At 35.9% G+C, this 72,089-nt stretch overlaps 1 protein-coding gene and 2 long non-coding RNA genes across 3 annotated transcripts; 2 read left to right on the top strand and 1 right to left on the bottom strand.

The window, feature by feature from the left end:
* The first annotated feature begins 32,925 nt into the window (after positions 1-32,925).
* Positions 32,926-36,871, top strand: LOC142518982 (outer envelope pore protein 16-2, chloroplastic-like). The gene is made up of 7 exons (XM_075621854.1): positions 32,926-33,182; positions 33,347-33,398; positions 33,606-33,686; positions 35,581-35,612; positions 35,861-35,894; positions 36,433-36,500; positions 36,600-36,871. The coding sequence occupies exons 1-7, from the start codon at positions 33,054-33,056 to the stop codon at positions 36,741-36,743; spliced, it is 540 nt and encodes a 179-aa protein (XP_075477969.1). The 5' UTR covers positions 32,926-33,053; the 3' UTR covers positions 36,744-36,871.
* A 326-nt stretch (positions 36,872-37,197) lies between these two features.
* LOC142518622 (uncharacterized) lies at positions 37,198-41,457 on the top strand. Its single transcript, XR_012813600.1, has 3 exons — positions 37,198-37,491; positions 38,496-38,833; positions 41,120-41,457. It is a non-coding gene; the product is annotated as an uncharacterized LOC142518622 (long non-coding RNA).
* A 2,477-nt stretch (positions 41,458-43,934) lies between these two features.
* On the bottom strand, positions 43,935-56,437 carry LOC142517641 (uncharacterized). The gene is made up of 3 exons (XR_012813347.1): positions 56,369-56,437; positions 55,737-56,289; positions 43,935-44,091 (listed from the first exon to the last, which is right to left on the bottom strand). It is a non-coding gene; the product is annotated as an uncharacterized LOC142517641 (long non-coding RNA).
* Positions 56,438-72,089: the final 15,652 nt, after the last annotated feature.

The following is a 72,089-nucleotide window of genomic DNA, read 5'->3' as shown; positions in this document are numbered from 1 at the left end:
CCCTTTAAGTATTTCAGAATACGTTTAGCAACAATATAATTTGATTGCTTAGGGTTAGATTGAAATCTTGCACAAATACAAACAGCAATCATAATATCAGGTCTACTGGCAGTAAGATATAACAATGAACCAATTAGACCACGATACTGAGTTACCTCTACTGAAATTCCATTTTCATCCTTATCAAGTTTAGTAGATGAGCTCATTGGAGTGGAAGCAGCAGAGCATGTTTCAATGCCAAACTTTTTCAGTAGTTCCTTAGTAAGCCTGATTTATTAAGATTCCAGTATCAAGTTGCTTAATCTGCAGTTCTAAGAAGAATGTCAATTCTCCCATCATGCTCATTTCAAATTGTTCCTGCATTAATTTAGAAAACTTTGCACAAAATTTGGGTTTAGTTGACCCAAAGATAATGTCATCAACATAAATCTGTACTAACAAAATGTGTTTATTCTTAACTAAAGTGAACAAAGTTTTGTCTACTGTGCCGATAGTAAAATCATGATTGACAAGAAATTGTGATAGCGTTTCATACCAAGATCGAGGTGCCTGTTTTAAACCATACAGGGCTTTATGTAATTTAAACACATGATGCGGTAAGAAATGATCAATAAAACCTGGAGATTGTTCAACGTAGACCTTTTCTTGCAGTAGACCATTTAAAAAGGCAATTTTTACGTCGTTCCGATAAAATTTGAAATTTTTGAAAGCAGCAAAGGCTAAGAATATTCTGATAGCTTCAAGCCTTGCTACTGGTGCATAGGTCTCATCATAGTCTATTCTTTCTTCTTTTCTGAAACCTTGAGCCACCAGTCTTGCTTTATTTCTGACAACAGTACCTTCTTCATTTAGCTTGTTTTTAAAAACCCAACGGGTTCCAATAACAGCTTGATGAGATGGTCTAGGTACAAGAAACCAAACTTCGTTTCTTTTAAATTGATTCAACTCTTCTTGCATAGCTTCAATCCAACTGGGATCCAGAAGAGCTTCTTCAATCTTCTTTGGTTCATCCTAAGAGATAAAAGCAGCATGCATATATTCATTAATCATTTGCCTTCTGGTTCTTAATGGAGCTGTTGGATTACCAATGACCAAAGATGTAGGGTGAGATTTTCTCCAAACAAAAGGGTTTAAAGAAATTTCTCCCTGGTTTTAAGGATTCGGATCATGCTCAGCTAAAGAAGTAGCAGGTTCTGGAATGTCAACTTCTGGTTCTCGTATGTCCTGTGTCAGAACAACTGGTTCTACTAGAGGAATGTCTGGTTCTGGATTTCTTGTCATTCTTCCTGTATTCCTTTTTCTTTTGATCATCCTTCTTTGGCTTAGGGCAATCAGCAATGAAGTACCCGACTTTTCCACAGTTGAAACACGCCATGTCACGAGGTGGTGAATCCTTCTTAAAGTTTCGGTTTGGACCCTGGTAAGCTCGATGATTCTTCTTCATGAATCTGGAAAATTTCTTGACAAATAAAGACATTGCATCGTTGCTGATTTGTTCAGCAGTCTTATCAGATGTGCTTTCAATGGCAGTAGCAGGTGATGTATTTGGAATAACTGCAGCAGCAGCAGTAGCAGTAGCAGTAGCAATGAGAGCCTTGGTAGGTGGATTTGATGAGTGCTCTTCTCCACTTCTCACTTCGAGTTCAAACTCATAGGCTTTTAAGTCTGCAAACAAGTCGTGTAGCTCTAACTTGTTCAGATCTTTAGATACTCTCATAGCCATAGTTTTTACATCCCATTCTCTGGGTAAAGCTCTCATAACTTTGAGTGTTATTTCTCTGTTGCCATATTCTTTTCCCAGAGCTGCTAGATCATTGACTAAGCTGCTGAAACGTTCATCAAATTCTTTCAGAGTTTCTCCAACTTTCATTTTGAGATTTTCAAATTTTTGCATTGCTATAGACAACTTATTCTCCTTTGTCTGTTCATTTCCTTCACAGATTTAGATGAGTTTTTCCCAAATCACTTTTGCAGTAGAACACAAATTGATTTTGCTGAAGGTATTCTTATCAAGTGTTTTGTAGAGAATGTACTTCGCAACATTTTTTAGATTGGCTTTCTTTTTATTCTCGCCAGTCCATTCACTTCTGTGCTTCTCAACCATCTGAGGTGCTCCCTCAGTAACAGCAATAGCAGTGTTAGGCTTTAAAATCTTCAGTGGACCATCTGTGATGAAAAAAGACATGTCATCGTCTTGAGCTGCAAGATGAGCTTGCATATGGATCTTCCAGTCATCAAAATCTTCTTTTGAAAACCTGGGTACTTTGCTGAAATGTGCCATATCTGTTGTAAATATTTAGAACAAGAAAAATCTGTTCTGATATCACTTGTTGGGGACCTATAAGGAGTTTAGAGGGGGTGAATAAACTCTTTCCTTTATTGGATCATTTTGCAAATGGTGCTAGAATCCTGTTAGAGATTATAGCTGATCTTGTTTGAGTGTAAGTCCAGTGGATCACAATAATAAGTGCGGAAACGATCCAATGGAGTACAATGAGAAATAATAAAACTGTAGGCAATTGAACATTGGTTGTTTCTGGAAGTTCGAAGATAAAATCTTCTACGTCTCCTCTTCTTCTGTTTCCAGAAGGTATCACTAAAAGACTTTGGATATTACAGTATAACACTTGTACACACTCACTTCAGCAGGGCTTACCCTTAGCCTACTGAAACTTTTAGTTACACAACTCAGTAAAACGAATCCAACAAAGTTCTGTAAAAGACTCTTTTCCAATTTATAAACTCTTCTCAATGATATAGTAAAGTGTTTAGCTTGAAGAGGTTTTCGAAACAGCAACAACACAAAGTGATCTCAAAAGATCGGATATGGATAATAAAGCATGTGTTGCTTTTCTGTATGTTGAGCTAGAAGATAAGTAGTTGATGAAAACTCAAAACTCACGTTGGAATAATCGTTGCGTTGATAATGATAATAACGTTGTTTTTTATAAAGGATTGACCTTTATATATATAGAAAACTTTGAGTCCAACGTATATAATCAAAAACAGCTTCTGATGCTCCTGAGTACAAGTCAGCTTTAATACCTAAAAAAGGTCCTGCAGAAAGCTTTAGAGTAATCAGTCTTGTTTCATACCAAAATTGGTAAGGAGCGTTAAATGTCTTTGTACAAAATTAATGGTACAATTAATGCTAGTACTGGGTAAAGTAACGGTAACATTTAAGATTGTAACGATCATCTAAAAACGTTAAGTTACTTCTGCTTAAGCTAAGTTCTGCTTTTAAAGCTAAGTGCTACTTCTGATTTTCTAAGTTGTTTAAGTACTTGAAGAATACTGCTTTTGTTAATGTGATACGAGATCTTCTGCTTTTACACTGTCTTCTGATTATAGCTATCGCGAGCTACTGATTTTGAGTCTCATCACCACAATTAAATTAAGTCTAACACTCTTGTATATGTGTGAGTGATTGTGTGTGAGGAATTTAACAGTATACATCTCAAATATATCCTCACACAAGGGCTTGTGCTCTCAACTAGTTTATATATTCATGTTAATTGCCCATGCTTTGAATTCTCTTTAAAAGCTCTTGTTTGATCTTTAATATGTCGTATTTATAGGCTCCAACAATAATATGTACGTTAGACACAAGGATATGACCATTTGGAAAGTTTCTGTTCTGTTTCTGAGATTGCAACGGTCAAATTCTCCTTGCTGGACATTTTCCCGAGTGGTCAACTGGTTCAATTCAACTGGTCTTATTCAGTTCAGCTGGTGTGGTTCAGTTCAACTGGTATGGTTCAGTTGGTCAGCTGCTGGTTCAGTTCAGTTGGTCAGTTGCTGGTTCAGTTCATTTCAGTTGGTCAGCAGCAACTGGTTCAGTTCAGTTGGTTAGGCTGATTTCAGTTTGTGCAGAACCAGTCGCTTCATCATCATTTATCAGCATCTTAAGCTATGATTCAAACTTTGACTTTTGAAGAATATTTTTAGATCATCGTCTTATCTTTCCAATGCATATAGAATCACTTCATTCTAATAAACGAGCTGAGAGATATGACCAAAATACTGCGACTGCTTATACCCAACTGATTGCTTTTTTCGTGCAATCAGTTCGGTAATTCAGCGATCAGTTAGACCTTGATAACTTCTGAATTTGCCCAACTGACACTACAAGAAAAATGATTTTTCGTAGCACGTCATCAACAGCGTGCATTAAACGCACGCTGCGAATACTACTTTTCACGGCGTGCACCCATATGTGCGCCGTTAATAGTGTTGCACTTGATACTATTAACGGCGTGCATTAAAAGCACGCTGCGGATATTACTATTGACGGCGTGCATTAAAAGCACGCTGTGGATAGTAACTTGATACTATTAACGGCGTGCATTAAAAGTACGCTGCGGATATTATTATGAACGGCGTGCATTAAAAGCACACTGCGGATAGTAATATCTGCAGCTTGCATTTATGTGTGCTGTTAATAAATTATATAAACGACATCGCACAATAAAGGCACGCCGTTAATAGTATTATTAACGGCGTGCAAGTTTATGTGTGCTGCAAAAAGTAAATCATTTTTTTAAAAAAAAAATTGTGTTCAGACATTAACGGCGCACATTAATCGTACGTCGTCAATAGTATTATTCACGGCATGCATATTATAAACACTATGTGGAAAATGAGTTCGAATTTTAACGTAGCAACGGCTTTAGTAAAATCGTTGCTAAAGTTAAAGTTGCGACGATTTTAAGGCCACATTTAGCGACGGTTTACAAGAAACTATCGCCGGGCCACATTTAGCGACGGTTGAGAATAATCGGCGACGGTTAATTATAGATTTAAATCGGCGACGGTTAATAATTAACCGTCGCTAATAGACTTACATCGGCGACCGTTTAGTAACAAATCGTCGCTAAAAAATCGTAAATTCTCTATTTATTCCCGATCTCCGTTCCATTTTTTTTCACAACACTTAACATTTTTCTCTACTTACATGATTTTAATTTTGATTTAAATACCTGTTTTTGTTTCAATTTTTGGTTAATTTTTTAATTGTTAATTAAGATCATGAGTATTTTTTAATTGTTAATTAAGATCATGAGTATTATTATTATAGTTGTATTTTATTTTTATAAAAATGTATTAAATTATAAAAGTAAATTTTTTTTTAATTTACGCAAACTTTAGCGACGGTTTTGGAACTGTCGCGAAATTATAACACCGTCGCTAAATTTTAAGACCGTCGCTAAATTAGCGACGGTTTGGCCCCGTCACGCTTTGCGACGGTTTTGTTGAAACCGTCGCTAATATTTTTTTTTATGACTATTAACGGCGTACTTGTGCACGCTGCAGAAAGTTGTATTAACAGCGTACATATGCACGCTGCCAATAGTTTAACTATCAATAGCATACTCTGCACGCCGTTATTAGACTAAACCGCAGCGTAAATCGCACGCCGCCAATAGTGTCAAACTTAAGACGACTTTCAACTTTACAGCGTGCGTCGCAGCGTACAATGCATGCTGCGGATACCTTTCCGCGGCGCATATTGCACGCTGCGGAAACCCACTTTTCTTGTAGTGTGATGTGAAATACGACATGTTTGAAATTGAGTTTTCTGATAAATCAAATTGGCGGATTGTCAATTGAATAATCCAGTTCAGAGATATCATCAAAATACCTAAACTTGCCAGAAATTCAGTTTGTGCAGAATTCAGTTTCAGTTTGCTTCTTGTTTTAATAACATCACACTTGAATAAATATGTTAGAAACACAATAACAAATTTTGTCAACATCAAAATCAAGATTGCGAACATGAAATGTTCCAACACTATTAATATAAGCTTGAGTTAGATCAGTTTAGTTTATGATCGCCAAAACTTAAATATAAATTTTATATTAACACAGATGTATTTATAAATATTTAAAACAACAGTTTTTGAGAAAAAATGGTCGTTTAATACATATACTAGGTAGGGGCACTTTAATTCTTGAGGTTTCTTACCCATGTTTATAGTATAACATATAATTATTTTTATTTTTCTTCATAGTAACTTACCATGTGTTCATATTTGTGTAGGTCTTTGAAAAGCTATGATTATTATGAGTATAGTAATTTTTCATTTTCTTTTTTATCTGTAGTCATACGATTAGTATTTCAAGTTTGCATTGTGCTTAACAAAGTGAAAAATATGAAAAAAAACAAGGAATTTATAAAAGTGAAATAGTTAGGAAAAAGATTGAATTGGTGTTCAAATGAGAGAAGTTTAATAACATGTCTCAAATTGGACATAAAGTATTTGCTCATCATAAAATCTAATCAGGAATCTACTCCATAAATAAGTTATTATAAATTCAAAAATAGAGTATCTATAGTTAAATCATGATAGTGGTTACAAGGGTGTCATACTTAATGACATTGTTGACGCTAATGAATTTATGAACGTGGTAACTTTAGCATAAATATTATTTGTAATATGAACTATTAAAAAATCTATAAGAGCACTTAAAATCTTAGTGTAATTAAAGAAATTCGAAAACTTTTTAATGTAGACAGGATTTCAATAGATTTAGTTTTTTTTTTTTTTTTTTTGAGAATTTAGTTGACGTATTTATGAATTTTGTAACTTCGTGTTTTTAAGATATTTAAACATGAGAGTTAATTTAATTCCAAAAATAGCTTAATAGATAACTACAACGAGGGACTAATAAAAGAAATTTAAGTATATGATAAAAATTGTTTGGAACTCGTATTAAGAAGAAAACACATGTTAGTAACATGTAAGCGAAAGAAATTAACAGGGAGGTGGTTGATGTACTATGAGGAAATTATAACATAGCAAGTATGTTAAGTGTTAAGTAATTAAGCATAGAAGTGTATATAAATAAGATAGAGGGTGCCAAGTGAATTTTCATATATTATATGAAATGTATTGAGAAATATATGATTTGTAATAAATGTCGTGGTTGTTTTTTGTCGATTGCAATAAAAGCAGGTTAGTCATCTGTAACTGTCGACAGATGGTAAACCACAAGCTATAATTTTTACTCAGAAACCTGAGTCACCACCACATTTGGTGTATCTCTGACACCTGGGATATTCAAAAAAAGTTAGTCATCATTTGTTCATGTAATGTGTCAATGAAATGAACTCTGTTATAAACAATAGCTCAGTTTTGAAAATGTATGTATGTTTTGTAATGAAAAGAATTCATGTTCTTAGCTAATTTTAAAAATAACAATACCTGTGTGGTTTTTTTTTTCCTTTGCGCGCACGCAGTAGTGTTTAATTTCCATGCGGCTGTGCACGAGGTTCTGCCCTGAAAGGGTCATTCAGTGTGAATGCACGGAAAATGCGCGTTGGCGCGTGTCGGATTTTGTCCCAACCTTGCTTTTGGGCGTACGTCATGCACGCATGGCTTATCTTTGCAAACGACAGAGACAACCAGGAAAAATGTAGATCTGCTTGATATTAGCAGATTTCCATGCCTTTCTCTTCAAGTGCAAAATTTGCACTTGTTAATTAACAAATAATGAAATCAAGTAATGAATCTGATTAAGAAAAAAAACAAGAAATTAAATATCAAGTATGTTAGATAATACATCTATAAGGTAACTCTGTAAATCGTAATTCAGTATTATTTTTTTGATTTGATGTATATATATTGCTGACAGCTATTTCTATTTAAAGATTAATTACATAATTTAGGGAAGAAGAAAGCCTTTATTTTGTTTAAGATGTCGTTCATAATATGAGAGTGCATATTCAGTTGGAATAAAGTTGTTTATGTAATTTTTTGAATTTTTTCTAATATAGAAAGTTATACTAGCATCGTTTACAAACAACATGGGTATAATTAAAATTATTTTCTTTGGAAAATTATAAAAAGTATTTAAATAAATTAAGTATAATACCTTTAATATTTTCAAATAAATTTTATTTATTACAGTGATCTTGACTGTAGGGAATATAATGATAACAATAATGATAATTTTATTAATAAGTATAAAATAGTTTACTTTAAAAAATTTAATGAAAGTAAAATAGCTGGAATATGTGAGTTTCTAGGCTACCTATATGTCTTCTTCATTTTTTTAAGAAAAAAATATGGTAAGTGCACTAAATTGGGAATCACACACATAGCATAGAGGGTAATCATTTAATAATAGAACAGAAGGATAAAAAGTAGTTTTATATTTATTTTATTTTTCTATAGATGGATGTATGTAATATGAATTTACATTTAATAAACTAGTCTTTTATCATTTTTATGCAATTGACATAAATTAGAAACTTTAAAAACACGTGAGATGATATACAAAATATACAAATATATTCTTAAAAAAACTTGTGTATATTTCTTGAGAATGTATATAAGATTGGAAGTGGATCATAATATTAGTTTTAGGTAGTGAGATCGAAGCGTTGGGCAAAACACTGTAGAATTAAATAATTTTTTTTATATAAACAATGTAAAAGTATCTAGTTACGAAAAATGATAAAAATATATTAACGTCATATAATTGCGAAAAATAAAGTTTTAAAGAGGGAGAAAATCAATGGAAAAAACTATGATAAAATGAAATCATTTTAACTAATTAAGCAGTTCAATGTTCACTTATGTATAAAGATAAATATAATATGCTACAAAGCTTAAAGTATATTTATTGAGGAAACATTTAGAAGAAAAGGTTGTTTCAACTAATTAACAATGGAAAAATAATAATAACTATATACAACATGTATAAATATATGTTGTGACGATTTTTAATGTATGTTAACAGTTGATATATTATATATATATATATATATAATATTTTTAAACGGGCTTAAACATTTGTATTTCCGGCAATTTTAATGTTATATAATGCGTAGATAGTTGTGTTGATAAGAAATTAGGAAGAATTTTTTTTGTAAATGTACACATTACAAACAAAATCCATTGTCAAGATGCACTTAAGTTGCACATGTTTGCATACAACAGATGTAAGGACTAAGAGTTTTAATCTCATATTTAAACTACCATTACGATATCATTAATTTGCTGATAATCATTTCTTTTTTTTTGGATTTAGTCATCAAAGCATCAACAAACTGTAGATATCACACCATATTTCATAAACTTACATAATCACATCGTAATTCACATACAATTTACATTATGTTTTTCAAAAATATATACCTAACAAAACGAGCTATCATGCTTCCATTATTACAAGCCTAGGTCAATCCTTGCCACTAACCGTTGATTTGAACCACATGAAAAAAAACCATACACCATGAAAAAGCAAAGTGACGTCTAGTACATTAAGCATAGGCTAATTATAGAAATCTAATCAATTGTAAAGAATATCATTGAGAATATCCAATTATATTACTTCAATTCATCGCAAAGCAAATAACTAATACAAAGAAATCAATTCATAACACTTAGCTTTTTTTCCAATCAATAAATATAAATCACTGTTTATAGCCAACTATATAAATGTCAATAATTTTAGACCCAATATAACATCTACTAAATATTATTGAGCACATTTGAAGAGCAAATGCCGGCGACTAATATCGGGAAAAATAGCGAAAGACATCATCTGTTGATAGATCAACATCCATATATAATCTAAAATGGGACAAACTATAGCATCGGGTTTACCATATTCATCTGACTTCCAAATGTAAGCCAGGGATACACTAAAAGCGCTTGAAAATTGAAAGACATGAAATGAATTATTTGTAGCACTAAATCAATTCTAGCATCAACACTTCTGCTTTGTTTTACTCTTTTAATCCAATTTTGTTTCACCTACAAGAAAAGCATCAGATAGCTAGCTAGCAAACAAATATTTTGTTTATTCATTTCATTTTTCTGAAACAAAATAGAACAATATCAGACAACTTCTTGTAGATCAATATTAGCAGCCAGTTTTAAAAAAAATTAAAGGAAAACTAAAATGCAAAACTGTATATAAGAAGTAGCAATCTGTAAAACGTAATGTCCAACGGGCAACTCATTCTAGGATTATAACAAAAGTGACTAAATGTTAGCTTCTGGAGCTGAACAAACCATGCATTCACGCAGGTTAGCAAAAGACAATGAGTGACTACAACTTAACAGTAGAAAAAACAAAACAAAACAAAAAGAACTTTTGTTTGAACGAAAAGCCTGGCTTCTTATTTTGAGCAAGTTTCAAACAAATAAATCCTTTGAGGACAACTTGGTAGCTTACATTTAGAGGTCAAGGCTACTTTATGCTTTTTTTTCCTGCTTGCTTTGCAGGGGTGTGATCTTCGTTTGTAAAGCTCTGCACCTAGTTTTTTAAATTTCATCATTAGTTTTGCCTCTTTGAGGTGTACGTGCAGGTGTAGAATAAATAATTAGAAATGATCTTTGTTCCTCCTCCTCACACATACACATCTATATAAAATAAAATACTCCATTTTTTTAATTATCGTATTATTATAATGTAACCTAGCGCATTAATAAATAATTTAGTGTTTTCATCTTAATTCATTTATTCTTCTAAATTATCCATAATATATTTTCAACAATCTGATAACACTATATTCTACGACGTTGTGTTTGTCAAAAGGTAAGCCATAGACACATTTTATATATACATAATAAATTTTTTGTTTCACTCCAGCATATACATTTTTGAAGAGCCTGGACGTTTAAATCGTTTAGATAATAACATCTTTAAAAAACTACCAATAAAGAAACTTCAAAAGTGTACACTATGTAAGTACCCCAGTCTTTTTTAGCATGTTTTGGGCCTTTCTGTGTTATATATTCTTCGAAGTCGAGGCTTCTTTTGCCAGTTGAACTGATTTGATGATACACCAGAGTTGTTGGAATATGCTCTTTCTGTGTGTTTGAAGTGCTTGCTTGAGATTCAGGCATGGGTATACCTGTCAGCAATTATTTTTGAACATGTAAAGAAAAGTTCTTTTCTTCAGAGTTGCGCGATGCTAATGATGATTTAGATGATGGAAGACATGCTATGATTGTATTTCGCACGAATATTCTCCCTCTAGCTTCGTTCCTTGATGTCCTAACTTGGAAAAGGAATTGAAAATCTTTTAATTTTTCATTAATGGAATAGAGACTAAAATGTCTTCCCCATTTTAGATTAAAAAAAACAAAATTTAAAAAATTGTAAGTGTCTTTTATTGAATTGAACTGGTTGCAGCGGAATATAATCATTGGTTTGCTTCTACGAGCTCTTCACCTGCCATGCCTAATAACATTTCTGCTTCTCGGTGTTCCACATAGACAGTCAAACTTTCAGTTCCATCATATAATTCTGTTTGGAAGCATAATATATATAGATATAATAAGTTACAATGTAAACCAGCAAGAATTTGTAATAAAAGTATTAGGTATTATGTTTGTAATTGGTTTAGGTTTTCAAGGTACAAGTGTAACTTACAGTGGTTTCAGGCCTGGGAAAGTATCGTTGCAGTATAAGCAAGTGAATTACATCCATAAGCAGCTCCACAAGATTTGGCACAACTTGGACATGCTAAAAAGTATATACAGTGATGTGAATCTGTTATTTTCAGTCTAGATTTTAGCCAAAAAGGTTTAAATTGTGAATGAAAATGTGTTTATATTAACACTCCTCTTGGAATTTAAAAAAGGTAAAACAACATATGAATAAATGCGAAATTACCGTTTCAGTCAAGCTAAGGATCTGGCTGATTTTGCGAATCTGGAAATTAAACGGTTGGTTTACGCCTTGGTATGCTTTCTCTAACAGTTTTTTTGAAATAACAGTATCTACATATTCTCTGTTAGCTTTGACCCTAAAAAAGTGGTTGTATATGAGTGACCCACATTCCACAATATATAGACCACGCCAAACTTAAAGAAAATACATTAACAAAGAGCAGGAAATTTAGGAAAATCTAACTGCATTCAGCCCTAAGAACTACACCATTTGTTGTACAAAAAGAATTTGTCTTTTGTATTTCACAGAAAATCGAATAAATAGAAAAGTATTTGTTTAATAAGAAAGTTAGCTAAAATTTTAACTACTTTGGTTTGAAGCCGAAGAAATGAGATTTTAAATAGAGAAAGAATAGGCTAATCATATATAAGTTGGAGCAATGCTGAGAATATGGGAGATACAAATATAAAACTTTGAAAAAGTTTGTTGGAACATTTCATGTTCGCAATCTTGATTTTGATGTTAACAAAACTTGTTATTTTGTTTATAATGATTTACCTAAGTGCGCAGGAAGCTGGAACTGATCATGCTTCGAACTGATCAGTTATCGGGCAAAAACTGAAGCTATCGAGACGCAAACTGAAAACACCAACTGATCGACCAAACTGAATCAATTCAACTGATAAATCAAAGAACAGTTCAACTGATTCTTCAGCTGATAGGTGGTTCAGCAGAAGACATTCAGAAGCCCGGCCAGCTAATGAAGAGTTTAACTGATGAAGAACCCAGATGACCAGTTCAACTGAAAGAGTGAAATCAATTCAACTGACTAGTCAACTGATTTCACCAACCCAACTGAATATCTGTTCTGATGACCAGTTAGGTGCATCAGTTAGGATTCAATCAGTTGTAATTCAAGACAAGCTTACCTAAGTGGATTCCAGCTACGCACAAGGGTACAAATGTAGAGTCCAAAATCAGTACGCGTAAAACTCATGCATTTATTTAAATTTTTAAATTAATTATTTAATTTAAAAACTCTTTTAGCGATGCCTGATTTATGAAATTACATTATTTTAAATTATTATATGTTTATTTGATGCACATTAAAATATTTTCTTGAGTTGTATGTTTCAGGCGAATATTTGATGCGGGATCGGGAAAAGAGACCGGTGAAGATTTAGGCGATTTATGAAAATGTGGTATTTTATTGCAAGTCAAGAAAGGGGTATTTTAAATGATTTATGAAATTTTAAGCATTTTTAAATCTTAATTTAATTTATTAAGAGATTTTAAGGTTTTAAACTTTTAAAGTTTATCAATTGTGCATTTTATTTTAAATTAAGGGATTTTGGATAAATAAATATTGAGTTAGTATTTTTAATTAGCAAGTTAATTGGTTATTACCTATTTAATTAACCTAATTAAACCCTAATTAAAACACATACACACACGTTATGCAAACACACACACACGATTTACACTCACACACTCAGCACACACAACACACACACACATACACATTCATTTTCTCTGAGGAAAAGTAGGGTTCTTGAGTCTTTCAGCAGCACTCACCATTCCTTGCTTTTTCCTGGAGATTCACGATCATTTTCAGGCAAGAAATTGCACAGCAAACGTCACGCGGTCATCCCTCGTGATCGACCGCGTCGGTATTCGTCATCTTCGTGCGTTTTTAACGCAAAGTCCTGTATAATATTTTGTTTTTGCATCGATCTCGTCATAGTAATTGTTTTGATGTTTATTGCATGAAAAATCCATGTTTGTTATGCAAGAGTTTGACCAAAAATTATTGGATTGAATTTGAAATGATTTTTAGATCCCAAAAAAACCGAGTTTGCTGTCATTTTGATTACTGTGAAATTTTGGTTGATTTTCTGGAAACACTTGAAACATATAAAACATAGTACTTTTTGATACCTTCGATTTGACAGTAAATTCTTAATTTTTGGACATGAAACGAATGAGTTATGATCATTTTTATGGGACTGCTCAAACTGTGACGTTTTTAAAATATGTTCTTCACGTGTTCTTGAGAATTCTTTGTTGCAGGCTTCGTTTGGAACCGCCGGGTGATCACTGCTGTGTTTAGATATATTGTGTATGCTGTTCAGATATATTTTGGTGCTTTGTTTCGTGTCGTTAGGCACTTGGTTGCATTAGAAGTCGTAGGAAGCGTTTTGGTGTCAAAAATTTGTGTTTTATGAGTTTTGTTGTGTTGTATGTTGTGCGTCGTTGTTTTGTGGCGTTTGTGTGAGTTTGAATCATTGTCATAACATCCTAGGATGAGTCTCCTTGCATCAATTCGAGTTGGTTGGGTGTGGCATAGAAATTTCATCAAAATGTCGTCGCAGCGCCCACCAGGGAGCGCCACAATGCCCGCTTTGCGCAGCACTAGCGCCGCGGAGCTGCCCTTGTGGCGCCGCAGCACTAGGGCTGCGGCGTTGCTAGTGCCTAGGCGCTTGTCCATGATTTTAAAGCACTATTCTAGGTCCACGTCTTTCATGTTTGGGGAAATGTTCATACTTCATATAGAGATTGTTTTGGGATTCGATGTCATGGTTTAGTGTGATGATTAAACGAGGTCAAGTCCCGAGTGATTTAGAACTTCATAAGTCAATTATTTATTTCGGTGGTGAGCACAACTATTACATCTAAGTTATGGAAATTAAGTGCATGAAATTTTGTTAGTATGTGCAGTAATGACCCCAGGCGAGATCTAACGAATCCCTCAACACCATGTAAGTATGTTCGACGTGCAAAGAAAATGCTTATGTTTTTTATGTATGCTAAATGTCTTGTGACCAATTATAAACGGGTTTGGAAGCCGGTGAACGTCGTCATGGACCTCTCCACCCCGGTAAAGCATGACCGGGTTTAGAGCAGGATTGGAAAGCGGTAATGCATGATCAGGGACCAATCCACCCGGTAAAGCATGACCGGGGATCTCATGTATGTGGTAATGAACATCCCTGCCAGCCCAGTACTGTGGTTTTGTCTGATCAGGCGCATTTATGTATGAGTCACTTGCTTTGAAACATATCTCTACGCAAAATGATGTTATGTATGTTCAAGTATGTATGATACAAGTATGTTTACGAAGAGTTTTATGAAACGATAACACATCTATGCTTATGTAAGTACGTTCACGTTTAAGTATGTATAGTCTACTTTAAAATGCATGTGATTTTATTATGTATCACTTGTTATTCCTAGTTTATACATGTTGGGTCTTTAGACTCACTAGACTTGATCGATGCAGTTGAGGACGAGTTTTAGGAGACGAGGGGTGGGGACCAATGAGCCGTCTCGGACTGCGCGGAGGCTAAACCCGAGGACTGCCTACGTTTTTAAGATTTTATCCATGATTCAAATACTCTGATTTTCATGAGATTGTTTACGATATTTAAACGATTACTTTTTGCAAACTTTGTTTGTAAATGTTTTTAAACAAAAGCATCTGTACGATCGAAGGTACAATATTGGACGTTGTAGCAAAGCTTAAAGACAAAATGTTCCAGCATAGATTTTGGAAAAGTCTAGACACGAACACATTCAAGCTGCAACAGATACAATTGTTCTCACTGTACGATAAGTTTTTCGCCGATAAATAGAAGATCAGTGAAGACCAACATACACATTAAGAATTAGAACAAGTGTGTGAAGATACAAAGAAAGGGCACGCTGAATTCCTATTAGCTTACTAGAAGCAATCAAGCCCAGAGGGATCACTTCAACGTGTTATCAGCTTAGTTAGAAGCATAATTCCATCAGTGTGTGAGAATACTTTCTTATAGTGTTCATTGTTCAGCTCTCACACACACAAACCCCACCACTCAAAATATAGTCTTGCACAAATATAATAAACTTGTGTATGTAGTCTTTGAAACACATACGTAAAGCAAGTTTTGGCTGGAAGGTATTGCCTTCAGTCTAGACTAGGAGTTCAGTTAGGCAGTGGGTAAGTCCTAAGTTGGGTAGGTTATTACACTTGTTGTAATTAATCAAATTCTTCTAGTGGATCCTACCCGAGGTGGTAGAAGGAATGACGTAGGAGCAGTTGAAGTCTTCGAACATCCATAAACATATCTTGTGTATTTAATTGTTTAACTACTGTTTTGAAACTGATTTGATCAGTTAGAGCATCCGTCAGTTCAGTTTTCACCATAACTTAACTGATATATGTCATAACTGATTCCCTATATTTTCAGTTATTCAGTTACATAATATAAAAAGTATATCAATGTTTCTTAACGAATGATTATTTCGAGTATTTTTCGCTTGGTTTGTAACCAAACTCGATTTAATTAATCGGTGTATACATTCTTAGAACACGAGCTATTGCAGCTCATTGATTTATTGTATTCAAAGCACCTCAAGGTGCCCAACACATGATCTTTCAAGGTTGTACTCAAAATTTTAATAAACTAATACTTGCAATTTGAAAAGAATAACATGGTAAATTACATTGTACGTAAAGTTAGTTGTAAACAATCGTAATTATGAAGTTTTCATCGTAGTTAGTATGTTAAAAAGTAATAAAGTCATAGACAACCATATTATATTTCTAAGTTGTAGTAAAATTTTGTATAAGTGAATGACAAATACGAACGAAACATAGAGCTACAAAATATCGGCAAGTGTGCCAATTCAGTAGGAGACATTAATGAAGGGACAAAATGAAACGCACACAATTAATGCACGTTGAAATTTCGGATAAAATGTTCAGACGGAACACGTTTTATACGTGGTTTGACACCTCGAAATTTTACTATAAATAGGTGCCTCATTCCTTCATTTCAGATTATCCATTCTTCGAGTTTTCTCCCATTTTATAGCATTTGAGTTCTTAGTTCTATAATATTTTGAGGTGTTTGTTCTCCTGTATTAAGAGAGTGTGCGTTCTCTTTGAAGACACAGTGAGTGGTTGTACACCATAAAAATATTATAGTGGAATTCTTTTCATCTTGCCCATGGTTTTTACCGTAATAATTTTTTATGGGTTTTCTATGTAAATCTCGGTATCTAATTTATTTTTTATTTTTATATTTAATATCTCAAATTGCCGCACGTGGGTCCAACAAGTGGTATCAGAACCTTGGTTTAAAATTTCTTAAAATTCTAAGTATGCTCTGTGGTTGCAGCCTAGACAGATCTTCCACATCAGAAAAGTTTTTTTGAGATTTTTTTATTAAGGCAGGATTATTTTGTCCAGTCCACTAAATTGTTGTAGACATAATGGCGAGCATATACAAGATAAAAAAAGTTCAATTGAAGCAATTTTATGCTATGGAAAATAAAGATAGAAGCAATTTTAAGAAAGGAGAATTGCTTGGCGGCTATTGGAGATAAACCGGTGGAAATTACGGATGATGGAAAGTGGAATGAAATGAATGATAATGTTGTTGCCAATTTATACTTGGCTATAGCAGACGAAGTATTGTCAAGTATCTCTGAGATAAAAATAGAAAAAGTTATCTGGGATACTCTGACAAAGATGTACGAGGTCAAGTCCCTACACAACATAATTTTCCTAAAGAGAAGGCTTTATACTCTTTGGATGACAGAATCCTCATCGATGATCGACCATATCAACATACTAAATACTCTATTTGTCGAACTCACTTTCATGGGGCATAAAATAGGAGAAAATGAACGTGCGAAGCTTCTACTTCAAAGTCTACCAGATTCATATGATCAACTTATCATCAACATAACCAACGATATTCTTATGGGCTTTCTAAAATTCGATGATGTCTTAACTGCGGTTCTCCCTGAAGAAAGCAGGCGCAAGAATAAAGAAGATAGGTTCGTACTTCAAAGCAGATAGAGGCTTTACCGACGATAAGAGGAAGATTTATGGACCGTGTCTCCAGTGGAAGCCAAAGAAGAGGTAGATAAAAGTTGAGAAGTAAGAAGAAAAATATTTACTGTTTTAAATGTGGTGGTAAATGGCACTTCAAGAGAGTGTACGAATATCGAGAAAAGTTCTCAAGAAAATATGGTCAGTACTTCAGGCGGTGGTGAGATATTATTCAGCGAAGCAGTAATAGTTGCAGAAGACAGACAATAATTTTGTGACACATGGATTATGGATTCAGGAGTGACGTGACACATGAAGTCTCGGAGAGAATGATTTAATTATTATGAACCAGTCTCAAAAGGATCTGTATTTATGGGAAATGATCATGCTTTGGAGATCGTCGGGGTCAGTAATTTCAAAATAAAAATGTTTGATGACACCATTCGCACTATACAGGAGGTACGACATGTGAAAGGACTGACGAAGAATCTTTTGCCCTTGGGGCCAATTGGATGATATCGGGTACAAAACCCGTATCGAAGTGAGATAATGAAAATTGTGAAGGGCGTGCTTGTTGTTATGAAGACGGAAAAGGTTGCTGCAAATCTGTATGTACTTTTGGGAGAAACACACAAAGAGGCGGAACTAGTTGTTGCATCAATTGGTTCAGGAGAAGAATTAACAGTGTTATGGCATAGAAAGCTTGGGCATATGTTAGAACGAGTGTTGAAAATTCTTTCAGAACAGAAGCTGGTGTCGGGACTTACAAAAGTGTCATTATCATTTTGTGAGCATTGTGTTACCAGTAAACAACACAGATTAAATTTTGGCACATCTACTGCCAGAAGCCAAATCATACTGGATCTGATTCATTCGGATGTTTGGCAAGCACCGATTGTATCCCTAGGAGGAGCGAAATACTTTGTCTCGTTCATTGATGATTTATCTAGGAGATGTTGGGTGTATCCAACCAAAAAGAAATCAGATGTTTTCCACATCTTCAAAAATTTCAAAGCGCGGGTTGAACTTGATTCTGAAAAGAAAATCAATTGTTTGAGGACTGAAAATGGAGGAGAATATATCAGTGACTAATTTGATGCATATTGTCAACATGAGGGCATCAAAAGTCAGTTTACGATGGCATACGCACATCAACAGAATGGAGTGGCAGGACGGATGAACATAACCTTGTTGGATAGAACAAGAGCTATCTTGAGGACTGCGAGTCTAAACAAGTCATTTTGGGCGAAAGCAGTCAAAACAGCTTGTTATATTATCGACTGTTCTCCTTCAGTGGCGATTGAACTGAAGACTCCGATGGATATGTGGACCGGAAAGCCGAAAGATTTGCATACATTTGGAAGTCTTGTGTACGTTCTGTACAATGAGAAAGAAAAATCGAAGTTGGATTCAAAATCCAGAAAATATATCTTCTTAGGTTATGATGATGGAGTAAAGGGGTTTCGCTTGTGGGATCCTACTGTTCACAAGCTTGTCATTAGCAGAGATGTTATCTTCGAGGAAGATAAAGTAAAAGGAGACAAAGGTACACTGAATTCAAAAACTACTATATTTCAGGTGAAAAATAAGACAGACAAATGTCAAATTTCTTGTGAAGCAGTACCAGGTCACGAAGAACAAGAACATGTTGAGTTTGAGGTTTCCAATATGAAGCAGTCAACTCGAGACAGAAGACCACCAGGTTGGCTTTCCGATTATTTCATTGAAAGCAATATTGCATATTTTCTATTATAAGAGGATGGTGAGCCATCGAGTTTCCACGAGGCTACTCAAAGCTCGGATATATACTTGTGGATGATAACAATGCAAGAAGAGTTGGAGGTATTATACAAGAATAAAACTTGGGATCTTGTTACACTACCATGAGGGAGGAAAGCATTGGAAACATATGGGTCAATAAGACATTGACTTCAATGAGATATTTTCTCATTTGGTTCGGTTTACAACAGTTAGAGTAGTCCTGGAATTATGTGTGATGTTTGACCTACATCTAGAACAGCTAGATGTGAAAACATCAATTCGTCATGGAGATCTTGAAGAAGAAATCTATATGCTCCTGCCAGAAAATTTTGCGAAAAAAAGGCAAAGAAAACTTGGTTTGCAGGTTGAACAAATCTCTGTACGGTCTCAAACAAGCGCCTGGTCTCAAACAAGCTCCGATGTGTTGGTACAAGAGATTTGATTTCTATATCATGATCCTTGGATACAACATACTGAGTGCAGACCCTTGTACGTATTTCAAGAAGTCTGGTGATGAATATATTATTTTGTTGTTGTATGTGGACGACATGTAGGTAGCAGGCCCCAACAAAGACCAGGACCAAGAATTGAAGGCACAATTGGCTAGAGAATTTGATATGAAGGACTTGGGACTAGCAAACAAGATTCTAGGGATGCAAGTTCATCGAGACAGAAGTAACAGAATGATTTGGCTTTCCCAGAAAAATTATTTGAAGAAAGTCTTGCAACGCTTCAACATGCAAGATAGTAAGCCAATATCGACCCCTCTTCCTGTAAACTTCAAGTAATCCTCCGAGATGTGTCCTAGCAGTGAAGTAGAGAGGATGGAGATATCTCGAGTACCATATGCATCAGCAGTGGGAAGTTTGATGTTCGCCATGATCTGTACAAGATCGGATATTGCTCAAGCAGTGGTGGCAGTTAGTCGATATATATCGAATCCTTGACGAGAGAATTGGAGCACTGTTAAGAGGCTCCTTGGATATATTAAGGGTACCTCAAATGCTGTATTATGTTATGGAGGATCAGATTTTACACTCAGAGGCTATGTCGATTCAGATTATGCAGGTGATCATGATAAGAGGAAATCTACTACTGGTTATGTGTTTACACTTGCGAGGGGAGCAGTAAGCTGGGTTTCAAAACTACAAACAGTTCTGGCGTTATCTACGACGGAAGCAGAATACATGGAAGCTACTCAAGCTTGCAAGGAGGCAATATGGATTAAAAGGTTAATGGAGGAGATCGAGCACAAACAAGATAATGTTCCTTTGTTTTGTGACAGGTAGAGTGCCTTGCACATCGAAATGAATCCAGCCTTTTATTCCAGGACTAAACACATTAAAGTTCAATTTCACTTTGTTCGAGAAGTAGTAGAAGAAGGAAGTATAGATATGCAGAAGATCCATACAAAAGATAACATAGCTGATTTTCTGACTAAGCCAGTGAACACTGATAAGTTTGAGTGGTGTAGATTCTTAAGTGGTCTAGTAGAAACGTAAGCAGCAGGGAATGACAAGATTGAAAAGATGTGTGGAGATGTGTTTGATTCTCAATCAAATCTCCAAGTGAGAGAAATGTCGGCAAGTGTGCAAATTCATTAGGAGACATTAATGAAGGGACAAAATGAAAGCCACACAATTAATGCACATTGAAATTTCGGATGAAATGTTAAAACGGAACACATTTTATATGCGGTTTCACACCTCTAAATTTTACTATAAATAGATGCCTCATTCCTTCATTTCAGATCATCCCTTCTTCGAGTTTTCTCTCATCTTATAGCATTTGAGTGCTTAGTTCTATAATATTTGTGAGGTGTTTGTTCTCATGTATTAAGAGAGTGTGTGTTCTCTTTGGAAACACAGTGAATGATTGTACATTATAAAAATATTATAGTGGAATTCTTTTCATCTTGCCCGTGGTTTTTATCGTAATAATTTTTTAAGTTTTTCACGTAAATCTCGGTGTCCAGTTTATTCTTTATTTTCATATTTATTATTTCAAATTATCGTATGTGGGTTCAACACAAACTAACAAGTAATAATAAAGTTATAATAAATAGACGGGCCTGTATGATAGGCGAGCCGAAGAGCTAAACAATTTTTTTTATCGATATGCCTTTCGCAGCCGTAGCACGTACGGGTTGATATAGTGGTACCCAATTCGGCCTACGATGAAAATGACATAAAACAAGCAACAAAAGAAAGATCAATATCCATTGCTACGAACCCGTTTAAAATTTGAGCTAATACATGTAAAAAAATTTAGTTTGTGGGAGTCTTGGATTTGGAATTTTTTTCTTTTAAAATAATTTAATTATGTGGTTGGCGGAATATAAAACACATATGCAAATAAATATCTAAAGGTGTCGTATTAATTAATTAAAGTTTATGGACAAGCCAGTTGTCTTTCGGGCATTCAAAACATATCTTAATTTCATGCAAAAATAACGACCCTTTGTTTTGTGCGGCAGTGGATGTTGGGTTAGTTTGTTGAGGGTATCGCAACTTGCTTTCTTCTTTCGGTGTACCCATTAACCATTTTCCTTTTTTATTCGGTACATAGCATTTAATTTTCACTTACGATCTTTGTATTTTGTGTGTAACTTTATTGATTTCAGTAATTATAAGTGTTTTACCACATTAGGCATAGCTGGATATAGAATATAAAATATTAATTAATTATCTATCTTTACTTTGTTTAATGTTTGGTTCGAATTATATAAAAGATCAATGTTATCTTATCAAAATATATTAATTTATCTATGTTTATTACGTATTATTCTCATCTATAACCTAGCGGTGATGATGATTGATTGCACAATAATTTCGCCTTTGTACCCAAGTTAACGTTTTTTTTTGCTGAATGTATTATTTCGTGTTGTGGCTCGGGATATCACAAGTTATGTTATGACGAGGAACCCGCATAGAGCCACCACGCTCATTGTGAGTTAAATAAAATAGCATGTTGTTAGGTTTTTTATTTTGTTTTATTTATGGGTTTGATTATTTATCGATTAATAGTGATATCGTTAGTAGTCACCGAACTATGACTCGTTGTTTTTTTGTTTTCAAACAAATGCGTGACCTAAAATTAAAGGAAGGAATGGTTGACAGAACTCGATAAGCTAAAACGAGGAAGACAAAAATTTGTTTGTGACGGTCTCATGGATCGTATTTTATGAGACAGATCTCTTACTTGGGTCATCCATGAAAAAATATTACTTTTTATACTAAAAATATTACTTTTTATTATAAATATCGGTAGAATTGACTCGTCTCACATATAAAGATTCGTGAGACCGTTTCACAAGAAACCTACTCAACGAGAAATTGAAGTTGTGATATTGATTGGTCCTACTTCCATTGTCAAGGCATGAAAATTTCGAGTAGCAAAGACACAAAAACTTTCCTTCGTTTCCAAAACTTAGTTTTGGAAATAAGTTAGTAGATTCGAATAAAAAATTAAAAAATTTCGAATTTCAACTCAAACTCGAACATAATTATTCAAATCGAATTCGAACTAAATTATCTGCGGGTGTCATACTACACTAAGATGGATGTATTCAATCTTGAAAATTTAATTACTTTTATTGAATTTTGTAGAGTTTAAAAGTATAGACGTATTGCACATAGGCTTTTATAAACTCTATAAAAATTTAGTGGTATTCAAATTAAATTTTTCTAGAGTCTTAAAAAGTCTAGTGGTATTCAATCTTAACTTTTTAAAAATCTATGGGTATCCAATATTTCCAAAGATTTACAATGATTCTAATATAATTCTTCATGTACAAACTTTAAAACTCTAGGTACAACTATAGAAACTCAAAAATTGTCTTCTATTCACCCTAAAGATTTTGGTAGACTTTTAATTAAATAAAATATATTTCTCACCCATATATCTCTCTTCTTCATTCAAAGACGACGTTTTTCTCCTCTCTAAAGATAAGTCGAGGGTTCCTCGAATTTCAGAGGTATGATTCCTCTCTTGAATCATTATTGATTTGATAAAAAAATATTATGAGTTCTATGTATTTCTTTCTGTGTTCCGTTCGTTGTTTGCTTATATTTGTTTATGTGTGTGCTCCAAATTTTTGCATAGATGTTTATCGTTCCAAAAATTCAACAAGGTGTTGAGAGCATTGAATAGCATTGCAGTAGATATGATGGTCAAACCTGGATATGCAGTGCCAGAAAAGAACAAGAGAGAGTATTATATTTTATCCTTATTTTAAAGTAAGTAATGAAATTATTTTTTTGATGTTATTATTATCAATACCACTATTTTCATTCTTTTTTTCTTGTTGTAGGATTGCATTGAGGCTATTGATGGAACTCATATTCCAGCAACAGTGTATGAGCATAATACTAACAGTTATCGTAATCGTCACGGGACAATTTCTCAAAATATTTTAGCAACTTCTAACTTTAATTTAGAATTTATATATGTGCTCAGTGGGTGGGAAGGATCTGCCCATGATTCAAACATATTGACAGCTGCTTTATCAAGAAATAACGGGCTTAAGGTACCACAAGGTATTTTTCTTGTTCTATATGCTACTTATTTTAAAATTTTTTAATTTTTCAAGATTATATATGTTATCTATTAATTACTTGATTATACAAATAATTTTTGATAGGTAAATTTTTTTAGTAGATTGTGGATATGCAAATTGACGTCAATTATTGGCTCCTTTTAGAGGTGTTAGTTATCATCTCCAAGAATTCACTGGCCAAGGTCGTCACCCTGAAGATGCAAAAGAGTTATTCAATCTTCGTCATGCCTCTTTGAGAAACGTCATTGAGAGAATATTTGGTATATTTAAATCGCGGTTCAAAATATTCAAAACTTCTCCTCCATTTCCGTATACAACATAGGCGGAGCTTGTATTAGCTTGTGCTGGATTGCACAATTTTCTTCGAAATGAGCGTCGATGTCACGCCCTGGGACGGGGGTTGGTTGACACCGGCGTTGCTCTCAAATTTACATTCGAAAACAACAAGCCTCAGAAGTACAAAATTCAGAAACCAGTCTTTTCATTCATAATACGAAATAATTCATTGTCTGATACAAACTCGAATCACTAATGTTTTACAGCGGAAATGTAAAACAGACATAACATTGCTTCTACAGATGCAGCGGAAAAACATAATTTAAAACTGAGAATAACAGTCTTCTTCTTCACCATCCCCAAAACTGATTCTGCTCCTTTTCTTCTAACCTTTCTTCATCGTTCTTATTTGAGATGTTTTTATGGGTGAGTGATATGGTTGTCACTCAGTAAGAGGGCCGGAAATAACTCCCAGTTTTCAAAACCAATTTTAAAAGAAACAGTAATACGAATAATATACAGAAATTCTTATTTTCAGAACAGAAATCGGTATTCAATATTCAGTATTCAGTATTCAGTAATCAGTAATCAGTATTCAGAAATCAGAAATTTAACACGTAAGCACTGAGCACGTTCGTGAATTTCATGGCTAAACTGATATCAATCCCCTATATGTTCTCTCCTCTAAGGGGTGAGGCTAGTAATCAGTAATCAGTAGTCAGTAATGTTCAGAATATATATTCCTACCATTAGTTCACTAGGTTTCAGTGCTTCAAAATTCAGATATCAGAAATCGATCATACAGAAACTTTGCTTTAAAACATAAATCATCAAACTGGATTCAAGATACTATACATAAGCCCACTTACAGTAATTTGCTAGAGTTTCGGTTGAAGTCTACTAGAATCTGGTTGCTCTTGCTACTGGATTTTTCTGCTCGAACAAAGGTGCTCTCTTAATTCGAATTTTCAATTGATAACTCAAGATTTTGGTAACAACAATTTCAGAGCTTGAGGGTGCTATTTATAAGCAACAATTCTGACTGTTAGCCTCCCAATTAATGGCTATAATCTGCCATTAACAGCCTTTATTTCATGTTAAATGCTTCAGTTACAAGTCATATGCTGAACCAGTAACTGTCTGCTGAATTCTAATCTTCTTCTGTTGTCTGCTGCTGGATTCTAATCTGCTGGAAAAGTACCAGCTTCTGAAATATTATTTTCTGCTGGAAATTTTGCATTGCTACTGAAATGCTGGAAATTCGGGTTCTCACATCCCTCCCTCCTTATGAGAAGTTTCGTCCTCGAAACTTGGCTATACATGATCTTCAAAGAGATAAGGGTATTGTGCTCGCATCTTTTCTTCCAACTCCCAAGTAGCTTCTCTTTCGGTATGGTTGGACCATTGTACTTTGACATATAGAATAGTTCGTCGCCTCAGTACTTGGTCTTTGAAATCCACAATTTGAATCGGAATTTCTTCATACTTCAGCTCTTCATTTAGATTGCTCTCAATCAGAAGTGGTCCAGCTTCCAGAATGTGACTTGGATCAGAAATATATCTCCTCAGCTGCGAGACGTGGAATACATTGTGAATTCTTGACATGTCGGGTGGAAGTGCTAATCTATAAGCAAGTGTTCCCAGTTTCTCAAGAATTTCAAATGGTCCGACGTATCTGGGATTCAGTTTCCCAGCCTTATTGAATCGGATAACATCCTTCATGGGTGACACTTTTACATATGCCTTTTCGCCAACTACAAATTCCACGGGTCTTCGTTTCAAGTCAGCCAAGCTTTTCTGTCGATCTTGTGCAGTTTTCAATCTCTTCTTAATCACAGCAACTTTATCCACTGTTTCTTGGATTAGTTCGGGTCCAACAATGGCTTTTTCCCCTACTTCATCCCAATACAGTGGTGATCGACATTTTCGTCCATACAGAGCTTCGTATGGTGCCATTCCAATACTACTGTGGTAACTATTATTGTAATCGAACTCGATTAAGGGCAGATGTTCACTCCAATTACCACTGAAGTCTAGAGCACATGCTCTCAACATATCTTCTAGAGTTTGAATTGTCTTCTCTGTTTGGCCATCGGTCTGAGGGTGATATGCCGTACTAAGAGTAACCTTAGTCCCCATAGCTTGTTGAAAGCTCTTCCAAAATCGAGATGTAAATCTAGGATCTCTGTCTGATAGTATGCTAGCTGGAACTCCATGCAATCGTACGATCTCATTCATGTACAATGTGGCTAGCTTGTCCAAATTATAGTTCATGCGGACAGGTAAGAAATGCGCAGATTTCGTGAGTCTATCTACGATTACCCAGATGCCGTCATGACTTTGTCTAGACTTTGGTAACCCGACAACAAAGTCCATGGAGATATGTTCCCATTTCCATTCTGGAATTTCTAGAGGTTGCAGAAGTCCTCCAGGTCTTTGGTGCTCTGCCTTGACTTGCTGGCACACGTGACACTTGGAAACAAACATTGCCACGTCGTTCTTCATTCCACTCCACCAAAAATTTTTCTTCAAATCTCTGTACATCTTGGTACTGCCAGGATGGACTGAAAATTTCGAATTATGTGCCTCAGACATTACTTCTTGTCGAAGGTTATCGATGTCTGGTACGCACAATCGTCCTTTCATCCACAAGATTTCTTTGTTATCCGTCTCGAAATCTGGTGATTTTCCTTCTTTAACTTGCTCTTTTAGTTTCACCAACGCAGAATCTCTATCCTGACTTATCTTGATTGTCTCTCTCGAAGACATGGTTGTGCTGGAAGTGATGTCAGGATCACCTTACTCATATTCTTTCGACTTAAAGCATCTGCTACCTTGTTGGCTTTGCCTGGATGGTAGCTTATCGTCAAGTCGTAATCCTTCATGAATTCAATCCACCTTCTTTGTCTCATATTTATTTCCTTTTGAGTGAACAAATATTTGAGACTTTGATGATCGTTGAAAATCTCGCACTTGGCTCCATAAAGATAATGTCTCCAAATTTTTAGTGCGAATACCACTGCAGGTAGCTCGAGGTCATGCGTTGGGTAATTCTGTTCATACGGCTTCAACTGTCTCGACGCGTATGCTATCACCCTTCCCTCTTGCATGAGTACACATCCTAAACCTTCTTTAGCTGCATCACTGTAGACGGTGTAGTCCTTACCTTCCATAGGTAATACCAGCACTGGTGTGGATATAAGCTTCTTCTTCAAGGTCTCGAAGCTTTACTCATATTTTTCACTCCATTGAAACTTAGAGTTCTTCTGTGTGAGCTTGGTGAGGGGTATGGATATTGAAGATAATCATTCAACAAATTTTCGATAATAGCCTGCTAATCCCAAGAAGCTTCGAATTTCTGTCACATTCTTTGGTCTAGGCCAATCTGAGATTGCCTCTACTTTCTTAGGGTCCACAAATACTCCTGCTGCTGATATTATGTGTCCCAAGAATGTGACGCTCTCTAGCCAGAATTCGCATTTCTTGAACTTGGCGTAAAGTTCTTTTTCTCTCAGCGTCTGGAGGGTGAGACGAAGATGTTCCTTGTGGTCTTCTTCACTTGACGAATACACTAGAATGTCGTCGATGAATACCACAACAAACTTGTCAATAAACAGTTTAAACACTCTATTCATGAGATCCATGAATATTGCCGGAGCATTTGTTAATTCGAACGGCATCACCATGAACTCATAATGTCCATACCTTGTTCGGAAGGCTGTCTTCGGAATATCGTCCGTCTTGAACTTGAGTTGGTGGTAGCCTGACCTTAAGTCGAGCTTGGAAAAGACTGAAGCTCCTTTGAGTTGGTCAAACAGGTCATCTATCCTTGGAAGCGGATACTTGTTTTTGATTGTGATCTTATTCAGCTCCTTGTAATCAATACACATTCTCATGCTTCCGTCCTTGTTCTTTACAAATAGGACAGGAGCTCCCCACGGGGATGCGCTTGGTCGGATTTGCTTCTTATCCAACAATTCTTGTAGTTACTCTTTGAGTTCTTTCAACTCTGCCGGAGCCATTCGGTATGGTGCTTTTGAGATGGGTGTAGCATTGGGCACTAAATTAATCTCAAATTCCACTTCGCGGTCGGGAAGTTCGCCAGGGAGTTCTTCAGGAAATACATCCGGAAACTCTTGTACTACCGGAATCTCTTCTAGCGTAAGTGTGGTTTCTTTCTTTACCTCGCTTAACATAGCTAGGTAAACTTCTTCTCCACTTTTCATGGCTTTCCAAGTTTGAGAAGCAGAAAGAAGAGTCTTTCGTTCTTTTGTCTTACCATGAAATAAAAGTTTCTCTTGGCGTGGAGCTTGGATAGTTACCGTCTTTCCATGAAAGTCTACTAAAGAATGATTCTTGGCTAACCAATCCATTCCAAGAATTACGTCGAATTCCGCCATGTTTAGTTGAATCAGGTTTGCCTTGAAATTCTGATTATCTATGAGAACATCAATATCCCGATATAGAGTGTGAGTTTCTAAAATTCGATTTGCAGGAGTTGCTACTCTATATGATTCTTCTAAGTTATCAGGCTTAGCTTCTAAATTCTTGGCAAATCTCTTAGACATGAATGAATGCGTAGCACCACAATCAAATAACACATAAGCAGGTATATTATTGATTAGAATGGTACCAGCTACGACATCATTCGAGTTGTCAGCCTCTTCTTGAGTGATAGCATAGACTCGAGCATTTGGCTTGTTCTCCTTAGGCTTGTTTGGAGTTGTTCCGCCTGCTGGACCATCTCTTGGATCTGGAAGAGGACATTGAGCAATGCGGTGGCCCATCTTTCCACAATGGAAACAAGCTCCAGAATTCTTACGGTATTCACCAGTGTGAGCGAATCCACAATTTTGACACTTGACTCCTTCTTTGCTTGATGGAGAAGAAGTGGTTCCTTTGACTGGATCACTGGTGAATTGGTTGCTTGAAAACCTAGGCATCTTGAATTGTTGGCCCTGTTGGTACTGGTTTGACTGAGGACTTTTGAGTTTTTTCTCGCCTTCACGCCTCTTAATGTCGTTTTCAGCCCTGATGGCGGCTCCCATCAATTAATCAAAGCTGTTGGGCTCTATAACAGCAAGGGCAGATTGAATGCGGCTGTTCAATCCTTTCTTGAAGCGATGTATCTTCAAGGCCTCGTCTCCCATGATGGTTGGGGAGTAAGTTCCCAATGAATGGAACTTGGATGAATACTCCACCACTGTCATGTTTGGTTCTTGAACCAAGCTTTCAAATTCTGACAGCTTCTGCACTCAAACTGCTGTCGGAAAGTACTGCCTCAGAAATGCCTCTCGAAACCTTTTCCAGGTGATAGGTCCCGTTCCTCGCATAGCTGGTGAGACTCCTTCCCACCATTTGGCTGCTCTATCCACAAGAAAAAGTGTAATCACATCTACCTTGATCGCTTGTGGAACCTCAAGTAGTCGAAGATGATTCTCCACCTCCTTCATCCAATTCTGTCCGACCTCATGATCGGAGCTTCCATCGAAGTTTGGAACTCTTGCTCTTCAAAGAGACTCATAGTGCTGCTTGGTCCCATTCTGAGCTGGAGGTGGTGGTGGTGGCTGGTTAGCATTAGGGTTCACTAACCCTTGTAGCGTGGTAGCCACAATCGTGGCTATAGCCATCAAGTCCACTTGACTGAGGCCAACTGCTGGTGGTTGCTGTGGGGGTTGTTGTGCATCTTCGTCAGTACGATTGTTGTTACGGTTGTTGTAACGAGGGTTGCGGTTGTTTCTCACTGGTCTTCCGTCCATTTCCTACAATTATGAAAGTTCTAAGGTTCATGACAGAATAGAGACTAAACAAAGGAAGCAAAATGATTGAGTAATTGCTCCAAAAATTAAATATGAAACCAATGGATAGAAATAAATTTTTATTGATTTCCCAAGAAAATGCAATTACAACGAAACATCGAAATTGAAAACAGAAATGCGATTGGAACAAGTGATATTACAAAGAAAACCACTACTGATGTTCTAATCTATCACTTCTCCTAATCCCAAATCCATAGGATCCTCTTCGATTTCTTCTTCTTCTTCGGGATCCTCCTCATGTTCGTCTTGGTTGGCTATTACTGCTTGTAGGTGTTCAATATGACCATGCAGAACTGCATTCTGGTCACTAAGAACTTCAACACTACTCTGCAACTCATGAATCTGTGCATCAGTCTGTTCACTATACTGATTATGCTGTTCACTATACTGCATCAGAATTGCAGTAGACCGCGATGATATCGAGAGCTTTCCAACGCATATTTTTAATAGTAAAAATTCCTCCAGGATCAAAAGTTATGGCCGTTTGAAGTTTGCGCGAAAAACACCTCAACTTCCATGCCATTTTGCAAGGTCTACTGCATGCGCCTACTGGAATTCGAGGTCTACTGCAATTATGATGCTACTGCAATCAGTCTACTGCTTTTCCAGCATTGTCTGCTGCTTTCCAGCACTGTTAGAACCAGTCTGCTGCATTCCGAGTCTACTGACCCAGTCTTCTGCATTCAAACCTACTGGTTTCCATCTACTGGTTCTTGTTTCGGGCTACTGGTTTTGGGTCTACTGATTTTTTTTTTCTACTCATTTCAGACATGCTGCTTATTTCAGACATGCTACTGAAACACTCAGAACTCTACTATATTCTGATTTGTTTCCCTTACTGATTTTTCTCAACTGTACGTAGTTAGTCTATATTTTCAGTAGTCTATTACAGTGGTAAATTTTCAGAAGTCTATTACAGTAGCTTATTTCAGTAACCTTCAGGACTTAATTTCAGAACTCTATCAGAACTTATTATTTCTAGTTCCTCCTCCCCAGATTATGAAACCTTGTTTGCTCTGATACCACTTCAATGTCACGTCCCGGGACGGGGGTTGGTTGACATCGGCGTTGCTTTCAAATTTACATTCGAAAACAACAAGCCTCAGAAGTACAAAATTCAGAAACCAGTCTTTTCATTCATAATACGAAATAATTCATTGTCTGATACAAACTCGAATCACTAATGTTTTACAGCGAAAATGTAAAACAGACATAACATTGCTTCTACAGATGCAGCGGAAAAACATAATTTAAAACTGAGAATAACAGTCTTCTTTTTCACCATCCCCAAAACTGATTCTGCTCCTTTTCTTCTAACCTTTCTTCATCGTTCTTATCTGAGATGTTTTGATGGGTGAGTGATATGGTTGTCACTCAGTAAGCGGGGGCGGGAATAACTCCCAGTTTTCAAAACCAATTTTAAAAGAAACAGTAATACGAATAATATACAGAAATTCTTATTTTTAGAACAGAAATCGGTATTCAATATTCAGTATTCAGTAATCAGTAATCAGTATTCAGAAATCAGAAATTTAACACGTAAGCACTGAGCACGTTCGTGAATTTCATGGCTAAACTGATATCAGTCCCCTATATGTTCTCTCCTCTAAGGGGTGAGGCTAGTAATCAGTAATCAGTAGTCAGTAATGTTCAGAATATATATTCCTACCATTAGTTCACTAGGTTTCAGTGCTTCAAAATTCAGATATCAGAAATCGATCATACAGAAACTTTGCTTTAAAACATAAATCATCAAACTGGATTCAAGCTACTATACATAAGCCCACTTATAATAATTTGCTAGAGTTTCGGTTGAAGTCTACTAGAATCTGGTTGCTCTTGCTACTGGATTTTTCTGCTCGAACAAAGGTGCTCTCTTAATTCGAATTTTCAAGTGATAACTCAAGATTTTGGTAACAAAAATTTTAGAGCTTGAGGGTGCTATTTATAAGCAACAATTCTGACTGTTAGCCTCCTAATTAATGGATATAATCTGCCATTAACAGCCTTTATTCCATGTTAAATGCTTCAGTTACAAGTCATATGCTGAACCAGTAACTGTCTGCTGGATTCTAATCTTCTTCTGTTGTCTGCTGCTGGATTCTAATCTGCTGAAAAAGTACCAGCTTCTGAAATATTATCTTCTGCTGGAAATTTTGCATTGCTACTGAAATGCTGAAATTCGGGTTCTCACAGTCGATCTGATAAATTTTAAGTTGAACCACATAATGAAGTTCCACAACCTTCATCAGAACAAATTTACGAGGATATCAACTTTGATCCAATATTTGACACTGAAGAAAAACAATGAGCAAATTCAAATGCATGGAGGGATGCTATAGCAAATCGAATGTGGAGTGACATTGATCATATTAACAATAATGAATCTTAGATTTTTTTCATAAAAAACTACTTAAAATTTATCAAATTTCATAATGTTTTGATTATTTATTTATCTATATTGATTAAATTTTTATATATATACTTATAAATTAAAATTTTGTTGATTAATCATTTATGCATGTTGAATAGACATGGTGATTGAAATTTTGATTTTGTTAAGTTAATTGTGCTTTTTTCATATATTAAACATATTTAATTTTTAAATAAGTAAATTTATTTCGAAGTGAAGATATTATTTATGTTAAATAATTATTAGTTCAAAGAAAATATATATATATATATATATAAAAGTACAAAATTTGCATCGTCAATAAAAAAATTTGCATCGTCAATCAAAATCTTGCAAAAAGTCTACAAAAGTATATGAAATTCTGTTTACAAATCTGTAAGATTCTATAAGAGTCAATAAAAATCTACCAACTCCACGGAAATCTATCATTTAAAAAATTCATTAAAAATCATTAAATCTCTATATTGAATACATCACACTAAAAGTCAGAGCATCCCAAAAAACCGGACCAAGAGGATTTTAATGCCGTGTATAAAATTACAAATCACAACTTTAAAAATCCACGCGTGCGTTGCATCGGCAACGCCACGTAGCTGAACCCGCATTCCCCAGAGACCGCCACGAAGCTCGCGATACTGGACCAAATGCAACGGACGCATATACAGCACAGAGGGACACCTGTCCATCTCAGTCCGTCTTTAATCTTTTTCTCTCTTCTTCCCCACTAATTTTTGTTGGGTTTCGTCAAAAAAGTGTGGGAAAAAAAAAAAGAAGATGAGTGGAAGTAACTTGGAGACCCGGTCGTTGCTAGATGAGCTGAGGAGCTTCGATAAGGGAGGTTTCTTGGATCTTGGCCACCCTTTGCTCAATCGGATCGCTGAAAGCTTTGTCAAAGCTGCTGGGGTACGTTCTTTACATACATAATACATACAAATATATGCGCGCGCACATGTGTGTGTGTGTGTGAATATTGATGTTAATCTCTAATGTGGGACAGAATGGTGTGATTATAGGGTTTGTTGTATTTACTTTTCTGTGATATTCGTGTTCTTATGATCCCGTGGCAGATTGGAGCAATACAGGCTGTGTCTCGGGAAGCTTATTTAACTGCTGTAGAAAGTGAGTTAACTTTTTTTTCCCCACTAATCAAATATTAAAATCTTAATCTTTAAGCAACTAAAATGTTTTTGAAATCAAAATATTGGTGTCAATTTTTCCAGTCACTTGTAATTAAACAAGTTATCTATATTGAAGAAAAGGTCATCAAGTTTTGATGGAGCAATTTTTTTTCAGAAATTGAAAATGTTTAATTTGATTAATGATAAGGTGTGAATGGAGATGCAACCACAGGCGGCAGCACTGAGATTGGGGCTCCCAAAAGGCAACACCGTTTCCCGGATCTACGAGGTTTGGAACTTCAATCAGTACTTGTTTTATTCTAACTGTGTTTGCGGTATTAGAGTTATTTATTGATTTGGGGAAGAATGTATGCATGTTTGTCGTTGTTCGGGGAGGGAAAATAATCGAATTCGTCTGGTAATTTAGTATATCTTCGGGTTTGGGTCAACTGGCGGGTGAAAGTCAGTAGCTTGTATTTCTTTGGATTTTAGTTCTATTTTGTTGGGGCAGAGCGTATTTTTTTTTGTTTTAATGTTCTTATTTTTTCGATTAATTAAATAAATTTCAGATAACAGGCAGCTATTCACTCTAGTTTTTTAGCACGAGATGATGTTCCAACTTCATAATATGGTGTTCAAAAGTACTGGTAAATATTCTGTAAAATGACTTCAAGAAATATTGTAACGTATTTCACACAAGTGTTGATTTAGCAATGGAAAGTTGACAACATAGATGAGTAAATTTGATATTTATTTTAAACTAATTCCATCTATTGTGTAATCCTTTATGTAACAATAGTTCCTTAAATTTTTAAATAGCATAAAGTCTTGGATTATTATCATATGATAATGAATTAATTTTAGAACAATTGGATGAGAAGTAATGATAATATTTAGAGGTCTTTGTCTAAATGAAACGAAAATGAAATCACCATGTCTGATTTTATTTTGTTGGATGAAGGAAACCAAGAAAATTCATTGTTTTGGAATCTGTTTGGTGCGAAACTAAAAAATCCCAAAGTTTTTGGGGAAATTATTTTTCCATTATATATACATGAGTATTTTATATAAGAAATTAAGAATCATACAGGTATCATGAAATATTTTTAGAAGAAAATTTGTAGGATGGCGGCGACCGCTCCTGATGATTCTTTATTCTTCCTTGGTCATATGTGGTTTCTAAGTACTTACATGCATTGAACTTTAGAACAGGAGTGAGTCTTCCGGGTATATATTTAGTTGAGGTCGATTCATTTACTAACGAGAAACAAATTGAGATTTTGTGATTTTGTTTCCGATGTTTCTGAAGATTTGCTTTGAGATAATATGTTTTGAGGTTTGTTTGTTCTCGTTGGGAAAGAATAAATCCATTCTAGTGGTCAACTGTTGTAATATTTGTCTTGTCAGATGAAAATTCTCCCATCCAAGGATTATGTATTAATGTTCAAGGGTTATGAAGAATCATGTAGTACTACCAAATAAAAATGAGTAAATAATTTTCTTTGGGAAGGAATACCAGAGATTCTGTTTCGCTCCACAAGCCTTGAGCCATCCAAGTATGGTTGCCTTTGAGTGGATTGATTTAAATGGATGACTTGATTATAACGAAATGTTTTAAATTAGTCTATTTTTGTTGGATTTGGAATCCATTAACAGGACTGATATTAGTTATGAACAACGATTGAAGAATGTGAAGTCAATGGAATTCAGAAATAAGTTAAAATCATTTCAAATGCAAACGTGCTCTCAGTTATTGTAAAAAACACGGTGAGTTAAATTGCCATTCAGAAGAAGTACGAGGGCATGGTGATACTGCTTTTTTAATTCTACTGGTTACTGAGCTGAAAATATTGGAATTTGTGTTTGGTTCGGTGCTGCATGATTTAGTTATTATGTGACCTTGTCCTGGGCACGATCCTCGATCGAGATTTTGTGAAAATCAACCTTACTGATATGTCATATCCGAGGCAGGCTTGAGTTCTCGGGGATGCCACAATGTTTTAGAAGTTAGGCTACAAATTTGTCTAGCATTCCTTTGATTGAATATAATGCATGAGGTTTTAGAAGTTAGGCTACAAATTTGTTTAGCATTCCTTTTGATTGAATATAATGCTTTCATACGGTAGATTGGATTTCTTGGCTTATACTTATGCTATTCATGTTTATGTTGACTGTGTTTGCAGGAGAAAGTAACCGAAAGTCGGTTGAGGCCTTGGTAAGTTGAAGTAGCTTGTATTCGTAACTATCTTTATATATTTGGATGGATGTCTTCAGAGTAAAAGGCCAATCTAGGTTAACTATATTTCTAGTTCAGCATATATTATTCTCCGTTGATCGCGTGAACACGAGCAAGTTGGATGAGTAAAGAGTTTCTTGTTTCAGATTAATGGAGTTCATTCGAAATGCTTAATATATTTTTATTTCTTTGTGATTTAATGTTTTGTCATGGTGCTGAAATTGTAGGTGAAGAACACAGGCATAGAATCTATGCAATGGGGTAAGCCTGCTGATTCAGCCCATGTGTTTTTAGTGTCCTAAGTGGCTATTTTTTATGGTCGAACGAGATGCTGTACTTTTCCTTATGCATATCCAGTTTAAAGTGTTGTAATTCAAAAACTGAGGATCGAACTTGAAATAACCGATAGCTGCAAAAGAAATCGTGCGCTAATAGCCCGTCATGCGAGCCTCCCACTTCGGCCTGCTATACCAAATGCGAGAGAAACCCCATCCCTCTCTTTCCTTTTTTCGTGTGGGGACATGGGGATGTAACAAAGGGCATGCTATCAACTTATTCTGATCTAGGATAATAAGCTCATGAGCTTAGATCTGAGTTTGATTATAAAATTCTGCTATTGATCATGAATGTCTTATTTCGGAATCACATTTCACTCTGTTAATTACTACCAAAGCAGTCACTGACATTTACATACTTTAAACCCATGGAATTACTAGTCATTATCTGATAGGAACTTAGGTCATCGGCCATAGAGGTAATGATGTATAGCTAATGCTGTGCATGTGACCAAATGGTGCAGGTTTAGCAGCAGGGATGTATTCTGGTGTCACTTATGGATTGAAGGAGGCTAGGGGAGTTCATGATTGGGTAATAATTTCGTTCTGGCACAGTTTGTTTCTCTAGTTTCCTTTCCCATAACTAGAATCATCACTCTGTACGCTGGATTATGGGTTTTTTATGGTTCAGAAAAACAGCTTGATGGCGGGGGCAGTTACGGGAGCAGTGCTGGCTCTAACCACAGGCGAGCACTCGCACGAGCAGGTAGTGCAGTGTGCCATAACAGGAGCTGCCATCTCGACGGCGGCCAATCTTCTTACAGGGATATTCTAGTTTCTGGTTGTAATAGTACATTTGCTGCTCTTTGCTTACATTCTGTGAACAAAGTATCAGTTGCTTTGGCAACTAACTCTCGTGATAATGTCACAACTTACTCTAATTTGATCTGTATTTGGCCTTCATTCGTTGGTTTGTGTACATTTTACCAATGCAGAATTCACCCATAACTTAATAGAGAATAATCATGACAAGAATGGCACCGAGCTAATTTAATTTGTATTCTTCTTCTTTTCATTGGCTTTAAGTTGCCCTTGAAAGCACAAATTTCTTTGGGTTTTTTCGTATGTAGGGATATAAATAAAGGGAAATTTGGGAAAAAATCTCCAACCACAGATTAGTTATGGTGATCAGTCTTTCTTTCAGTAAAAATTTATCTGAACAATCTGATTTTAAAGGTTTTATTTTTTAAAACTCCCTGCTTATTTTATTTTTTTCCTACCAATTCCCCAATTTTATTTCTCACTTCTCTGCTTCTCACTTCTCTCCTTTTTCCCGTCGCCCCCAAAAAATCTTTCATGGCACGCGAGACATCGTCGATTGTAATGTCCTAATTTCTAGGTAATGGATTTTGAGTAAACAGTTTATTTCATTTTCTCTTCTCACTTTCTACTCGCTTCTCGGCTTTTACACTCAAATTTTTACCCAACAAATTCGCTTCCTCCAAAAAACCATTGGACGACTTAATCATCGATTGGAGAAACCCACCAGTCGAAAGAACATATTGACACTAATAGAAAAGATTGTGAGTTTCTGTAAATTTTTTATTTTTCTGTTTTGATATCCAATAATTTTTTTTATATTGTTTGTGTCATTTTAGGGATTTTGCAACTATTGCTTGTCAACTTATTGAATTTTATCTTGTTGTGCTAGTTTGGGGTTTTTTGTGAATGAAAATAAATTCGCTTAATTTGAACAGTGAACAAACTTCTCCATCTTTGTGCGAAAAAAAAATTTTTTGTTGGTGGAAAATGAATAACATAGCATTTTAGGAATATAATTTGAATTTCACGAGTAGCTGTTTAAATTTTTGTAAAGATCGAACGTTATATGTAATTTTTTTTACATTTATATGACACACACAAGCTTTTTGGTTCCCACAAGATTTTTGTTTTTTTTAACTACATGATTGAAAGCTAAATGCAGAAAACACTAGAGAAGTAAGATAGTCGACAAATTTGGATTTTCTTTAGTTTTTGTTGGTTTAAGGTTAGAACTTATCTTAGTTCTATTCAACAGCATATTATTGTTTTTTCGGAGGTTATACTTCAATTTTTTTTTTTGAATTGTTATTAGTTATTCTACGTTTGTGCAAATTTATAGGAGATTTTTGTTTTTGGTTTATTGTTTTAATGCATTGTCAATATGTCACCTTTTTATTGTATAGATTATTATTTTGTTGTAGTGTTGTTGTACTTGATGTAATCGATTTGAGTTTTTTTTAGTTATTACTATTTTCTATTCGATTTATGTTAGTTTCATCATATCATGTTGGTTCAATTCGAGCTTTGTTATATTTTAGTGTTGTTATTAAATCGTATGTTATCGCTGATTTTACTTTGTCGTATTGTATTTTAATTATGTACTCTTATTTCTATACTATTAGTGGATTTGTAAATAGTTTTATTAGATTTGGTGAACGTTTTATGAAGAACATTTTTTAGTTTTTTTGTGAATTTTTTTTGTTTATAATTTTGTATTTAATAAAATCTTTTTCATATGAAATTTATAACCACTTAGTTGACGCAGGTTTTTGTTTGATTTCTTGGAAAAATAGAATATGGATCTGGATCATCAAAATTTTCATTCCTTGGTAGCTGCGAGTACAAAAATGAGCTCTATATGATTTCAATCTTTAATGGCTTCTCTCTAAGAGAGTTGTTTCTTAATTTTGAGAGAAAATGTACGGAGATTTCCCCAGAAACTATTCCTTTGCAGTATCTAGCCCCCCATCAGAAGATGTATGTGATGTTGAATGGAGATAATGACGTCCATATCATTACCCATCTTCACACATCTATGAAACTGATAATAATTAACATGAGGGCATTGAGAAAATACCAAATAGGAGGTCATAATATTGGGAGGTAAAAACTCATGTCTTAATTTTGACTTTCCACATGAATTGGGTTTTTTTTTCTTGGTAATGCATTTCCATAGTGCAACTACTCATGATAACATTTTTTTATTGCATTTTTCAAGGAGATCTATTGTGAGTGTGCTTCTTGTGAATCTAGATGATGTGTCAATTATATTTTTCAACTAACTGATCATTTACATTGTTATCTAGAACATAAGTATTATTTGACATGTGTTGTATTAATAATTTATTAAAAGGTACAAAATGTAAGTGTTAATAAATTTTTACATTACTTAAAATAGGGTTGAATCTGAAGATGACACAGTGAGTAGTAATGACAGTCATCTTCAAGTTGGTTTGTTAAAAAATTCCATAGACGTTTGAAGTAATTGCATCCGTGGGAAGGGTCAAATATTTAAGGATACTGCCGAATTTCGAGTTTATGCTAAAAATTATGCAATTGCTACGAGGCGTTCTTTTTCATATATAAAGAATGATAATGAGAAGGTTACTGTAGTGTAAATAATTGTTCTTGGAGAATTTATGCTTCAAGACACAAATCTGACAATCTTTTTGGCATTAGAAAATGTAATATAATCCATAAATGTGCAGATGACAATTTACGCAGTAGAGGATATCCTAAAGCTGATGCTGCCTGGGTTTCCAATGTTGTGATGGAGAGATTGAGGGGAGAGCCGTCGTATTGACCATCTATGATGTTGGAAGACATACAAAGAGATTATGGGATCGAGCTCTAACTTTCATGGTGCAGATGATTGGTCTTACGATAGACTAAGATGGTAGTTGTAGTGTCATCAAATAAACTAATCCTGGAAGTATTGTTAAGTGTGAAATTGACCCTTCTAGTAATAAATTTAAACGATTGTTTATCTGTTTCAATGCATGTGCAGCTGGTTTTGTCAGTAGATGTAGGACCTTGGTTTCTTGGATGGCACTCAATAAAGAATAAATACAAGGGAAATATTTTGGTTGTTGCAGAAGATGCAAACGATGATCTTTTTACATTAGCATATTCAGTTGTGGATACTGAAAATGATGATAACTTGGGATGGTTTTGTTTCCAACTTAAAGGTGCTTTGATTTTACATAACTGTATGGGGTTCGATGAGTATATTTTTTTCTCTGATAGGCATCCCGGAATAATCAAGGCTGTTGAGTTAATATTCCAAAGCAGTCATCATACGTATTGTCTGCACCATTTGGTAGATAATTTCGTGAAACATGTTTGTAAGTAATTGTATATTTCTGTTGGGAAACATTTTTTTAAAATATTGTTATGTATGTTCTGTTTTTTAATATTTTATCTTTTTTTTTAATATAGCTCATGCGAAGATACCCACTTCACAACAAGAAACATTGGTCATCTGTGTTCAAAAAAGGTGCATATGCCCCATCAAGGCAAGAGTTTGAAATGCATATTAACAATATAAAGCATCAATGCCACTTGCCAGAGACTTTATAGTCAATTCCTCTCCAGAAAGTTGGGCAAATGCTTGGTTTCTTGGAAATCAGTGGGGTGTAATGAACAATAATATAGCTGAGTGTTGGAATAGTTGGGTGAAATCTTCTTTCTGTTGTGGGCATGGTGGACCACATACGCATTCAAATTATGGACATGATGCACAAACGACGTGAAACGTCAATGAGTATGGATAAAAGATTGAGTCCATCAAAGGAAAAAATTCTTGCAAAAACATATGCTGAATCTCGTAGCTTGCAAGTGCGTAAGGCATGTGGTTGGAGTTTTGAGGTTGTGGATATGGATAAATAATTTGCTGTTGATTTGTTTTATAGAAGTTGTTCTTGTAGAGCCTGACAGCTTAACAAACTTCCATGCAAGTACGCATGTGGTGCAATAGAGTCAAAATTAGTGTCTTTATTTGATTTTTGTGACAAATACTTTATGATGGAGTTATATCGCGAAACTTACAAAGGAATCCTAAATCTGATTCCTACCTTTGAGATGTATGAATATAATGCCAATCATGCATTAATAATCAATCCCTCCGATGTTTGAAGCCAACCGGGGCAAAGAAGAACTAAAAGGATACCATCGCAAGTAGTTTTTCGGGTGTTAAAATGTGGTCGGTGTCATAAAAGAAGCCACAATTGACGAAGTTGCAAAGGACCCATTAACTAGACTTTGTGTTATGTTTTGTTAACTTAGTTTTGAGTTTTTTTACGTACAAGTAAAAATCTTTATCTTCCTATATTTGTGTGTCATTATCTAATGATTGATAGGAAAACAACTAATACATTTTCCAATTCACAGGAAAAGGAGGATGGTAGAACAAAGAATTTGCGAGACCACGTCAACAAAAAGGTTTACTCGATCCGGGTGTACTAGTATTGGTGATGCAGCATTGCCTTTATGATCCTTTTGCGAGACTCACTTTTATTTTATGGTTTTTGGTCGAGTCATGTACTTGTGATATTAATTAATTTGGAGTTTTGTTCATTGAGTCTTAGTTCTTGTTGTTGTGTTTTAGGTATAACTTGTGTTAGAAACATGGACATGCGTATTTTGTGTAATGTTTTATTTTCATGTCATTTGTGTCCTAGCAATATGTAACTTGATTGTTGTCAACTATTATATTCACTGTTTTGTTACCTTGTTGGTTTTGTTACGCTCCCATTCTTTTTTTTGCTGCTAGTGCGTGCCCCATTATGTTCTTTTGCTGCTGGGCGTGATGGTACGCGCCCCATTCTGTTTTTTTTTTTTGTTGCTGGTGCGCTCCATTCTGTTCATTTGCTTCTGGGCGCGATCGCGCACCTGTGCGCGCCCTTCTGTTGGAGATATGGACTTGTGTGTGTATTTTCATGCTTGTGGTTCCCAATTAATTTATGCTCAAATTATAGCTTTATATACTCAAGTGAAAACAAAATATACTTAAATTCTTTATGCTTTATACTGAAGTTAACTAATTTTATGCCGGAAATGTTTATTATATTGACGTGTTGCATGCATAAAAATTATGGTGAAGAGTTGGTTTCCCAACTTTGAATCATCAAATCGAGATATGAGTTTGCATTTTCATGCTTGTGCTTCCCTCCCTTAATTTATTCTCAATTGATATATTTAGGTACTCAAATTTAATACATAATATGCTTAAATCGTTTGTGTTGTATGTCGAATTTAACTTAATTTACGCCGGAAATAATACCGATATGCACTTGTTTTGTGTGTCTGAAAATGATGGTGAATAGTTGGTTTCTCAACTTTTAATCATCAAATGGAGATATGGGTTTGCATTTTCATGCTTGTGTTTCCCCCTTAATTTATGCTCAAATGATATTTTTACGTACTCAATTTAATCCATAATATGCTTAAATCGTTTGTGTTGTATGCCGAATTTAATTTTATACCGGAAATATTTATGATATGCACTTGTGTTGTGAGTGTGAAAATGATAGTGAATAGTTGGTTTCTCAACTTTTAATCATCAAATGGAGATATTGGTTTGATTTTTCATGCTTGTGTTTTCCCCCCTTAATTTATGCTCAAATGTTATTTTACGTACCCAATTTAATCCATAATATTCTTAAATCATTTGTGGTGTATGCCGAATTTAGCTTAATTTATGACAAAAATATTTATGATATGTACTTGTGTTGTGTGTATGAAAATGATGGTGAATAGTTGGTTTCTCAACATTTAATCATAAAATAGAAATATGGGTTTGCATTTTAATGCATTTGTTCCTCTCCTTAATTTATGCTTAAATGATATTTTTATGTACCCAATTTAATCCATAATATGCTTAAATTGTTTGTGTTGTATGCCGAATTTAACTTAATTTATGCCGAAAATATTTATGATATGCACTTATTCTTATATACACAATAGAATACAGAGTATACCAAAATAGCTTATGTTGTATGATGGATTTAACCTATTTTATGCCGAAAATTATTATGATAATGACTTCATTTAGGAGTAATAAAATGATGGTGATGATTTGTTCTGCTATTTTATCAGCAACTAGTGTACCCGTAGAGTCAAGAATTCAGGATTTCAAAAACTCGGTAGTGCATAAACTGAATAAATAGTTTTAACATAAGTACTTCTAATATCAAAATTAACATAAGCTCGACAACCTAAAGCTGATAATACTACATGGAAATCAAATTATCCATCATAAAAATGTTTTCAACCATCACGACTCTACCGAACACACCATTACTGTCGGATAAAATTGTTGCAGCGATACGTGCTCTGATAGTGTTCATTTTGCAATGTCTTTCATAGGTCCAAGCTTCATCATCATCACGAGCATAGCAATCCGCCCACAAACATAAGTAAACACCGCAATTCATATCAACACCTTGTTGTCGATAGAAAACTTGGTTCATATACTCGTTCGTTTTTTAATCGAACATAATCCTCATATACCTAGCTAAGAACTTAGCCTAAAAAAATGACAAAGAACACTCAGTTAATATGAACAACAACATTCTTGTTATTAAATATGCATTCGAATATTAACTTACATAAGCTCTTGTGGTTCCAAGTGACATGACTGTGTATATTTAGTTTTAAATTCAAACTCTCTCTTTCCAGTATTTTAAACAAGCAATAACCAATTATATTTGACGTGAATTGGGAACAACAAAAATCTACAACGATCAATCAACTTCTTGTTTATTTGTTCTAATTTTCCCCTTGAATCATGTGACAAATGTGATAAAAAAATCATGGTAACCATCATCTTTCAACTTCCGCTTTTTGTTCAACCTCTGTAATGCAGCCAATACCTCATCATAAGCATGGAAAATAAAATATTATCATATTTATATTTCATATATACAAACCAATCATTCAATTTTTTTTTAAATACAAACCTGGACTATCGTATCCGTGCAAAATATTTTAGAACAATTTTTTCCACTATACCCACTCTTGCATATAACAATTGATGATATTGTCTTTCAACGCATTCCCAAACAACAAATCACCGAATTCAATGCCACAAATTTTGAATCTTTCTCATTCTCGCACAGTATCACTACAAGAACAAGAATATGGTTAAATCCAATAAAAATATAAAATGAAATAAATTTAAAAATTGCAAGAGGTGTACCTTAGTTTTTCCCCTGTAGGATAATTTATTATGATGTTGCATTCTTTGTCCGAGACTTCTTCTCAACCACAAAAATCTTGTCTACCTCTGAAATTTTTAAGTTTTCACTCATCTTTATCTGCAGATATCTTCTTGTTTTCTACGCTTGTGTCTCCCTACGGAACTGTAGAACCCATAAATTAGACTACGTATATAAGCCATGCATAATTTCTAGTATTTAAATTAAAATGATTTTTATTGCTTGAGTATTTAAATTCTTTTCTTTAAATTTATTTATTTTATGCAGTAGTTTAATTGTTAGCTTTTCAATTCATTAAGTGAGGCCGGACTGGAGTTGGAGTAAAGAGATAAAATTTAAAATTAAGAAAACATTCCAAAAATTTATTTAAGTTAAATTATTGTAAAAGAAGGTTTAAGAAATTATTTAAATAAGTTGAGATAAGTAGTAAATAAAGTTCAATGATTAATTCCTTAATTCTCTAAAATATTTAATGGGTAGATAAAACATTAGGGATTTAAAATTCAATAATTAAGAAATATTTCCCATCCATTTTTATTATAATTTCGGCCATATCTCTTTAAGGGATTCAAATTTTTGACAACTCTCCATTTTAAGTCTTTCCTTAATCTTTCTTGGAGATAAATCTCTCACCTTGTAATCAATAAAAATTATTAGTTAAGCAATTCCCTACCCTCAAATTTTATTTGAAAAATTTCGAAAATCACCATTTAAGATTTAAATAAAGTTGGACAACTCATCTCCTTGATTCCTCTCCTTATCCAAACTTTTTTGGTAGATGATTCTTCAACTTTTAATCCTCAATAATTAATCAATTAAGCAATTTCTCCCTTAATTTATAAGCATGAAATCGGCCACCTTTTTTTTTAAAGATTGAATTTAGTTTGTCAACCCTTTCCTTGTGATCTTTCCTTAATCTTTTTTTTTTTTTAGTAGAGCTCTTTCCCCACTTTTAAATCACAATCAAATAATTTAATTAAGCAATTTTTCTTGTTCCTAGACTCATTGGTCGATCAAATACATTCAAAATATCCCTCAAAAATCTTGTGATATCCTAAGCATTCCTTATCTCACAATTAGAAAGATAGTAAGATCATTTCATTCCTTTATCTTGTCAACTTTCCCATCTATCTTCTAGCCATTCCCTCCCCTTCCTCTTCACCGAAATCTGAGAGAAAATCAGAGGTAATTTCAGTGTAAAAAAATCGTGTGAGAGCAGTAAGAAAATAAGGGAGAAAAATCGAGAGAAACAAGGTAGAAAAGAGCACTCCTCTCCCTCCTCCGCGCCGCGTCGTCGTTCGTTTGTTTTCCTTTCGAAACAAAAATATCCAGGCATGCATATGTTCTTATTTGCTCTTCAATCAAGTCGTATTATGAATTTTTTCACTACATGATCATGATTTTTCAACCAAAAACCGAAATTACAGCAAGCTTTTGGTAAAAGAAAATCTGCACAGAATTTGTTCCCCTCTTGCGCTTCACGGGTTGCTTGTTTCATTGAGTACAGGTGGTTGGCTCGTGTCCAGGCTCCCAAGGCTGTATCTAGACATGTATTAGGACATGTTAGGACCATATTGGTCCATTCGTTCAAGCCCCTACACGCTGGAAATTCAGAATGACAGCAACCTTTCCCTTGCATCACATGTGTTCGAATTTTTCGTGTTTGCTGTCAGAAAGGGGATGTTCCTGATCTTGGCTGCCCTAGGGGCTATAGCCATGGTTAGAACATCTCCTTGTGATGTATAAGACGTGACCAAGTCACCCTTTTTAGGCTTGGTCCACGACGGAATCGGTTTTAAATCAAAACAAGAACAGCCCCTCGGTTTCTGGAAATTCTGGTTGGGTGCGTGTGTTGTGTTTCGAGATTGTTGTGGAGTGGTGTGGATCTTGGTTGGCCTCTGGCCCTTAGCCACGGTTCATACCATCCCCCTTGATGTCTAGATCGTGCCATGGTCAATCAGATGGCCACTGGAACGATCCTGACAGCAAAACAATAGCAAATCCCACGCGTGCAGAATTGTGCTCTCGGGTGGGTGCACTGTCATGTTTCGGGTGTGGTTCGAATTGTGGCTGGCCTAGGGCCATTAGCCATGGTTCAAATCATTCCTTAGGGTGTTGGTAAGAGCCTCTGGTCGGTGGTTCAAGCCCCAATGGCCGGTAGTCTCGAAAACGACACAAGAAATCGAAGGCACATCTGCTGTAATTTTTGACAGCAAGCGTGCTGCGGTTCAGAGGCGTGTTCTGGGTTCTTGGTTTGCTTTTAGCCTATGGCCTTGGACTGTACAGTGCCTCATAAAGTTAGGAAGGTCATGTTTTTGGCCGTTCGTGATTCAGATCATTTTAGAGGTCGTACGAGAAATTTCGGTGCGATGTGCCAAATTAACTCTCGTAAGAGCGTTTCATGTTTTGGCCTCCATTCACCAAAATTTCGACTTGCATCATTTTTGGAGGATTATTTCATCATTTTAGGTGTATTTTAATCATGACTAAATGATGGTTCGGTGTTGGTTCGGGTTGGCACGGAGTCATGATTAAATACGAAGTCGTTGGGCGTAATTGGATTCAATTACAAAGTTTGGTCAAGTTAAATCATTTGCATATTTTTCATGATAAATATAGGTCGCAGCGAGCCTGGGAACGATCCAATCCATGTGGCAAAATAATACAGGATATTTCATTATGCCATTTAATTATATTACGTGCATAAAAATATAAAATATTCATTTTTTGAGGTTTATGCGATATTGCTTGTGGCCATTTCACTATCATGGGATCATTGTATCATCCGGTCGCCAGTTACCGGTCAGTTCAGTTCAGTTCCACCCAGTATACTGTGACATTGGTCTGATCAGACGATTATTATTTCACCCGATCGCCAGTTACCGGTCAGTTCAGTACAGTGCAGGGACCACTTGCGTAGACCATAATCTCACCAGAAAATTATTACATGATATTTCATTACAGGGCTCTATTGAGCAAACATTTTCACTATGATTTTCAGTTCAGTTATGCACGTATTATAATTGCTCATGACAAGTCATTTTCACATTATGCCTCATGACATGATATTTTTATCCCATGAAATTTTATTATATTATTTACTCGTTATTTAGAATATATGCATGCTTAGTCTTTAGACTCACTAGACTTGATTATTTTAGGTACTGATGATGTCGGGGCCGAGGGTGGGGACCAATGAGCTAGCTTGGGTCGGCAGTAGTGGAACCCGAGGAACTCATTTTTCAACATTTATTTTTTTATGATCAAATATTTTTATCTGTCGTTGGATTATTTTTTTAACGGTTATTTTGCAAACATTAAATTCTTCCGCTGCCATTTTGAATATTAAACGTTATTTTTCAGTTTAATTTGTGAATGAGACATTTTAATTATTAAAAAAGAAAATTTTTAAATTTTCCGCAAATTTTCAAGTAAGAATTTTCGGGCCTTTATAGCTGGTATCAGAGCAATGATTCTGTATAGGGTTTTACTACTACTGACCACGAGAAGCTCACGAAGTCACGTCTTCGGTCTGTAAGTTTTACATTTACGTATTTTATTCAAAGCATGAATTATTTAACAACATGTTTTCATGAATTATTTTTACGTCCAGATTTTTATTGTTCAGTATTTAAATTTAAATAAATTATGGAATTATGCATGTTAGTTACGTATGGGTTATATATGGAACAGTATGCCTCCTAGACGCCATGTTGGACGCCCGAGAGGTAATGTTGAGCCTCGCCAAGAGGATGGTGAGGAGCAGAGGCAGGAGAGAGATTTACCACCTGCACCTCCACCAGACATGAATGCCCAGATGCTAGCTGGGATGACTCAGTTCTTCGCACAGTTTGCAAGGAACAATGTTGTGGCGACCAGGCCGACAGGGCCCGAGGCTGTCTATGAGAGATTCATGAAGATGCGTCCTAAGGAGTTTTCAGGGACGACGGACTCCATGATTGCCGAGGGCTGGATCAAGTCCCTCGAGGTTATCTTCGAGTTCATGGAGCTTGGAGATGCAGACAGAGTTCGATGTGCCACATATTTATTCGGAGGAGATGCCCGCTTATGGTGGGAAGGAGCATCAGTAGCCCTGAACTTGGCTACACTGAGTTGGGGCCGCTTCACGGAGGTATTCTACTCCAAATATTTCACTGAGGAGGTGCGCACCAGATTGACCACTGAGTTCATGAGCCTGACACAGGGAGATCTGACTGTTACGGAGTTCATCCGTAAGTTTGAGAGGGGTTGTCATTTTGTGCCCCTGATCGCGAATGATGCTAAAGCCAAGTTGATGCATTTCTTGGTGGGTCTACGGCCGATCTTGCGCCGTGATGTTAGAGTGTTTGACCCCACTACTTATGAGGTCGCTGTCTCCAAAGCTCTAGCCGCAGAGCAGGATCAGCGTGATATCGAGAGAGACCGCCAGGGCAAGTGCCCAGTCAAGGTACCACACCGCCCTCCTCCTCAACAACAGCATCAGAACAAGAGGCCTTTTCATGGCCCACCTAGACACAGAGGTCAGCAGCAGCAGCAGCAGCGGGGGCACCCAGCCCCGAGGACTTTTGAGCATCCAGTTTGTCCTAGGTGCACACGACGCCATGCTGGAGCGTGTATGAACGGCTCAGGGAAATGTTACAATTGTGGCTGTTCAGACCACATGCTGCCGCAGTGCCCTCAGAGGAATCTGCCTACCCAGGGCAGAGTTTTTGCTCTCCATGCTACGGAGACGAACCCAGGAGACCATGCTTATGACAGGTACTTTTAAGCTTTAAATTTATATTTGGGATTTAATGTTTTGGGTTGAGATTTTGAACCTAGAATTGCGATAGGATTGCATGCTCTACTCAGTATTATTTTTGGGGAAATTAAGTTAGAAGAATTTTGGCCTATGCATGTCTATAAGCTTAGCTCTTGTGATTATTGGGTTCAGCATAGTGTTCTAACCTTTCAGGGAGAATTTTCATAGCTGGCTCAGCTACAAAAGCCCTGATAGATTCAGGGGCTACTCACTCGTTTATTTCAGAGGTCTTTGCGAATTTTCTCAAAGTTAAGACCGTTGGGCTAGATGTAGCCTACTCCGTAGTATTGCCTTCGGGAGAAGAGATGGTAGCCACCAATGTGATCCGAGACATAGATCTGGAGCTTCATGGCAACCTTGTTTATGCAGATCTGATTGTCTTGCCGATGCCAGAGTTTGATATCATATTAGGTATGGATTGGCTATTGCGGAACAGGGTGTTGATAGACTTCCAGCGGAGATCTGTTCTAGTCCGACCGCCTGGGATGACACAGTTCTTATTTGAGCTGGACAGGTACTTTCCTTTACCGCGCATTATTTCTTATGTCCAGGCTAGGAAGCGCATGCATAGAGGGTGTTGGGCATTTTTAGCAATTTTTATATCTGTCCCCGAGGCACCCAGTCAGTCAGCTTCAGATGTCCCAGTTGTCAGGGATTTTCTAGACGTTTTTCTGGAAGACGTCTCTGGTATGCCACCCGAGAGAGAGGTGGAGTTTTCTATCGAGCTTATGCCAGGTACGGTTCCGATCTCAAAAGCACCGTACCGACTAGCACCGACAGAGATGGCAGAGCTTAAGAAGCAGATTCAGGAACTTCTTGACAAGGAGTTCATTAGCCCTAGTTTTTCTCCATGGGGCGCATCAGTCTTATTTGTGAAGAAGAAGGATGGCTCTATGAGGCTTTGCATTGATTACCGGGAGTTGAACCGGGTTACATTGAAGAATAAGTACCCACTTCCGAGGATTGAAGATCTATTTGATCAGTTGCAGGGAGCTTCGGTATTCTCCAAGATTGATCTGCGTTTCGGTTATCACCAGTTGAGGGTGAAAGACGCCGATGTTTCCAAGACTGCTTTCAGGACTCGTTATGGCCACTATGAGTTCCTTGTGATGCCGTTCGGTCTGACGAATGCGCCATCGATCTTCATGGATCTCATGAATCGCGTATTTTAGCCGTATCTTGACCAGTTTGTGATAGTATTCATAGACGACATTCTCGTATACTCCAAGAATCAGGAGGATCACAACAGATATCTGACCACAGTGCTGCAGACCTTGCAGAAGCACAAGTTATTCGCAAAGTTCAGTAAGTGCGAATTCTGGTTAGAGAAGGTGGCATTCTTAGGCCACATTATTTCTAGCAGTGGTATTGAGGTCGACCCAGCAAAAGTTGCAGCAGTCAGAGATTGGGTTGTGCCGCAGAATGCATCAGAGATCCGCAGTTTTCTTGGACTAGAAGGATATTATCGGAAGTTCATTAAGGGATTCTCCTCTATCGCAGTTCCACTCACAGCATTGACCAAGAAGAATGTGAAATTTGTGTGGAGCGATGATTGTCAGAAGAGCTTCGACACTTTGAAGCAAGCTCTTATCTCAGCACCAGTTTTGGCCATGTCGTCAGGGCCCAGTGAGTTTGTTCTGTATACCGATGCTTCGAAGCTCGGTCTTGGCGCAGTATTGATGCAGCATGGGAAGGTGATAGCATACGCTTCTCGACAGTTGAAAATCCACGAGAAGAATTACCCTACCCATGATCTAGAGTTGGCCGCCGTGGTTTTTGCCTTGAAGATTTGGAGGCACTATTTGTATGGAGAGAAGTGCCAGATCTTTACCGACCACAAGAGCCTCAAGTATTTCTTTACACAGAAAGAGCTGAATATGCGTCAGAGGCGATGGTTAGAGCTTGTGAAGGATTATGATTGCGACATTAGCTACCACCCGGGTAAAGCTAATGTGGTTGCTGATGCATTGAGCAGGAAAGTCGCAGTGATGGCACATTTGACGATTTAGAAACCTCTTCAGTTTGAGATGCAGAGGTTTGGCCTAGAGGCATATCCTCGAGGTAGAGTTCCCCGTCTATCTACCTTGACGATTCAGTCCTCTCTTATTGAACGTATTCGCAGTGGTCAGGCAGCAGATGAGCAGTTGGCCAAATGGAAGCAGAGAGATGAGGCCAAGGGCAGTGTGTTATATACAGTCAACGACGGTATAGTGAGATATCGAGACAGGATGTGGGTTCCTAGCAGTGATACTATCCAAGCAGATATTCTATCAGAGGCCCATATGTCACCGTACTCTATTCATCCAGGGAGTACGAAGATGTACAGAGACATGCAGTTATTGTATTGGTGGCCTGGAATGAAGAAGGACATCAGACGTTTTGTATCCAAGTGTCTGACGTGTCAGTTAGTGAAGGCAGAGCATCAGAGACCAGCAGGTTCGCTCAAGCCTCTTCCCATTCCCGAGTGGAAGTGGGAGAATGTTACCATGGACTTTGTGACCGGTTTGCCGAAGTCAGTCAGAGGATCAAATGCTATCTGGGTGATTGTTGATCGTCTTACCAAATCAGCGCACTTCTTGCCTATTAAGACGACTTTCACCATGGTTCAGTATGCAGAGTTGTATATCCGGGAGATAGTCCGACTTCATGGTATCCCAGTATCAATCGTATCTGACAGAGACCCCAGATTTACTTCCTAATTTTGGAAGAGTCTGCGTTCGACTATGGGGACGAAGTTACTGTTTAGCACAGCTTTCCATCCTCAGACAGATGGGCAGTCAGAGCGAGTTATTCAGATTTTAGAGGACCTTCTCCGTGCTTGTGTTATTGATTTCTCTGGGAGATGGGAGTCGAAGTTGCCGTTGGTAGAGTTCACCTATAACAACAGTTTCCAGTCTTCTATAGGTATGGCTCCGTATGAAGCTCTGTATGGTCGCAAGTGCAGGTCTCCTGTTCATTGGGATGAAGTGGGAGAGAGAGCAGAGTTGGGTCCAGAAGTTATTCAGCAGGCTGCCGATGTAGTAGTCAAGATCTGTGATAGGATGATGACTGCTCAGAGTAGGCATAAGAGTTATGCAGATCAGCGGAGGAGAGATCTAGAGTTCGCAGTCGGCGACCATGTTTTTGTGAAAGTGGCACCTATGAAGGGTGTCATGCGATTCGGGAAGAAAGGGAAGATCAGTCCGAGATTTATTGGATCATTTGAGATCCTCGACAGGGTTGGGACGCTAGCTTATCGTGTTGCTCTTCCGCCGAATCTGGCCGGAGTACACAATGTGTTCCACGTCCCTATGCTGAGGAAGTACATGGCAAATCCTTCGCATGTCCTGAATTTTGAACCGTTGCAGCTCACCCCGAACCTGTCTTATGAGGAGAGACCGGTGCAGATCTTAGACAGACAGGAGAAGAAGCTTCGGAACAAGCTGGTTAAGCGAGTCAAGGTCAAATGGCTTAACCATTCAGAGGAGGAAGCTACATGGGAATCTGAGCCAGAGATGAGGAGTCGCTATCCGGAGTTATTCGGTGAGTTCTAATTTCGAGGACGAAATTTCTTTTAAGGGGGGAGGATTGTAGAACCCGTAAATTAGACTACGTATATAAGCCATGCATAATTCATAGTATTTAAACTAAAATGATTTTTATTGCTTGAGTATTTAAATTCTTTTCTTTAAATTTATTTATTTTATGCAGTAGTTTAATTGTTAGTTTTTCAGTTCATTAAGTGAGGCCGGACTGGAGTTGGAGTAAAGAGATAAAATTTAAAATTAAGAAAACATTCCAGAAATTTATTTAAGTTAAATTATTGTAAAAGAAGGTTTAATAAATTATTTAAATAAGTTGAGATAAGTAGTACATAAAGTTCAATGATTAATTTCTTAATTCTCTAAAATATTTAACGGGTTGATAAAACACTAGGGATTTAAAATTCAATAATTAAGAAATATTTCTCATCCATTTTTATTATAATTTCGGCCATATCTCTTTAAGGGATTCAAATTTTTGACAACTCTCCATTTTAAGTCTTTCCTTAATCTTTCTTGGAGATAAATCCCTCACCTTGTAATCAATAAAAATTATTAGTTAAGCAATTCCCTACCCTCAAATTTTATTTTAAAAATTTCGAAAATCACCATTTAAGATTTAAGTAAAGTTGGACAACTCATCTCCTTGATTCCTCTCCTTATCCAAACTTTTTTGGTAGATGATTCCTCAACTTTTAATCCTCAATAATTAATCAATTAAGCAATTTCTCTCTTAATTTATAAGCATGAAATCGGCCACCTTTTTTTTTTAAGATTGAATTTAGTTTGTCAACCCTTTCCTTGTGATCTTCCCTTAATCTTTTTTTTTTTTTGGTAGAGCTCTTTCCCCACTTTTAAATCACAATCAAATAATTTAATTAAGCAATTTTTCTTGTTCCTAGACTCATTGGTCGATCAAATACATTCAAAATATCCCTCAAAAATCTTGTGATATCCTAAGCATTCCTTATCTCACAATTAGAAAGATAGCAAGATCATTTCATTCCTTTATCTTGTCAACTTTCCCATCTATCTTCTAGCCATTCCCTCCCCTCCTCTTCACCGAAATCTGAGAGAAAATCAGAGGTAATTTCAGTGTAAAAAAATCGTGTGAGAGCAGTAAGAAAATAAGGGAGAAAAATCGAGAGAAACAAGGTAGAAAAGAGCACTCCTCTCCCTCCTCCGCGCCGCGTCGTCGTTCGTTTGTTTTCCTTTCGAAACAAAAATATCCAGGCATGCATATGTTCTTATTTGCTCTTCAATCAAGTCGTATTATGAATTTTTTCACTACATGATCATGATTTTTCAACCAAAAACCGAAATTACAGCAAGCTTTTGGTAAAAGAAAATCTGCACAGAATTTGTTCCCCTCTTGCGCTTCACGGGTTGCTTGTTTCATTGAGTACAGGTGGTTGGCTCGTGTCCAGGCTCCCAAGGCTGTATCTAGACATGTATTAGGACATGTTAGGACCATATTGGTCCGTTCGTTCAAGCCCCTACACGCTGGAAATTCAGAATGACAGCAACCTTTCCCTTGCATCACATGTGTTCGAATTTTTCGTGTTTGCTGTCAAAAAAGGGATGTTCCTGATCTTGGCTGCCCTAGGGGCTATAGCCATGGTTAGAACATCTCCTTGTGATGTATAAGACGTGACCAAGTCACCTATTTTAGGCTTGGTCCATGATGGAATCGGTTTTAAATCAAAACAAGAACAGCCTCTCGGTTTCTGGAAATTCTGGTTGGGTGCGTGTGTTGTGTTTCGAGATTGTTGTGGAGTGGTGTGGATCTTGGTTGGCCTCTGGCCCTTAGCCACGGTTCATACCATCCCCCTTGATGTCTAGATCGTGCCATGGTCAATCAGATGACCACTGGAACGATCCATGACAGCAAAACAATAGCAAATCCCACGCGTGCAGAATTGTGCTCTCGGGTGGGTGCACTGTCATGTTTCGGGTGTGGTTCGAATTGTGGCTGGCCTAGGGCCCTTAGCCATGGTTCAAATCATTCCTTAGGGTGTTGGTAAGAGCCTCTGGTTGGTGGTTCAAGCCCCAATGGCTGGTAGTCTCGAAAACGACACAAGAAATCGAAGGCACAGCTGCTGTAATTTTTGACAGCAAGCGTGCTGCGGTTCAGAGGCGTGCTCCGGGTTCTTGGTTGGCTTTTAGCCTATGGTCTTGAACTGGACAATGCCTCATCTAGTTAGGAAGGTCATGTTTTTGGCCGTTCGTGATTCAGATCATTTTAGAGGTCGTACGAGAAATTTCGGTGCGATGTGCCAAATTGACTCTCGTAAGAGCGTTTCATATTTTGGCCTCCATTCACCAAAATTTCGACTTGCATCATTTTTGGAGGATTATTTCATCATTTTAGGTGTATTTTAATCATGATGAAATGATTGTTCGGTGTTGGTTCGGGTTGGCAAGGAGTCATGATTAAATACGAAGTCGTTGGGCGTAATTGTCTCATTTTTGGATTCAATTACAAAGTTTGGTCAAGTTAAATCATTTGCATATTTTTCATGATAAATTTTGATCGCAGCGAGCCTGGGAACGATCCAATCCATGTGGTAAAATAATACAGGATATTTCATTATGCCATTTAATTATATTACGTGCATAAAAATATAAAATATTCATTTTTTGAGATTTAAGCGATATTGCTTGTGGCCATTTCACTATCATGGGATCATTGTATCATCCGATCGCCAGTTACCGGTCAGTTCAGTTCAGTTCCACCCAGTATACTGTGGCATTAGTCTGATCAAACGATTATTATTTCACCCGGTCGCCAGTTACCGGTCAGTTCAATTCAATTCAGTGCAGGGGCCACTTGCGTAGACCATAATCTCACCAGAAAATTATTACATGATATTTCATTACAGGGCTCTATTGAGCAAACATTTTCACTATGATTTTCAGTTCAGTTATGCACGTATTATAATTGCTCATGACAAGTCATTTTCACATTATGCCTCATGACATGATATTTTTATCCCATGAAATTTTATTATATTATTTACTCGTTATTTACAATATATGCATGCTGAGTCTTTAGACTCACTAGACTTGATTGTTGTAGGTACTGATGATGTCGGGGCCGAGGGCGGGGACCAGTGAGCTAGCTTGGGTCGGCAGTAGTGGAACCCGAAGACCTCATTTTTCAACATTTATTTTTTTATGATCAAATATTTTTATCTGTCATTGAATTATTTTTTTAACGGTTATTTTGCAAACATTAAATTCTTCCGCTGCCATTTTGAATATTAAACGTTATTTATCAGTTTAATTTGTGAATGAGACATTTTAATTATTAAAAAAGAAAATTTTTAAATTTTTCGCAAATTTTCAAGTAAGATTTTTCGGGCCTTTATAAGAATAATAAAAAATAATCAAAAAATTAAATAAATGACATCATTATAAAAAAATAACAAAAATCAAAACAATTAAAATGCACGATATCTCATCACTAATCACACGATACTCTTTGCATTCTACATCAGACTTTGTTTTGCATCTTGTGGTGGAACTTGGACGAGTGACAAACATATTTGGCTTTTTCTTTTTCACACGATCAGTTCTTATCATTACATTATTCACAATTGAAGATATAACATTGTTGACCTTGTCCTCTTCCGAACTAGTGACACCATTACCATCATCTCTTTCATCTACTACCTCTCTTGAAGAATTCTCGGTGCGAACCTTATTTAATTCCATATCCAATTTAGTGAAACCAACATCATCGCATTTAATAAAATTTGTCACAATATCAACATGATGTACTTCATTGTATCCACCTAAATATGTGTCAAAATCTTCAAAAGAAACATTTTTATCATCATTTTTTCCCTCATCAAGTTTAACATCCACCCGACCACCACAAACATCCTTTGTTATATTTTCATTACTTTGACAACACATTTATCTGAGTATTTGAATATAATGGAATTGGTCTTCCACAAGTTTTTCTAATCTCCTAATTTTGCATGTTGTTTCCTCATCCTTCATTTTAGATAACACCTGAAAATTTAACATCTAAAAAAATCAACACCGATTCTCAATAAATCATAAAATAAATTTGGTGAATTTATTTGTTTACCTTTACATTTCTCCATCTATGACCAAATAGCTCAAATTCCTCACCAAATGGAATGATTTCAAACACTTTTAGAAATAATAAAAAAAAAATTTCACCTTTGCTATACTAAAAAATATTCAAAAATATTCTTAAAACAAAATACCGTCGTATGAGTAATTATTTTTAGCAAAGTCTCCGCGTCTTCAACTTTTTATCGGGATCTTGCTTTCACCCCACCTAAACAAACATGGATATGTACGTGGAGATTCGAATACAACTCCTGAGGAAGGAATTTTTTCGTCAACTCAAGCCTACATAAATAAAGATACAAATGTTATAATATAACATTAGTTAGAAAAAATAATAAAAACTCACCATCATCCCGAAAACACAATCATCCAAGTATGTTTTCCTTCCTATTGCTCCTTCCGAATTCCCAATATGTGCAGAAATTTTATCGCATAGAAATCTATGGGTAACGTCTCCTCATGAATATCCAAAAAAAATTCGGCAAATCATCAATGTATGAAAATACGAACCAGGGTATCAAATAGGTACTTAGCGGAAATACTATGCAATTCAACGCAAACAAAATAAACATTCTAACAAAATCATCCAATTGCGATTCATCATCTAATTCATCTAATAATAAGAGATTTTCAGAAATCTTCTTCCTCATGGCTTTGCTAAGCTTCCCTGCAAAATAACGTAATAAAAAATTTGACTTTGTTATGAGATCTTGGTTTACAGGTTGGCCCCCATGAGGTAGACCAAGGACAATAGAAAACTCGAATGTTGTCTCCACATGAATCATAATTTATTTAATAATTGCGGTCAATCTCAAGCATTTTCAATGGAAAAATATAACATTAATATATATCGCAACCATACGCACGAAAATTAATAATAGACCCAAAAAACGAAACACATAAGCAGAAAAAATAAATTCTAATCAAATAGAAACATTATACAAATTTAGTATGCAACTTGCCAATAGTCCATCCTGCTAAATCTTCTATCATTATGCCCCAACTGGCCTCAGTAGAAACAACAAAAAATAATTACTTTTCCCACCTTTGCTTATCTCCAATTAGCAAATCCATTCTAAAAAAAATTGGCAATCTCAACATCTACATAATATTGATTAATGGAACAAAAATGTATGATAGTTTGAACCTCCTTCAAGAGGGATACTCACCTTTAAACTTATTCATCATAGTAGTCCAAATAAATAAATAAACACCTACACATATGCTAAATCTTGCTCCAATCCATTTCTCACAACAACAGTGTCATAAAATTATAGAAAAATGAGAAGCACATCAAAATCCACAAATTTCTTAAAATTTCAACTTTATAGAGCATAACAAGCGAACCTATCAATTCATGATTATATCTTCACAAAAAATGACAAGTACTAGCAAAGTTATGAAAGTTAAAAAATGCGCAACCAAAAGTAGTACATAAACATCTATCGAAGAGATAATAAAACTAAGATATTTTTACAAATAAAGTATTTCTTCAAACAAAAGTGGACAATTTTTTTTGTCAAAATTACTATGAAAATTTAGAAAAGCGAATTCATATGGTTCCGACCCTTTTCTTTTAGTCACATGCGTACAAGAGATCTGTGTATTTTTTAGCCAATTTTTTTTTTTGCTTCAAGTTGCCTTCACCGTGGGTGTCGACGTAGTGGGTTTTTGTGGCTACGGATTTACTCTCAAAATCGTGACAGTAACATAATTCAATAACAAATGTGCTAACAAATATCAAATTATTGGAAAAATCGAGCGAGAAAAAAAAGATGAAAAAGCTCACTTGCTTTGCTTTCATGATTCTCCCAATAATCGGCTGTCGATGTCACTTGGTTTTCTTCCTTCTTTATACCTTATGTAACCCCATTTGAAATCATCGTCGTCTAAACCATGGGTTTTGTGTGCAATGTAGTCTTGAAGGAGGTGGTGGTGGAAACTCACCGTCTTCTCCATTGGTGTCAATAAGCTCTTTCCGCCGGTGGTTTCTCCATCGGTGACTAAGTCTCCCAATGGTATTTTGGAGGCGTCGAATTTGTTGGGTAAGGATTTGGGTGTAAAAGCCGAGACCCGCCAAAGGCCGACCACCGCCGGCCACCTCTGCCGGCCACCGACCACAACCGCCGCCGTTTCCGGCAGCCACCTCCGCTTCCGGCAGACCGCCACCGCCTCCGCCGGCCACCGCCGCCGATTTCGGCCGACCGCCGCCGCCGGAGTGGAGAAGAAAAAAAAAGAGGAAATGACAATTTTATATTTTCATCAAAAAATTCAAAATTATCCTACACTTAAAAATCAAACCAAACAAAATACTATTTTACACCATATTTTACATTTCTACGACAATCATTTACATATTAATCATTAGTTTATTTTTATCCTCCAAACAAAATACTATTTTACACCATATTTTATATTTCTACGACAATCATTTTCTTTATCATTTACATACTAATCATTAGTTTATTTTAGCTAAGGATAATTTTGTTAAAAATAAAAGTGCAATTATTGTGTATAGTTTATTAATTGTCGGTCATAATAATAATAATAATAATAACAACAAAAATAATCCAGTAATGGATCGTGTTTAAGCTCAAGATTTAGGAATATAAATGTGTCGGTTCCATCCATTAGTATCGGAGACTTATATGTGTCTCGATCTGTTAAAATACTCCTATTAATTTAAATTTTCAAGAACTCATCTGTCCTCTATCTATTAATGACATAAACACAGATCTATATTCAATTAGTAATTGGTTGGGAGTGACAGATTCGTCAAATAATTATATTTATGTTATAGTTTAACATATATAGTTTTTAATTAACACAGTCATAACAAAAATAATTCAAATTAAAATTTTTATTACAAAATTAAATCAATCAATTTAATTAACTAAAACAATTTTCTCGTTGTTGTTTTGATGTTTTTATTGATTAACATATTTTTTATGCATGAATATTTATTTATAAATAAACATAAAGAATGAGACAAAAGAATGTTAAATAGTATTGGGGATGGCAACAGGGAAGATTTGACATCCTTATCCCCCTCCTCATCCGTGTAACTCCCAAAAATCAGTACACATAAACTACATGCATGCAAATGATTAAAATTGCATATTTATTTCATTTAATTGATCTTAAATGCTTAAATGATATATTATATATGCTTAAATATTTAAATTCCATGATTTCATGAAATTGAAGGATTTTACCCGAATACTCCATAATAGGTTGGGAAAGGAGACCGGAGACGACCGAGATAAATATTTTTTAATAATATTTTCAAGGCCTATTAATATGATTAAATTTTTCTAAAAATAGTAGAGTTCAAATTATTTTACGAGACGTGCTCGATTTTATCCGGGAAGCCGGTTTTGGACAAATGAGGAACTTTTAAAAGATCAAAAATTTTATTTTTGAAAACTAATTTTCATAAACTTTTATTTTTCAATTAAATTGGTGTTATTGGGCCTAATTTACCTAAGATGAGTAGATTCAGTTGCTCCTAAAGTTGAGAGCCCAAAACTCAAGATCATTATCATGCAAATTAAAATTTATAAAATAGAAAACCTAGGATTTTTGTGCACACAACCAGCCGAAATACTACACACACCATTAACAGCACTTAACCAACCTGGCAACCAGAAGTAGTGACCAGACCCAGGCGATTGTTTACCAATTTCTAGCTTTTGGTAGTTCGATCACAGAAAGCAATTTGAGTATAATTCAATTCATGACGATCGCACCGCTCGTTCTTCTTCGCACCCCACGCTGACGATCACATATTCGAGCGTTCTAAAACGCAAAGGCACATTTCTAAATTCATTTGATGCATTATTCAAACTATTATATGCATGTTTTGATTATTTTTGCATGAAAAAGATTTAAGCATGAACCGTTTAACAATAGAACGATTGTCAAAGTTGTGATGTTTTTACGGTTGTTTATTTAACGCTATGATTCTTAAGGATACGCTGCCAATAGGAGGTGTTTAAGGGACGAGAAAAAAGTCGTTAGGTGATGAAACACAGGCTGAAAATCGAGCTTGGCCAAGGAGGGGAGTCCTAGCGTTTTCCTAGGCTACTCGATGGGCAAGGGCTTATGCTAGGTAGCTTGGCACCATGCAGCTCGGCCAGGGCTTGGTTAGGGGTCGTGCTGGACGTGGTAAAGGGTTGGGTGATAGGGCTCGAGTATAGCGGCTGGGGAAGAGTCCTCATGAGTTAGAACACCCCCCCATTCACGCTTAAGGAAGGTTGCGGCTAGGGTGGCTCGCGGCTCGGTCAGGTCAAATCAGGGTTGGTCCATTAGGGTCTATGGAGGATGGCTAGGGGTCGGGTCAGAGCCTGGTGCAGCCGTGGTCGATGGTGGCTAGGTATGTTGAGGGCTGCGAATTAATGATAAAAAAAGAGAGGCGCGCGGCTTGGCTTTAGTGCTAGGGGCTAGTGCGTTGGGCTAGACTAGGTCTGGAAGGGTCCAAGAGGGTCTGTTCAGGTGTAGGTCCAAGATAGCTCGGTGGTGGCTCGAGGGAATCGAGCCGTAACTTCACATACATGGGTTAGGGTTCGAATTATGGGTTTAACGGGAAAGGGTTCGAACCATGGCACCACGGGGGTGGCTCATGGATCACGAAGGTTTTTTGGGTATAAAAGGTTTATGTTTAAAGTTTGGGAAAAAAATATTAAAGTTTGAATTAATTCGGGAATTAAATGTTTCACGAATTAGTAAATAGGAAATTAAATCGAAAGCCTCGAATTTAAGCTAAATAAAAATATTAAAATTAAATTTAAACTTAAATAATTATTTGGGATGGTCTAGAGTCAATAAAAGTAAGAAAAAGTCAAAGTCGATAAATTTTACGTCCAGGGGCAAAACGATCATTTTACATCTGAGTTGTACGAAAAGGTTTCGCTGCGTCCCGAAGGATTATAACGAATGGTAAGTGATATATTATGATGATTTTTATGAAAATATAATATTTTATGATTTACGGTAAATCTATGCAATTTTTACTGTAAAAATGCTATTTTTGGAAAGTCAAAATATTTTATGATTAAAAAAAAGAAAAAAATATTTTGAAGGATGTGAATTGATTGTTAAAAATGGATATGATATATGATTTTTGGAAATATCGTGATCGAGAAGGCCCCAGAGGAAGCCCGTTTACGGGACAAGGCTCCAGAGGGAGCCAGACAATCGTATTTCCATTTTACGTCGGTGCCCAGTAATCGTCCCTATGCGCAATGGTGAGCTAAGTTGATCAGTCGACCAGAGGATAAAAGGCTAGTCACTTTTAAGAATCAAACTTCACCCAAAAGGATAAATGATTGACAGATTTACGATTTTATGATTTGACGATTTATGATTTATTTATGAGTACAAGATTATTTTGAATAAAAAGAGGATTTTAATGCATGTGCTTGTATATGTATTATTTTCTACTCATGTTTAGAACGTGATGAGTTATTAGACTCACTAGGTTTGAATGTTGCAGGTCATGATGATATTGAGGGAGGCGATGACGCTTGAGTGGATCGAGTCCTGCAGTACACTCCCGAGGGACATTTATTTTCCACATTAGTTTGATAGTAAAAGTTTTAAAAGATTTTTGTTAATGATTTGATTAAAGATTTTTATGCTTTATTTTGAAGTAGGATGATCATGTTAAGGGTTGAAGTTGAATTTTGTTAATTGTCAATTTAGGGATTTTTATGCACTTGAGATTTTAAATGTAAAACTATTTTGATTTATGAAAATGTTAAGTGATTTTAATTATTAATTTTCGAAATATTGTTTAAAGAAAAAAAATTTAGTAGGGTTTTTAATTTAAAAATGGAGGACGTTTCATCATCCCCGCTCTAATTCCATTTCTTTTGGTTTATGAGGATTCCAAAAAGATAACAAAAATACGAATTCAGTAGAAAGTCACAGTCTTGTTAAGCCAACATTTTCTTTCTCAATTTCTATCATATTCAGTGTCACGTAATCATTTATATGGAATTTACAATAAATAAAAAGAAAATAGAAGTTAAGTTTTTGGGAACTTAGTGAGAAAATAAAATTGGCTTATATATAGTTAACAAATCAAACGATAATATATCATTGTAATATTTGAATATGAGATGACATGTATCAGTAGTAACGTATATTCACAAAATATCTTTCCAAGTTAAGTGTAGTGACTGTTCAGAAATTTGAAGTGAATATCGTGGGCTAAAGATGTGGCTTTTATTAACATTCGATGTAGTAATTTTTCTCACGTACTCAAGTAGGATCCATAAAATCGATAATTTACGAGCCAAAGTGAACTCAAATTTTCGGACCGAAGTCACTTTGTTCAAATGAACCATATCATGTTTTAAACTTGTTGGAACATTTCATGTTCGCAATCTAAATTTTGATGTTAACAAAACTTGTTTGTTTGTTTTTAATAATCTACCTTAGTGCACATATAGTTGAAACTGAAATAATCAGTTACGAGCCAAAACTGAAGCTGTCGAAGACGCCAACTGAAAGCATCAACTGATCAATCAAACTGAACTAGTTCAACTGATGAGTTGTAAATGAGTTCAACTGAATGTTCAGTTGATAGGTGGATTCAGCAGGAGAACCTCAGAAGCCCGGCCAGCCGAAGGAGTGTTCAACGATGAAGAACCCAACTGAGATCAGTTCAACTGAACAAGAGTGAAATCAGTTCCACTGACGAGTCAACTGATTTCAGCAGCCCAACTGAAGACCAGTTCAGAACATCAGTTAGGAGCAATCAGTTGCAGATCAAGACAAGCTGAACTAAGTGGAATCCAGCTGTGCGCAAAGGTACAATAATTTTGTCCAGTCAAAGGACAATAATGGACGTTGCATCAGAGCTTAAAGACAAAAGTATTCCATAAAGAATAAGACAAATTTCGAGGAACCGATTCAAAATGCAACGGATACAATAATTGAGTCTCACTGTATGATCAAACTTTGCACCTATAAATAGAGGGTGAAGATCAGTGAAGAAATATACAACACAAGAGAGAAAAAAAAGGGCATGCTTCAAAGTCATATCAGCTTAAAAGAGAAGAATTCAGCCCAGTCGAGGGAACACTAAAACGTGTTATCAGCTTTAGATTAGAATCATATTTCCCTCAGTGTGTGAGAACACTTTTGGATAGTTTTCAGAGATCAGTTCTCACACACACACACCACCACTCAAATACATTCTTGCACAAAGATGTCAAACTTGTGCATGTAGTCTTTCTCACATAGACATTAAAGAAGTGTTGACTGGAAGGTGCAGCCTTCATTCTAGTCTAGGAGTTTAGTTTAGGCAGTAGTGTCAGTCCTAGCTGGGTGGGTTTTTACAAGTATTTGTATCGATAAAAGTCTTTCTAGTAAATCCTACCCGAGGTGGTAGAAGGGGTGACGTAGGAGCATTTGAAGTCTTCGAACATCCATAAACATATCTTATGTATTTAACTGATTAACTACTGTTTTTCAAACTGATTTAACTAATTAGAGCATCTGTTGGTTCAGTTCTCACCATAACTGAATTAATGAATGCAAAAACTAATCTAGTCTTTTGGTTATTCAGTTACACAAGATATACAAATATATCAGTGGTTCTCAACGAAGGATTATTTCGAGTGTTTTCCGCTTGGTTATATACCAAACTCGATCTAATTCATCGGTGTACACATTCTTAGAACACAAGTTATTGCAGCTCTTGGAGAATATTTTGTTTGAAGCACCACAAGGTGCTCTGCAAACGATCCTTCAAAACTTGTTGTTCATTAGACTCACTGTTCGGGCAGAAGCCATGTTGTCCAATGGGCTAGCAATCCAGTACATGGACTGTTATTCAGGGCTCAAATCATTCAGTCATTCAATAATATCATATCAGCAACAAGTCAGAAATTAACAAATCTAGAAATTCAAATATGCAGTAAAATATGGCCAATAAAAATGAGAAATGTACAATATGATGCAATAAATGAATAAATCATTAGTTTATGAAACTTTACCGTAAATCTCATGTAAAATGTCAAACTCTATTAATTCAAGAAATCAAATAGAAATCATCATCTTGGTAGATTACATTTTCGTCTTGGTTTCAATCACAAGAAAAAATAATTTGATTAATTTTACAATGGTTAGACTGATAATAGGTGTTAGAACCTTTAAAAACCATTTTTGTACAAAACTTGTACCTGATGTTTATTAATAAGAATTTAAAAATCTATATTAATTAAAATACAACTCCAAAATTACAAACATTCAAAGAATGCCTAAAAAAAGTTTAGAAATGGTCGGAAATCAGAAACCGATGAATCAGAGCGGCGCATAAGATTCATGCTCCAGTGCGGCGGCGCGTAGCTTATCTAGAGGTAATGCATGGCTGAATTTTTCCATGATGATGGATTTATACAACTTTAAGTTTAACTATTTTTGAAAGTCTTAACCGATTAATAGAAGATTTTGAAAAACTATAATGACTTTCAAGCTCATTTCGTACAACCAAAAACAGACCGTGGAGATTATCAACCGACATATTTGTGAAATAGAAAAGATTTTGAATAACTTTTATTTTAAAACCCAAGTGAAAATCGTTCAATAAGGAGTAAATCAAGAGAGAAATAGTATTGGAACATTTCATGTTTGCAATCTTGATTTTGATGATTAACAAAACTTGATATTTTGTTTCTAATTATTTTAGCTAAGTCCGCAGAAACTAGAACTGATCAGGATTCGAACTGATCAGTTATCGAGCCAAAACTGAAGTTATCAAGACGCAAACTCAAAGCGCGAACTGATCGCCCAAACTGAACCAGTTCAACTGAAATATCAAAAGGTCAGTTCAATTGATTGTCCAGCTGATAGGGAGTTCAACAGAAGACCTTCAGAAGCCCGGCCAGCTGATGAAGAGCTCAACTGATAAAGATTCCAGATGACCAGTTCAACTGAAACAGCGAAATCAGTTCAGCTGACGTGCCAACTAATTTAATTTAACCAGTTCAAAATCAGTTCAACTAACCAGTCCAGAACATCAGTTTGAAATCAATCAGTTTGCATAACACGACAATTTTATTCAATGGAATCTAGTTGTGCGCACTGAGTAAAAGCTTTTGTCCAGTCAAAGGACAATAATAGACGTTGCAGAAGTGCTTAAAGGCAAAACGTTCCAGAATGGCTGTCCGAAATTACAAGACAAATATCGAATAACGGATTCAAACTACAACGTTCATATTTGATGAGTCTTGGTGTATGGTCACATTGCCTCTATAAATACCAGACCAAGATCATCAATATAAGAGTGTGGAAAACACACAAGTGTGTGAAGATTAAAAAGAAGAGAAAAAGGGCATGCCAACTGCTTAGTCTAGAAGCAAAGTTCTCAGTGTGTGAAAACACTTTCATGTTGTATTCATAGTTCAGTTCTCACACATGCACACACACAATCACTCACACATACAGAAAATTGAGCATACTGATAAGTTGAGTGAGTCTTGCACAAAGACAATAAACTTGTGTATCAAGTCTTTGATACATAGACGTTAAACAAGTGTTGGTTTGAAGGTGATGTCTTTCAGTCTAGACTAGGAGTTCAGTTAGGCAGTAGGGTAAGTCCTATGCTGATTGGGTTTGTAAAAATCTTTGTCTAAATCAAAGCCTTCAAGTGGAACCTACTGAGGTGGTAGAAGGGGTGACATAGGAGCAGTTGAAGTCTTCGAACATCTATAACCATATCTTGTGTATTTAACTGCTTAACTTTCGTTTTAAAACCGATTTGAACAGTTCGAGCTGTTATCAGTTCAATTCTCACCATAACTGAACTGATATATGCAAGAACTGATCCCTCTTATTTCAGTTATTCAGTTTACACATGTTAAAAGCTTTAAACTGATTAGCTTTCTTAATGAAGGATTATTTCGAGTATATTTCGCTTGGTTTAAAACCAAACTCGATCTAATTCATCGCTGTTTACATTTTTAAACATGATCTATTGCAGCTCATTGAAAATATTGTGTTTGAAGCACCGTCGTAGGTGCCCGAAATGATCCATCAATTGATATAAGAGCTAGTTGTTCTAAGAAAGAGATTTGAAAGTTGATTTTTTAAAATATGTTTCAAAATGTTATTTAAAATGAATTTCAAAATCCTTTTAAAAATTTTATATGAGCTTACAGTGGGAAGAGAGAAGATTGTTGGATCTGCAACTAACATTGTAGCCACTTATCTCGACTCCAGATTTTGTTGTTTTAGCAACTTGCAGGGTTTTTGAGTTCAACTGATAGCAGAACAGCTAAACTGATCGGTGGACAAGATTTCAGTTGCCATCCTACCAGTTCAGATGATCAACAGACGAAACTCAGCTAAGCTGAAATGTTAGATGATTAAAGTGGAGCTTAATCATCAGCAGAATACCGCCGCTTAACTGCCATATCAGATCAGAGTAGATGATCGATGTAGTTCAGCATCAGTTGAGTCCAGTTTGAGTCAGCTCGACCAGTTAGCCAGTACAGAGATCAAGTCCAAGGCAAATTAGCTACTCTTCTTCTTTTAAAATATGTTTCAAAATGTTATTTAAAATGGATTTCAAAATCTTTAAAAATTTATATGAGCTTACCGTGGGAAGAGAGAAGATTGTTGGATCTGCAACTAACATTGTAGCCACTTCTCTCAGCTCCAGATTTTGTTGTTTTAGCAACTTGCAGGGTTTTTGAGTTCAAATGACAGCAGAACAACTAAACTGATCGGTGGACAAGATTTCAGTTGCCAGCCTACCAATTCAGCTAATCAACAGACGAAACCTAGCTAAGCTGAAAGGTTGGATGATTAAAGTGGAGCTTAAGCATCAGCAGAATACCGCCGCTTAACTGCCATATCAGATCAGAGTATATGATCAATACAGTTCAGCATCAGTTGAGTCCAATTTGAGTCAGCTCGACCAGTTAGCCAGCACAGAGATCAAGTCCAAGGCAAATTAGCTACTCTTCTGGAAAAAAAGAGACTCAAAATAAGTCATATGGGTTATATCACACTTCTAAGATATTCGATTTCATGAAGCTAAATCAAAGAATAAATGCAGGGTGGTGATGCATTGGCTTCTTTCCTTAGCAACCCACAATGTTGTTTAAGAGTTTTAGCAATCAGCAGCTATCAACTCAGCTTATTTTATCCTTCTTAATGACGGTCGAATCGACTAGGAACTGTTTAGAATATACAGTATTCTAAATATGAGTTTCATGATACTCATCATATGAGCATCTCAATCGACGGAACATTCAAAGCATTCAAGGCAACTAGTTATTGATATATTCAATTCTATTATGTATAAACTTACTGATATTTGATATTGTTTAAAAACTACTATTGTAGTAGCATTTCCCTTACACTTGTTGGTGTGCTTAATGTATAATACAAGGGACACTTATTTGATTAAATAAACATCATGGTTATCTAGTTGGTTTGAATGTAACTGAACTGATATTTTCAGTTAATGTGTTACCCGAACGGCTTGAATGTTAAAAGATACTAAAACTTCATTAAAACGCATAAATGATTATATTTTTAAGGGGGATTTTTTAATTCGGTTCTTGAGGGGGAGTTTTCTTTAAAATTATCTTTCGAACTGAAAAATGTTTTAAATTCGTTTTAAACTTGTTTTTAAATTCATTTCTTGATGGGGAGCTTTCTTATCCCTCGAACTGAAAAAATTTTTTAATCGCCTTAAAATTTTTTGATTATCACGAAGGTGGAAAATCAGTTAAATTTTAAATCTCTTTAATTGCTCAAGTTTTGTGATCATAAAAAGAACGAGATTGTTGGAATATTCCATGTTCACAATCTTGATTTTGATGCTTAACAAAACTTGCTATTTTGTTTCTAATGATTTTACCTAAGTGCGCAGAAACTGGAACGGATCAAGATTCGAACTGATTCAGTTATCGAGCCAAAAATTAAGCTATCGAGACGGAAACTGAAGCGCCAACTGATCGCCCAAACTGAACCAGTTCAACTGAAATATCAAAAGACTAGTTCAGCTGATTGTCCAGCGGATAGGCAGTTCAGGAGAGATCTTTAGAAGTCCGGTCAGCTGATGAAGAGCTCAACTGATAAAGAGTCCAGTTGACCAGTTCAAATGAAGCAGCGAAATCAGTTTAGCTGAAGAGCCAACTGATTTCACCGAACCAATTCAAGATCATTTCAACTGACCAGTCCAGAACATCAGTTTGAAATCAATCAGTTTGCAGAACACGACAAGCTTATTCAATGGAATCCAGCTGTGCGAACCGAGAAAAAGCTTTTGTCCAGTCAAAAGACACTAATAGACGTTGCAGCAGTGCTTAAAGCCAAAACGTTCCAGAATGGCTGTCAGAAATTACAAGACAAATATCGAAGAATGGATTCAAACTGAAACGTTCATATTTGATGTGTAAGGTCCAAGAAATTTAATTCATGTAATCTGAATGCATGCAATCTAGGATTTTATTTAAATTATGCGTTTATTTTTTTTTTTGCATTTAATGCATAATTATTGCATTTTTAGGAGTTATTTCACGATATTTTTAAAAGTGCACGCATTAGGGTTTCTGGATGCATTTCGCCCACGGACGAGGAACGGAGGCCGGGAAATTATCGGGAAAAAAATATTTTTTTCTGAATGATTAATTTTAATTAATTATTAAAAGGTGTTTTAAGTGTATTTTTCAAGAAATGGGCTTTGTTAGCTATTTTTACCCGTCAGAACATATTTTTAATCGGTACGCAAATTTTATCGAAACATGGAACTTTTTGAGGGTTCGAGCGATCTTTTCAAAAACGTACTTAAAAGAAATATTTTTTTGGGAGTGTGTTTGGACTTGATGGGCTTATTTTTAAGCTTAATGGGCTCAAAACCCTTTTAATTTTTTTAAATCAAAATTAGGGTCCAATAGCACTTGATTACCTATTTATATATTACACTAATCCACCCTAAACCTAGCAGCCGCCCCTCACCCTCCATTCAGCAGCTTCCTCTTGGTTTTTTCAGCTAGGGCTTCGGCCATTGTTGTCTTTCAAAAAGAGGTCTTCCCCGCTCCTCTAGCGCTTCCCTGACGTGGAATTCTTCAAGTTTTCATTCTAAAATCATCAAGGCACTCTTATATTTTTGTTTTATCCTCATTCACGCCATATTTATGCTGAAATATATGTAAATGTATGACAATTCTTTGATCTAATTTGTGCTCACGTTTTTGAAGAGGTTGATATGAAACTTTGCATTTTTAAGCCTCATACTCACGTTTTCTTTGTATGGTCGCAAGGGGGCTACCAAGTTCTTGTTGTTAAGGGGCTATGCATGGTGGTTTAGTGCTGTCATAATTCTGGAGTCACAAGTTGCCCATGATTGTAGGGAGGGCCGATCGTTTGAGTCATGCGACTAGGGTTTTGGCGGAACTAGGGTAAGAAAGCCAAGGGAGAATAAAACTAGGTCATGGTGCGGTCCTAGAAAAGTCCAAACCGAGGCCTAGGGGAGATCCTTCACGGCTGGTCTCAGGCTAAGTGGAAATTGAGGGCAGCTGACGTCGAACCTTGGGCATTTTCGGGAGTTTGGCATTCAACTGGATGTATAGGCTGTAGGAGCGGGTTTCTTGGTTTAGAAGGGAGTTCCTGGGCTTGGTCTTAGTCCTAGGGCTTCGTGTTGGGGGCTGGTCACATCGAATCTTAGGCTAAAATTGATAAAAACACGGCTTGGTGCACTAGGGTTTGTATGTAGTTAGTGCCGAAAATCCAGAAAATTTCAGGGGCTGGTCGAGAGGCATAAGTGGGCTGCTCTTGATGGTAATAGGGCGTTTAAGATGTGTATAACGTGTGGTAAAAGATTGGGAAATATTTGGTTAAGTTTCGGTTTAATTCGGGTTAAAACCGGAACCCGGTCCAAGTTCTAAAACGAATCGGTTAAGTTTTGAAACAATCATTTTGGGTTTCTAGGGGAAAAATGGTCATTTTGCACCCGGGTGAGTTTTTTGTCCTGGCAGCGCCCTGAGCTTAAATTTATCATGTATTTAATTGTTTATGTATCATATATATGATTTTTATGAAATTATGAAAATTACGTTGCATGCTTGATTTTAAGAAAAGTTTATGTATATGCATGTTTTATTAAGTGATGAATATGATGACATGTTTTTGAAGGAAGGGAGTTGCTTGTAACTAATACGAATACGTTAATATGATGATATGTAAGGCCAAGGCTCAGTGGGCGGGTAATGCTGTCGCTGATGTCCCCGCCGCTGGGTACCGCGGTTACACGTAGATGGATCCATCGACTGATGATAATACGAAAGTCACAGCTAACGATCGGAATTGAAATCAAGAAAATGAAGACCTATACGTTGATATGATGACATGTGCTATGATTATTATTATGTTTTAACAGGTTTCGATTATGCATACGTTTTTCCATGATCATGAAATGTATGTTGAATACAGTATTTTTCACTGCTGCATGATATGTACACATATTTGATATCACGGTACAGGTGTGTTGAGTCTTTAGACTCACTAGGCATGTGTGATGTAGGTGAGCATTTGGTTGAGGAGACTGAAGGTGTCGAACTCTGAGTAGGCAGGGCTGGATGTGCAAGCACGATCCGAGGATCACACTTTTCCGCACATCACGATTTCATGATTTCTGAGTAGACATGATCAGTTTATACGTTTCTATGATATGCTGTTGATTTATAAGATTTTACTTGTTTTATTTTATTATCAGATTTATCTTATTTATAGACCGACTCTAACTGAAGAAGCAAAAGAAGATGAAGAGACATCAGTCAATCGAATGCAATTATTCATCGAGGATGAGATTCTCTTACTATTTTTTACTTATATGCATTTGTTTAGGGGTAATGTCGCTTTTAAATTAACTTATAAGAAAATTGTTAGTTGTTCTTCAACTTAACTGATTCAATTCTCAACTGATCACTCAATTATTGACTTAACTTATCTTATCATATAGGTTAACTGAATATCAAAAAAAAAAATCAACAATAATTGATGTGACTATTAAAAGCACGCATTTAATTGTGTCTTTCTTTGAAAAGTGATTGGTAACGTGGCCTCACGTAGTCCAACCAATTATCATTCACTTTTACACTATACGTTTACACGTTTTTAACTTGATTAATTTTGGATTGACACGTGTCCAAAAATTCAAACAGTCACCAACATAAAAAATGATCCCGCTTCATTTCAGTTTCTTTACGAGCATTTCAACTTACAGAGCATATCAAACTACAAAAGATTTTTCTCTTACACAGATCCTCAAAACAACTCAGAAATGACAAGCCAAATTCCCGCTTACATTCTAAATGCTATGGCCATTCATTTTTATTCAGTCCTCTCTGTTAAGGATGAATCCATTCGGAGCGTCTTTCTGAAGCTGGAAGTAGCTGGATTGAAGAAGTTTCTTGGGTCATCTACTCAGGAAATTTATTCTAAAGAGATTCAAGAATTCTATAACATCGGCTACATCTCTGTTGAAGGGAAAATCACAACCACTGTCATCAGTAAGTTGCTGGTTTTAGATGAAGAATCATTCAGCACCTTTTTTCAACTGCCTTCGGATGGTCTTTCTCACTTCTCTGAAGTGAAAGTTGCTGATGTTGAAGAGATGCTGACACTTTTCTCTACTGATGGGAAGAAGATAAAAGTACCCGATCCCAAGAAGGAGCTCAAATATGAATATC

This window comes from Primulina tabacum, chromosome 11 (assembly GCF_025594145.1).
Source record: "Primulina tabacum isolate GXHZ01 chromosome 11, ASM2559414v2, whole genome shotgun sequence".
Classification (NCBI taxonomy): Eukaryota; Viridiplantae; Streptophyta; class Magnoliopsida; order Lamiales; family Gesneriaceae; genus Primulina; species Primulina tabacum.
This window is presented reverse-complemented; position numbering and strand designations above follow the sequence as displayed.

Excerpts from the sequence above, each read along its gene's own strand:
- LOC142518982 (XM_075621854.1), top strand. The coding sequence starts at position 33,054 with ATGAGTGGAAGTAACTTGGAGACCCGGTCGTTGCTAGATGAGCTGAGG. Across the intron at positions 33,183-33,346 it reads GCTTTGTCAAAGCTGCTGGG|ATTGGAGCAATACAGGCTGT; the intron begins GTACGTTCTTTA and ends ATCCCGTGGCAG. Across the intron at positions 33,687-35,580 it reads CCGTTTCCCGGATCTACGAG|GAGAAAGTAACCGAAAGTCG; the intron begins GTTTGGAACTTC and ends CTGTGTTTGCAG.